At 53.7% G+C, this 68684-nt stretch overlaps 3 protein-coding genes across 3 annotated transcripts; 2 read left to right on the top strand and 1 right to left on the bottom strand.

The window, feature by feature from the left end:
- Positions 1-8688: 8688 nt before the first annotated feature.
- Positions 8689-9951, bottom strand: CEBPB (CCAAT enhancer binding protein beta). The gene has a single exon (XM_021539208.3). It carries the CDS (start codon positions 9676-9678, stop codon positions 8704-8706), a length of 975 nt encoding a protein of 324 aa, XP_021394883.1. The 5' UTR covers positions 9679-9951; the 3' UTR covers positions 8689-8703.
- Positions 9952-16459: 6508 nt separating this feature from the next.
- On the top strand, positions 16460-29763 carry PEDS1 (plasmanylethanolamine desaturase 1). The gene is made up of 6 exons (XM_021539211.2): positions 16460-16586; positions 19523-19642; positions 25504-25595; positions 26685-26829; positions 27507-27719; positions 28636-29763. Exons 1-6 carry the CDS (start codon positions 16460-16462, stop codon positions 28755-28757), a joined length of 819 nt encoding a protein of 272 aa, XP_021394886.2. The 3' UTR covers positions 28758-29763.
- A 2928-nt stretch (positions 29764-32691) lies between these two features.
- On the top strand, positions 32692-46057 carry UBE2V1 (ubiquitin conjugating enzyme E2 V1). Its single transcript, XM_077786972.1, has 4 exons — positions 32692-32784; positions 41299-41447; positions 43832-43957; positions 44262-46057. The coding sequence occupies exons 1-4, from the start codon at positions 32763-32765 to the stop codon at positions 44406-44408; spliced, it is 444 nt and encodes a 147-aa protein (XP_077643098.1). The 5' UTR covers positions 32692-32762; the 3' UTR covers positions 44409-46057.
- The last annotated feature ends 22627 nt before the right edge of the window (positions 46058-68684 follow it).

The raw sequence follows: 68684 nt of genomic DNA, 5'->3' as shown, positions 1-68684 counted from the left end.
TCATTACAGGAATCTGTGGATCAGAAGGTTGGGAAAGCACTGAGAGCACAGCTCCCACCCTGACCAGCAGCTTCAGAGGCTGGTGGAAGCATCTCATTTTGCTCTGCCAAGCAGGTGGCTCTTAGCAGGCAGCTGTAGGAAAGGGTCAGCGCTGTGTTCCTTTGCCCAGCCCTGGTGCCAGCTGGACTGGGGAGTCACTGCAGAGGGCAGGGTGCTGGGGGCACTGCAGCCCCCTGCCCAGCCTGGGGCTGCCTGGCCACAGGGCACTGCTGGAAGGGCCCACGAGCATGCCAGGTTTGCCCTGAGCTGCCCAGAGCTGCAGACCCCTGCCCAGCCCTGCCAGGCACCCACAGAGTCCCTGCTGACCCCTGCTACCCTGCTCCGTGCTGAAGCGAGGCTTTGCCTCTTTAAAAAACAAAAAAAGAGAGAGAGAGAAATATTTTTGCTTTACCTGTCACAGTAAACTGGCTCTCATGCCAGTAAAGCATTCCTAATTGGCAGGATTTAGAGACTGATCATTTCAATTTATGCCCAGAACAGGTAGGGCAGCAATGAAAGCCTCTCCCACCCAACCCCACCCCTCCTCACCGTGTGCCTCAGCCCTGCCCTGGAGGGACCACCTGGAGGGCCGAGCCGGGAGTTCCCTGGGCTGCGCAATGGGAAGGTCCCGTGCATAAATAAAATAAATAGCAGTAAACAGCAGCCTGAGCTCCTGCTCGTTCACAGCCACTGTCCCTGCGCTCACAAAGCTGCTGCAGGGCTGTGCAGGGAGCACCTGCTATGTGACTCCTTGGTCCCTAACCCTGCCTTTAAGGCTTGGCAGGAGAGAGCAGAGGGAAGTTTTCTCTTCACATTACGCTGGCGTTGGTGGGAAGATCATCCCTCAGCTGCTGGAAGTGGTTCCCATCACTGCCCCAGCTTGCAACAGCCTTCCCAGAACCCTGGGCTGCTGGGTATCGCTTCCTTCTTCCCAGGCCCCTCCAGCACGTGCACATTTGCCTCCTTGTCCTTTTTGCCAGTCCCTTTCCACCCTGCCAGCCTTGCTCAAGGACTGTGTCCCCTGCAAGCAGCCACAGGCCTGCGTGACGAGGGGATTGAGAGCCTCATTCCCACTGCTGCCAGTGCCCCATCCCTCACAAGCCAAGCTCCCCTCATCTGGGGGAAGGCACAATCAACACGTATTTGTTACTGACAGAGGAGGAGCTCCCAAGGAGCATTAGATTTCCCCATAAAGTAGGAGCATCTATTCCCCTAAATGAAATGCTTTGCAAAAATAAAAACTAAACCCAAGCACGGTACAAATTGGGAGCCATTAGCAAATCAGGCTTCTGCAATTGCAGAGCTGAAATCCAAATAGCATTTTCCAGTAGCCATCAGTCTCACTCAGATTACCCAATGCAGGCACCACTGCTTTTCTCAGCATCTGCTTTATCAGTTGTCTTCCAGCCCAGGGAAGTCCTTGGCTCTTGGCAGCAGCTCCTGCTGATGTGCAGTGGGTTATTGCTCAAGAGCCCTTTGATCAGCAGCCAGGCTCTCTCACACCGTGCTCCAAGCCCGGGCTGCCAGGCCTGGCCAGCGCCGAGCTGGATGGGCTCCCTGGGTGAGGAGGATTCCTGGGGCCTGCCGAGAGCTCCTCCTCCAGCATCTCCTGGGCAGCGCTGCCCGAGCCCAGCTGCCCCGCAGTGTGACCCGGGGCGGGCAGCTGCGGGCACTGCTGGCAGCGTCTGCACAGCACCGGGCACATGCAGCTCCTGTGCAGCCCTGTCTGCTGGCAGTGTCTGCACAGCACCGGGTACATGCAGCCCTGCAGCTCCTGTGCAGCCCTGTCTGCTGGCAGTGTCTGCACAGCACCGGGCACATGCAGCCCTGCAGCTCCTGTGCAGCCCTGTCTGCTGGCAGCGTCTGCACAGCACTGGGCACATGCAGCCCTGCAGCTCCCGTGCAGCCCTGCTGTGCTGTGCTGGGTACAGCACTCGCTGCAGTGGAGCTGTTAGGACGCAGGCTGTATCCCACTTGTCAGATGTTTGGTGGTTGAGGATTTTTCCCTGGGAAATGCAGAAATGCTGGAGCCACTGTCATCTCCCTTTGCACAGCGAGCTCTCTCAGACTGCAAAACACACCAAGTGAGGTGCTCGGAATTTGCTGGAGCATGTGCTGCAAAACTCAGCAAGGCACAAAGATTTTCCCAGAGACACTGTGATCTCAGATCCATGGATATCCAGATCCATGTAAATGCATCCCATGTAAATACAGATTTGTGCATTTATCATTACTCATGCCAGTAATAATAGTTCCACTGAAATCACTACAGCTACATGTATAAAATGAAGCACATGTGTAAGATCAGGATCTAAATATGGAACAGGCAAATTCACCTGCAGCTATGGCAACTGCACCTGGAACTGCAGATGCACATACCTGCATGAGCCTCTCTTATGTGTAGGGGATGACTGGGAATGTAAAGATATATGAAATACTGGTGGAAAAGGCAAGACCAGAAACTGTCTCTTGTTCCAAAGCTCTGTATTTATCCCTTGCATCTTAATTTCTGTCAGTGTTCTGCACTCATTAACTCTGCAGCTCTGTAATTTGCTTTAAAAGGGGTTGAGGGCACTGCAGTGCACTCATGACATTAAGGCCTTCTGCCATCTCTCCTACTCCTTCAGATCTGGGGACTCGGCCCAGCAATCAGCACTGTTCTTAACTTCAAGCACAGAAATGTTTTGTGCCACCCTGAGTGGCCATCAATAACTCAGCAGCAGGAGAGCAGCCCTGTGCAGAGTTTGGGTTTCTTCACAGGGCTGGCACCGAGGCTGGCTTGTGTGCTTAACTGAAGTGTTCTTGGCTAGGGGCCAGCTTGCATTCCTCTAAGCAACCAAACTCCTTGATAATTACTCCTCTTTTTTTTTTTTTTTTTGTAATTCTCCTCATCTCGTTGTGCCAAGTTATCCCCCAGATATTCTGCTCCTGGTACATCGAAGTGTTAGACATGCTAAAATATTTCAGTAAGTTACGTTCCTGGTTTGTTTTCTGGATTTTGCATTGCAAAAAGCAATAGAGACAGGAGATGTATTTTACAGTTCCAGGACACCTGGGCTCAGAAGCCCTGTCAGAAACGCCCACCCCGAGCTGCGTGTGCATGGCAGAGGCCGGGGGAACGAGCAGGACTCTGCTTCTGCCGGAGCCACCCCCCTTGCGCTTCGCGGAGCGGCTCCGGGCACTTTCTCCGGTCCTTGTGATTCCCTTCCTGCCTCGCTGCAGCCAAGGAATTGTTTCATCACGTTGCTCTGGAATATTTTCCCATCACATGTGTCACCATCGCGTCCAGCTCTCCAACCGAAGCTCCTCCGCTCACGTATAGGAAATCTGTCCCAAAGCACCCGTGCCCTGCGCCCAGGTGGGGAGGAGGGTGCAGGGTGGCTCGGGGGGTTTTGGTTCTTTGGAGCCCTCGGTTCCTACCCCCGCCACCGCTGGGCCCCCGCAGCCCCAGCAGGATCCTGCAACTCGCTGGCACGGGCGCGGTGTTTGCAGCAAACAAACGAGTCTGGGTGCATGCGGGGCTGGGAGCGGAGCCCCGCAGCTCCCGCAGCCTTCCAAAGCCTTCCACAGCCTTCCTCAGCCTTCCACAGCCTTCCAAAGCCTCCCACAGCCTTCCAAAGCCTTCCACAGCCTTCCTCAGCCTTCCACAGCCTTCCAAAGCCTCCCACAGCCTTCCAAAGCCTCCCGCAGCCTTCCAAAGCCTCCCGCAGCCTTCCAAAGCCTTCCACAGCCTTCCAAAGCCTCCCGCAGCCTTCCAAAGCCTCCCGCAGCCTTCCACAACCTTCCACAGCATTCCAAAGCCTTCCACAGCATTCCAAAGCCTTCCACAGCCTTCCACAGCCTTCCACAGCCTTCCAAAGCCTCCCGCAGCCTTCCTCAGCCTTCCACAGCCTTCCACAACCTTCCTCAGCCTTCCACAGCCTTCCAAAGCCTTCCACAGCCTTCCAAAGCCTTCCAAAGCCTCCCGCAGCATTCCAAAGCCTCCCGCAGCCTTCCAAAGCCTCCCGCAGCCTTCCTCAGCCTTCCACAGCCTTCCAAAGCCTTCCACAGCATTCCAAAGCCTTCCAAAGCCTTCCACAACCTTCCTCAGCCTTCCACAGCCTTCCACAGCCTTCCACAGCATTCCAAAGCCTTCCAAAGCCTCCCGCAGCATTCCAAAGCCTCCCGCAGCCTTCCAAAGCCTCCCGCAGCCTTCCAAAGCCTCCCGCAGCATTCCAAAGCCTTCCAAAGCCTTCCACAGCATTCCAAAGCCTTCCAAAGCCTCCCGCAGCCTTCCACAGCCTTCCACAGCCTTCCACAGCCTCCTGCATCTCCCGCATCTCCCGCAGCCTTCCAAAGCCTCCCGCAGCTCCCGCAGCTCCGCAGCCTCCTGAGCCAGCGCTTCTCCGGCCTCGGTTCCCAGAGGATTTATTCTGCCACTGGGGAGCGGGACCTGACCGGAGCTCTGACTGAACCCCCGGAGCCCCGGGAAGGTGCTGGGGCAGCCGGGAAGGAATGGGTGACACGGGAACCCCAACAGCGAGGGCCAGCAGGACAGGGCAGGGTGAAACCCAGGTCCAGATCACAGGCTTTCTTATCTTAAGCTAGCTGGAAATGATTATTGGAAATTGTTATTATTTATTGTTATTATATGAGTAATTTCCATAGTAAATATATTTTGGGGGGAATATTTATAATAAATGGGAATTAAATTCGGCACTACTTTGTGAAATCGTGGCACCCAATTGGGAGGTTTGGAATTAAATATGTCGCTGTTGTAAATGCAAACCAATTCTCTTAAGCAAGTGTTAACCCACTTCTCTTCATTTTGAATTCCAACCCTATAGTTTCCCACATCTATCCACCAGCACATCTAGGAGGGGAGAAAAGCCTTTTACTCAAAATAAAACATTTGAACCATTGAGCAGGTGGGGAAATGATCACAAAAGGCAAGTTGGGTTCCAGTGGAGTTTCCCATTCCAGCAGATCAAATGCAGCAGATTTGGGGAACGAGGGCCCTGCCAGCCCTGGGAGCTGCAGTGCCCGAGCAGCATGGCTTTATTTGGCAGAGGAGCAGGGTGGCTTTATTTGGCAGAGGAGCAGCAATTAGTGCAGGAAGATGCACAAAATTTCCTGCATCTTCTAAGAGTCACCAATGGAAAGCAGTGGGAAAGGTGGGAAAGCAGCATCACAGTGTCAGAACTGCACTGGCTTGCACGTGCTTTGGGCAGGTAACAGAGTGATAACTGAAGAACTGCTTTCAAAACTATAATTGCATTTTTAAATCTATTTTTTAACTGCTACATATGATTCATTTTGCAGAACTAAGCACTGCTGAATTCAAACACATTATAAACCAGTGCTTTGGAAAGTGGATGCTAGTGCCAGGGGTTTACAGGCCGATTTCTACAGACAAAAATCTCAGTTATTTTAGTAGCAATAAGAAAGACCTGGTTAAATTAATCAGTGGTAATACATCATTTGAAAAAAATAAAAATAAAAATAAAAATAAAAATAAAAATAAAAATAAAAATAAAAATAAAAATAAAAATAAAAATAAAAATAAAAATCCCAAATGAAATGCTGCTTCTAAATTTCTATAAAGCTGAGAGCAGTTCTCTGGAGTTCTCTGCATGGTTTGCCTACCACGAGCTGTCCTGAGTGGCTTCAGGAAGAGAAGCTCAGCAAGCCCTGAGGCCAACTGAGACATTCCAAGTCCTGCTCTCAGCCAGCAGAATCTTATTTGTCATGGGAAACTAAATCAATATTTGGAGCTGAGACGCTGTTTGGACAGAGATTTTCCAATCCCTCCACTGCAATTAGAAAAGGTATTTGGAATCTTTTGTCTACTTCAGTGCTTGGAATTTTCTCAGATTCATTTACAAGCTATTTTTTCCAGACTATTATTTTCTAGGAAATGTTTTAATTACCTGGGTTTTCTCATATGCTGTTTTAGAGGGCAGAGTATTTCATGGCCTCCATGCATTTAATGGCACTACAAAGCTCCTACAATGTAAATGATGAGGGTAATACAAGATTAAGAATGAAGGACTGGGGAATTCTCTTTCCAAGTCTCTCACAGATCCCTTCTGAGACTACTGTAAAATTGGTGTGTTTGTGGCCATCATTTTCTTGTCTGTACAAAAAATCATTGCTGGACAAGGTTCCTCCTGAGCTGGAAATCTCTCATCCTAACACGGAGATTCCTTGGAATACAGCTGTAATTTAAAATCCTTCTTTAGGTTGCAGCAGGGCTCTGCTGCACTGGGGCGGGCAGGGTTTAAGGATGGGGATTAGCTCCTTCATGCCTGGTAGAGCTCAGTCTCCAAAACTGGACTAGTATTTAAACAGATATAAATACCTCCAGTACATCTTATCTTTCAATCCACCCTGCCTTCCAGCCCCCACAAACCCAACTCTTGTTGGAAACTTTGTTATTTAGGAAGAAAGAAAGGAAGAAAGAAAGAAAGAAATGTATCTGAGGGCATTCCAGTCCTGCAGCAATTCCACCTTCGGCAGTGCTGGCTCTGCCTGGGAGCGCTGCTGGCGAGTTTGGGTGCCATTGTGTGGCCCCCAGCAGCAGAAGAAAATGGGATCTAACGATGTGGATAAGTTTCGTAATGATACAAATAGTGGAATAAACAGCCACGGGAGGCTGGGGTAATCACCGTCACGAGGGACGGCCAAGACAAGATCCAACGCCTGTCCTGCCTGCAAGAACTTGAGTCACGCTGCTGCAGCAGCGAGCTCACCCAGGAATCTATTTTAGGGGCTCGTAAAAACGGCTGAACTGCACTGGAGAAATGAAAAAGCAAATGGGGAAATCTGTAAAGTGCTACCCCGGCCCTGCTGGGGCTGCACAGCTCCGGGACGAGCAGGGAGCGTCAGGGAGGGCTCCAGCTGATGCACCTGCAGGACGCTCTGATGGTAAGAGTCAAAAAAAGCACAGCAGTTCTTCCAGTAGAAAACATGTTGTGCTTAAAGAGACGCTGGAAATAAGCGACAAATTTCAGATTTGTCCTGCAGCCCCGGGCTGTTTGTGTGGAATTTATAGGAACAAATTTAAGGCCGCTGTCTTTGTACTGAAACCCCCTTTTGTGCTCAGCTGTCAGAGCGCAGGCAGCAAAGCAGTTTCTTTCCCCAGGCACTGGGAATCTGTATGTAAAAACTTCACGCTTAAATTTGGCCGAACAGGAAAATGGAAAATGCTGACTAAGAGCTGATCCTTTGCCCAGCTCCCTCCACGTAGCCAGCCTGGGACTGTTCACTCCTTAGAGCCCCTGGAGCAGGGAATAGCAGGCGGGAGCTCGGCCAGGCGGGCCCGGCCCGGCACAGGCAGAGCCCTGGATCCCCCCAGAACAAAGTCCCGGGCGGCTGCAAACCCCCTGCTCCTCCTCTGCCACCCCACTCGTCCGTCTCCTGCCCCGGCAAACACCTCTCATCAGAGGATCTCCCTGCAGCTTTTAGGAAAGCGTCTCCATAAAAAGGGAAGGGGGAGGTTCAGGAGCCTCTCACCTGGTTGGGTCTCATGGGAGCTTCCTGAGCAATGCCCGAAATTACCGAAATCCAACAGAAATGCTACTTTCTCATGTTTATTCCTGTAAACTACAAACACAAGAAATGCTGAATCGTAAAGAATAGAATCTCTGTAAAGAAAAAAAAAAAAAACCAAACACAAACAAAACCTCATTTCAGGCTTCCTCCCATACTTTTTCTTCCTCCCTCCCACTTCAAACTCGGCGTTATTTGCCAAAGATTGGTCATGGTTTGGATAGCACATCTTGCTCTACACGTTCAAAACAGCATGAAGTGCAGAAAAAACCCAACACAAACACCTCCTCCCCAAACAACACCCAAGCAGCAACTAAAGCAGGTGATTAAAGGAAATAAAATGAGGCAACAAGAACCGGCTAAGGCTTCCAGCTCTGTTCTTTGCTGAGTTTCTCTTGGGGTTTGGGGGTTTGGTTTTGGTTATTGGGTTTTTTGTTGTTTTTTTTTTTTCCCTTTCACTCAGAGAAAGTTAAAGACTTAGAAAAATCCCTGTCCCTGATCACAGCATTGAGCTAGAATCAGCTGGAATTTCAACCCTGTGTTTAATCTAACTTTAAACATGCCTTCAAAATAAAACAAGCTACTTTTTTTTAACCTAGTCATAAAGTTTATTAAAATTGTTCATTAATGCTTCAAATGTAGCAAGAATGCATAGATCCCAAAATATACATATGTATTTTCTTATAGAAATAGATTATTCTTTATAATAAAAAAACTGTAGGAACATCTTTAACAGATTACTCAATCCATGACTGACAGTTACACGAGATTGCATCATGTACACAGCATTCCCAGCCATGCTTAAAGGATTGCATCACTTTGCCCTTGCTCTCCTCTCGCTCTTTTAAATAACCCAGCGCCCAGCAGAGCCCGCCCGGGCCGGGGCCGGGGTCCCCCCGCCCGCCCCGCTGCAGCCCCGGCCCCGCTCAGACCCCGCGCGGCGGCGGAGCCTTCCGCCAACATGTCGATAGAGACAAAAAAAAAAAACAAAAATCCAACAACAACAACAACAACGCAAATGAAAACCAAAGCCGCCCGCCCGCCGCGGGCTCTCGGGCCCTCGCCCCGGCCCCGGAGCGCGGAGCGGGGCCGGGAAGAAGCGGCGGCTCCGCTGCCCCGCCGCCCGGCCGGGGGTCAGCAGCGCGGCGAGGAGGCGAGCAGGGGCTCGGGCAGCTGTTTGAACAAGTTCCTGAGGGTGCTCAGCTCCCGGGAGAGCTGCTCCACCTTCTTCTGCAGCCGCTCGTTCTCGGCCGTCAGTTCCAAGACTTTATGCTGAGTCTCCAGGTTGCGCATTTTGGCTTTGTCGCGGCTCTTGCGCACCGCGATGTTGTTCCTCTCCCGGCGGAGCTTGTACTCGTCGCTGTGCTTGTCCACGCACTTCTTGGGCTTGTTCTTGCCCGCCGGGGCGGCGGAGTAGCCCCCGCCGGCGGCGGCGGACTTGGAGGACTCGGAGGGGTTGGGGGTGCCGGGGGGGCTGGAGGAGGATGAGGTGGACAGGTTCCCGCTGCTGCCGCTCGGCACCGACTGGTAACCCAGGTAGGAGCGCACGGTGCTGCCGTAGGGCGAGGACATGCCCCCCGGTCCCGGCCCCGCGCCCCCTTCTTCCTTCCGGGGCCCTTTGCAAGAGTCCAGGGTCTCGAAGACCGGCTCCACTTTGGTTTCCACGATCTGGGGCGGGAAGCAGCCCTGCAGCCCCCCCGGCTTGTGGCTCTGGCTGGCGCAGGGGTGGCCGTGCCGGGCGAGGCTGATGTAGGTGTAGTCGGGCTTCTTGCCGCCGCCGCTGCCTTTATAGTCCTCGGCGAAGAGATCGGAAAGGAAATCTTGGCCGGCGCCGCTGCTGCACGGAGGCTCAAAGTTGCCCCCTGCTGCTGCCGCGGGAGGCGGCGGCTGCGACGCCAAGGGCTCCAGGTACGGGCTGAAGTCGATGGCTCGCTCGTGGTCCCCGACGGTGAGCTCGGTCATGGAGCGGCCCCCGGCCGCCCGCGGGTGCAGCTTGTTGAGAGCAGCCAGACAGTCCGCCTCGTAATAGAAATTAGCCACTTCCATGGATTTAAAGGCGGGCGGCTGGATGGGGAGGCATGCTGCGTCCCAGGCCACCAGGCGTTGCATGAAAGCAAAGGGGGATGCGGGGAGGAGGAAACGACGCAGGGGACCCCCCCCGGCAGAGGCTCAAGCTGCCGCCGTCAGGGTGGGGGGCTCCAGACCCTGCCGCGGTCTCTGGCCTGGGCACGGCCCCGCGGCGCTGCCCGGCCGGGCTGGATCAGTCCCTGCGGCGCGCCGGGGCTTCACCGCTCCGGCAGCTGCGGCGGGGGCTGGCGCGTCTCCTCCGGACCATCTGGTTCTGGGTCCCGTGTCCTAAAGTCTCTGACTTAGGAAAGTTCCTTTCCCCAGTTATTTATAGGGGCGGTGGATCCCATAGCAACAGGCGCGTCACCGCCTGGCCGCCTGCCACTCCGCACGCTCGGCGCTGCCGGTCCCGGCCCCGGAGGAGGCTCCCGGGGCGGGCGCGCCGGTGCCGAGCGGTGCCCGCCGGGCCGCCCACAGTGCACCGGGCCGGGCCGGAGGGAGGGGCCGGGCTGCGGGCCCGCAGGTGCGGGAGGTCGGGGCTGCCGCGGCCAGGGCCGGCCGGGACGGCAGCGGGCAGCGGGCAGGGCAGCGGGCGGCCCCGGGGACAGCGTGTGCCGGGCGCTGCCGCTGCCCCGTGCCCGCCCGGGCTCTGCCGGGGCCCGCACAGCGAGGGGCTGGCAGTGCCCGGGGCTGGCAGTGCCCGGGGCTGGGCACAGATCGCTCCGCTTCCCTAGGGGAAGTCAAGGCAAGAGAGATTTTTCCAAGTTCTTTTGGCAAAGAAGGGGGAAAGCTGCACACCAAAGCCGGATCCCGTTACTCGGCGTCCCGGGCTCGCTTTGGCGAATCCCACTGGCACAGAAGTGCCACAGGGACGTGCCCAGAGCCGCTGGGCAGCGGCGAGCCCGGGGCCGAGCGATGGGGCTGGAGCAGGGCACTGCCCCGGCCTCCTCCTGGCGGCCGCAGCACCGGAGCCCGGCCAAGCCAGCGCTGCCTCCCGGCGCTTCCAGCACCCATGGGGGCCCTAGCGTTTGTCTTGGCATATTTGCTCTGCACGATGTGGGGCAACTGTCAGGGCACCCACGGGAGCCGGGAGCAGGGAACCGGCTCTGGAGCCAAAGGAGACGGAATGGGGGCCAGAGGAGAGTGAGGTTCGTGCATCAGAGGGTGGAATCCAAAAGTTTTGAGATTTGCGGGGTAAGTTTGGGAAGGAAGACTGAATCCCGATGTCCGTTTTAATTAAAGACACCCACCTTGGGAATCAAACTTATATTTTCACTCTCTTACTCCCACATTTACCTGTCTACAAGCTGATGATTCATGCCCAGAATAAAGGACATTAATTTAAAACAAAACATATAATTAAAGGAAGTAGGAGTGTCCTCCCTCAGTAAAGAAGACCTAGCACTGCAGGGAAAATGACACTGCCTCTTAGAATAATGTGAAGCAATCCTGCGGTGTGGGAAATATTGTAACGTTAAGCCAGAGGAACAGGTATTGCATTATATGATTCAAACAGTCAACTGTTCTTAATGTTCAAACCTCAGAACTCTGAAAAGAGGAAGAATTTAAGAATCAGTCAGTGGATCATCAGACTTTTTCTTTCTCTTTTTTTTTTATTTTTCTTTTCACGTTTTAATAGGATTTATTTGTTTGTTTCCATAACAAAAGCTCCCTAACAGGTTTTCAGGCTTCAAATATTTCTAGTTCCATCTTTATCTACCAAGTTAATCTTTGGTGAATGCACTAGAGATTAAGTTGGAGCTGGGCCTGGCCAGAGAGCTGGGTCTGGAGATTGTAGTTGGAGCCCATACCTTCATAAATACAAACATCTGTATTGGGTGCAAATACTGGCAAGCTGCAGTGAGCCAGGGCTTGTTCTTCTGGCTGTTTACTCCCTCATCCTGTGCCTTTATCCTGCATTCTGATCTGGCAGTTACATCCAGTGGCTGCCCTAACTGGCCCTTCCAACCGAACTCTTAAAAACCAGTCTGGTGTTTCCTACCCCAAACCGTCCCAGGGCCCCAGGGCAGGAGCCCTCCTGGGCACTGACCCGCTGCAGGCACAGCTGGTCTGCCTTGGCATCGCCCCGACGTGTCCACAGCTCGCCGTGGTCCTCAGCTGAAGCCGAATGCTAAAGCTGCTCGGTGAAGTTCTTGAAGAGATTTTCACGACGGTTTTGGGGATCTGCGTTTGCCCTCTTCAGATTTCTGCCCTGCCCTCGGCTGCTGTGCAGCAGAAAGCTGTATTCCTGCCGGGGTTGACCTTCCCTGACAAAAGGCAGTGAAACGTCCGCGCCGCTGCCGCGCGGAGCAGATCCTGCCGGCCCACGCTGAGTAATCCTGCAGTCACCCCACCGCGCCAGCCGGGCGGCAATCCAGGCCGCTGCCCAGCCTGTCCCCTCCTTCCCTCTCCCCCTCACCTCCCTGCTCTGCCTGGATCCCTTTCAACTTCCTCCAGCTCACCTCAAATCCCAGCATCCACTCTCCTGGGGCCAACGTCCGCTCCCAGCTTCTCATGGGAACCTTGTTGGCGGGACTAACCACGGATCCAAAACCCCAGCGTTCGGCAAGCAGGTTTGGGGCTAACTCTGGTCTCTTTTAAATTATTTCTGCACTTGTCACAACAAATGCACGGCCACGAGTGGGGATTTGGAAATGGGAGCAGGTGCAGAACGAGGCTCACACCGCAGGACTGAGCCGAGGTCTGGGCACACAGGGCTCCGTGCCTGTGAGTGCCTGGCTCGGCCTTGCCAGATGTGCAGAGACTGCTAATAATTGTCCTGAAAATTGGCCTGAAAAGCTCCTCAGAGGTGCTTTAGGCAGGGAGATGCAGACATTCCTGGTTAAGGGACCCAGGCACTGGCAGCAGCCCTTCAGCTTGTCTCCCAGCAGAGCAATTTTCATTATAAAAGCAGCACTTCTGTGAAAAGCACCTTCCTTCTAGTGATTTCATAATTTCTTTTTTTTTTCAGAACTATTCAGCTAAGGGAGGAGACAGCAAAAGTCCCAAATTACTTAGTAAGAATATAACATTTTTGAGAAAAAATTCTGATGCAATAGCATCCAGGTTCCTCTACATTCATATGTAAAACAATCCAGACAAAGGGAGGGGAACAGAAGGAGACCAGCATGGTGAAAAGGTGGAGGGAAGAATCTCATCCTCACTGCTCATCTCTGTCATGAATTAAACTCTGCTCTCTCTTTTTGTATTGTGGAAGCCTCAACTTTGCAGCTCAGACCCACAGTAAAGCATCGCAGAGGAATTTTCTTCCTGGAAATTGTCTTCTTTTCCAGGATTTCTTGCAAACTTTCCAGTTCACACACTCCAGGTCTACAGCAGCTGCCTCTGGAACGACACCAGCTTTGGGGAGATGCTGTGAGTTTAGTGGGGATGGCTCAGACACTGGAGTGTTTATCAGAAGGTCTCTGGAAAGAGCCTGGCTGACATTTCTGATGTTTCTTGCTCAGTTTTGCCCCATTTATTATTCCCCTGGCAGTCGCTCTCAGCAGGTCAGTAAGATCAGAGCTGCCTGGTGCTGGAGCTGCTCGTGCAGCAGCAGAGGGGCAGAGCAGGGCAGCGGGCAGGAGGGCGATGCCAGCAGCCGGCAGCCACAGCAGTGCCTGAGGTGCTGCGGGAGGGGTTGGAGGTGAGGAGGGGAACGGGAGGGACCCCAGAGCAGCGTCCCTGCAAACAAGCACGGAAGGTCTCTGGGGGGTAGGAGGGGACCTTGCCTAAAAGAACAGTGTTGCAATAAAGGCTGTAGAATAGAGAAGTAACATTGAAATTTATTTCTGAGCATGTTGAGCCCTTTTTTCCCTTCTGCCTAGCCCCAGGTCTCTCTTTATTCAGCTGCACACCATATGCCAACAGCAACTCAGCAGCTGCACCTGGCAGAGCACAGGTTTGAAACCATTGCTCTTCACTTGCTGTTCTCTGCTGTAAAACAACAGCCCTTGATGAATGCCAGGCAGGGACAATGTCTCAGCTCAAGGGAGAGGCTGGCTCTCCATCTGTCTGCCCAGCTCAGGCCAGGCTCGAGACTTTGCTTCATTTGAACACGAAAAGGGATTGCCACAGCTTTGCCCTGCTGCCCCGTGGCTGGTGCCGCGCTGGCAGTCCCAGGGGCAGGCTGTGTCTGTGGCCTCCTTCTCTTCTTTTGTTACAGACCGGGGTCCTGCCCCCAGCTCCCTCACCCTGTTCCCGTGGGACACGGTGATGGGCTGGGACATGCTTTTTGTTGGTCTTCTGCTGATTTTCTCTCACCTCTGACCCAGCAGGCTTGGCCTTTGCAGCGCTGCGTTGCTCAATCCCCTTTATCTCCACGCTGCTCTTTGCCCCAGCGGGTGAGTGGAGACGACACCTGGAGACTGACTCCAGTGGGACAACATCAGCCAAATGCCCTCCCGACCAGACTGAAAACTTTCCAGAGCAAACCTGAGGTCAGAGCAGCCACCCTGTGGCGCTGAGAAACAAGGAAAGGAGGAAGAGTCAGGACACCAAGGCCCATGGAAGCACAGGCCACAATCTCCATCCTGCATGGCAAAGTCCCTGCAGGAGCTGTCTGTTGGAAGGATGTGGGCTGGCAGTCTGAGCAGAGACAGTGAGAGGTGGCTGTATTTTATGAGTAGCCCGTTTCCTTGTGCTCCATTAAAATGGCAGAGAAGTTGCTGTCCACTAAGTTTCAAAAGTTCTCTGTAATTGCCTGACATTTCCTGGGTAATTGCAGCCTCCTGCTTTGATGAATTTGTTACAGGTCATGCATTTATGACATCTGGAGTATCCAAGCTTTCAAAAGATCCATCAAGAGAGATGAATTCTACCCTTCCAGGGTACCCTACAGAGTGTCAGAAGTTCCTAGTAACAGGACTTGGTAATTCATTTAGGAAATTTCTAAAAGAGAACTCTTCTGCAGTCCTGAGGCTGTGGGACAGACAGCCTGAACTCCATGGGGTGTATGGCAAGGGGCAACATAAAACAAGGGAAGTCTGAGAGGGGGTGACAGGGGAAGTGGCTTAGGGAAAGAAATAGAAGATTTTTTTTCTTTATTAAAAGCATTAGAAGTCCGTGCTCTAGACTGTGCAAATACTTGTTTTCCATCTGCTCTCATCCTGTGTCGAGCAGCACGGGGAAAGCGGGGCTGCCAGGGAATCGGTCCGGGCTTGTTGTTTGTGAGTCCTGGCACTCGGAAGAGCCCCGGGGCTGGTCTGTGCCACCCGGCAGCTGGCAGTGGGGACGGGCTGCCAGGCGGGGGAACCGCGCTGTTCCGTGCTCCGCACGCCGCGCTCCTCGGCCCCTGCCATCTCCCCACCTTTGCATTTTCGGCCTTGGACGCGAGCCGTGGGAGTGGCTGCTCCAGCTCCGCCACCCACTGACACTTTCCCATGCCAGAGAGAGTCCAGCGAGGAACCGCAGCCGGTTCCTGCTCCCCCGTGCCCCGGGGCTCGGGCGGACCGAGCGGCGGGCGGAGCGGGCAGGTGCGGGGCCGCGGGGGCTGCGCTCGGCCGGGGGATGCGGCAGGAGCCGGGACGGGGCCGGGTGGCACCAGCGGCACCGGTGGCGGCTCCCGCCTCCCCGGTGCGGGGAAAGGAAGGAGCTCAGTGTGGATGGCTCCGGGCAAACGAGCTCCGCAGCCGTGGGAGCTTTCCCGGTCCCGTCCGGGTCCGTCCGGTCCCGGCAGGGCTGAGGAGCGAGGACTGGGCGAGGCTGTCCCGGCAAGGAGACCCCCGAGCGCCGCCCTGGGCCACATCCCGATCCCGATCCCGGTCTCGGTCCCGGTCCCGGTCCAGATCGCAGTCCCGATGCCGATCCTCGCCCCTCCCCGATCCTGATCCCGATCCGGGTTCCGATCCCAATCCCGGTCCCGGTCCCGGTCCCGGTCCAGATTCCGATCCCTGTCCTCGCCCCGCGCCCGGCAGCAGGCTTGGAGCGCCACCTAGCGGGCGGGGCCGTGCCGGGCGTTACCGGGACCGGGACCGGGACCGTGCCGGCGTTACCGGGGCCGGGACTGTGCCCGTTCTCCTCTAACTTACACCTTCGCTCGGGCACGGGCGGCCGCCTGCCGCGGACCCGCCGGGGGTGTCCCGGCAGCCCGGTTAACAACGGCTGCGTGAGCACCGAACTGTCACCCGGCACACTCTCCAGGGGCCACCACAGGCACCGACAGCGGCCCCGTTGTCGCCGCTGCGGCGGGTCCCGGGCACGCGCGGGCGCTGCCGCGGGAACAGCGCCCCGCGCCGGCAGAGGGCGCGCGAGGCACCGGGCGGAGGGGGCGGTGCGAACGAGACCACCCGGCCCCGCCCCGGCCCCGCTTCCGCCTCCATCCCGGACCGGACCGGACCGCGCCCGCCGCCCGGTCCCGCCCCGCTTCCGTCCCCATCCCGAACCGGGCGGGACCGGACCGTGCCCGCCGCCCTGCCCGGTCCGTCCCCGCTTCCGTCCCCATCCCGAACCGGACCGCGCCTGCCTCCCCGCCCCGCCCGGTCCCGCCCCGCCCCGCCCGGTCCCGCCCGCCCCGGTCCCGCCCCGCCCGGTCCCGCCCCGCCCGGTCCCGCCCCGCCCCGCCCGGTCCCGCCCCGCCCGGTCCCGCCCCGCCCGGTCCCGTCCCGCCCGGTCCCGCCCGGAGGCCGCCCCCGCCCGCACTGCGCCGCCGGCCGTGCCGCCGCGCCATTGGCTGCCGCGCGGCGGGCGGCGCTGCCCATTGGCCCGGCGGCGCGCGGCGGCGGCGGCGATTGGCGGGAGGCGCGGGGGCGGGCCCGGCGCGCCCGGCCGGCGCAGCGCGGCCCGTTCCGAGCTCGGGCGGGTCCGCGGCCCTTCCCGGCCGGACATGGCCCAGAGCGGCCCCGGGGCGGCCGCGCCGCGGGACGAGGCCGCGGAGGAGCCCGAGGGCGGCGGGCGGCGCTGGGGCGCTCAGCACGCCGGGGCCCGCGAGCTGGCCGAGCTCTACTCGCCAGGTGAGGCGGGCGGGCGGGCGGGGCCCGGGGCCGGCCGCTCCCGCAGCGCCCGTTCCCCTCGAGCGCCGCTCTGCCCGGCCCGGGTCGCCCGTGGCCGCCTCCCCTCGGGCCCGCTTCCCCCCGCAGGAGCGGGAAGGGGCGGCCCGGGGCTGCCGGCCCGCGGCTCCGAGCGGGGCTGCGGCACGGGCCGGGCCCGGGCGGGACGGGACGGGACGGGAAGGGAAGGGAAGGGAAGGGAAGGGAATGATAACACCGGCAGCCTTTAACAGCGGCAGCCTTGCCCTCGGCAATCTGCTCAGCAGCTGCCCTCCAGGCCTGGCACCTCAGAAAGGGGCACAGGGATGCTTCAATTCCTGTTCGCTCTAACTGAAGCTTGGAACTCGTCAAACAAGCTTCAGTTTGTCGTTTGGGTGCTCAGTAAATGACTGTGGACATAATTGCAAATTCTATGTTAAAAAGCCATAATTTGTTTTCAGCTCACAGTGTGAGCAATGCTGGGTATTCCTGCCGTTCCTAGTGAATCTGTTCTCTAGTGAGGAATTAGGCAAGGGAAGATGTGTTTTCCAGCAGGTCAGCTGAGCCCAGCTGGCACATCCAAGGCAATTCCTGCACCAGTAGGGCTTCTTACTCGCACAGAGCCATGTGATGATAAGAATTCCAAGGCCTTTGTTCGTTTGTGTGACTGGGCCAAGTCTGCCCGTTTCAGTTTCTTTTGCTCCCCTTGAGCTTGCCTGGAGCAGGTCTTTTGTGACACCTTTCAGCTGCTCTGTTCCATCTGGGACTGATTCCTGTGCTTTACACAAAAGCACTTCCTGATTTTACCACTGCTCTGGCTCATAAGGAAAGGATTTTCCTCCCCAAAGATCTTGCTGCCCTTCTCACTGCTGTACCACACGTACAGGGATATGTCAGGGAGCTGAGGGTGTATTAGATATGCAGGTTTCTTCTGGAATTACATAAATAATTTGCATAAGCAATGCCAGAATATGTATTATGGTGGAAGCGTATCATGTTCAAATTCTGAATCCATAAGAATGGGGATTGCATTGAATTGTGCAGAGTGAACATGACTGGAATATGTCCCTGATTTCTTTAAGGACACGCTTTGTGGCTTTGGCAATTCATTCCTTCCCAGACGTTGGGATTTGAGTGCCCTTTAAACTCAAGTTATCAGCGCTGACTCAGTTCCTTGAGTGATTTGCCTTCCCAGTGCAGAGCTGAGGCTGTGTTTTTGAACCTGGATATCTCGACAGCCTCGCTGGATCCCTGTGTTCAGATTCCAGAGGTGTTTGCACACGCTGAGCTCAGGGGACTTGCCAGCCTCCTTTGCAGCACTCAGCTGTTCATGAGGATCTACCCACTTGGCTCCTCTAATCAGTGTGGTTTTCTTATGCAGGAAGTGTGTGTTAATTAACTCTTACTTTCATTACTCCAGGGATCTGTTTATAGATTCACCCACATTGTGACCTGATAGTGCTGTCAAATATGGCTGTTCTTGTGTCTTAATTTAATTTTACTATTCTCTCCTTGCTGCTGCAAAGTGTTAATTTATATACCCACGGGCCTTCTAGAATGTCTAAAACTGACCTGTCCAAGTCTTTGTTCACACTTTCAAATATTGCCTTGTAGGCACATGGGAGATAAGACTGAACCTCTGTTTATGTTCCTACCTTCCCTGCTCGTTGTGTGGTACAGTGAGAAGGAGGACTTGATTTAGCATTTAGGAGGAGAAATTTGATCAGGCATTAGGTCAGCAGAGAGGAGGAGTAGGACAGAGGCTGGGCACCTGCCAGGCCTGAGTGTGCCTCTGCTCCTGGGAGCACGTGCACCTCTCTGGAGCCTGCCTGAGCCTTCCTTGTGCTCTGCTTTGCCAGAGGGGTGGGCAAGGGCTGTGGGGTGGCTGCTCCAGGGAGCCCTGGGCAGGAGGAGGCTGTGCCCACTGACCCCTACAACAGACAGGGACTGGCCTGGCAGCTCCTGGGGGCATTAAGAGCTGCCTGCAGCCTGGCCCTTCTGGTGACAGCTCAGATCTTCTTGGCCTTGGGTATTAAAGGTCTGTGTCTGTGCCCTGATCCTGCAGATCTCACCCTGAGTGTTCCCTGCGCTCTGCCTCGTGGGGATCCAGCAGTGAAGGGCAGGGAGCAGCTTTCTCTGCTAAGCTGATACTCCCAGTGGTACCATACTCTGATGTGCCTGCTCCCTTTTTATAGACAGTAAATGATTTTTTATAGAGGTACAAAGTGGTACAACAAGGTGCAGGAGAAAGTTTGTGCCAGTTCTCTCTTTTCTGGGTCTGTCCCTTGTCATCTCAGAGTGGCTGGGAGTTGCCAGCCTTTGCCTGGAGCAGGAAGGCCCAGACAAGACAGCAGTTCAGGGAGAAGCTTCAGGGGAATACTTGTGACGTTAGACGAGCTATTCCAGGGCCACCGAAATGCAGAATGGTGAGAATGGTGCTCTTCCCTATTAGTACAGCAGCTTTTAGGATCTCAGAGCTTGTAAATATTACAGATCACAAGGTGATTTAAATATGTTTGAGGTCAGAAATTTGTTCCCAGATTCAGCCCTTCCAGCAACACTGAATATTGGATGAATTGCAAATTGAGAAAAGATGTGACGTGGAGGAAATTTATGCCAGCAGTCTCAGGGAGAGGGAAACTAGGACAGTGTGAAATGAGTGAAATCATGTCTGATTTGGCCCTGTTAATTGGACAAGGGCAGAGGGAAGAGGTTAGTAGTGGCTTGGGGAAGAGGGTGTCATTTAAGAAAATGTTTGCACCTCCCATGGTGCACAGAAATAAATTTCTGTTTCAGTTCCCTGTCAGACAAACGGAGCAAGTCATCCAGGCAGTAGAATGGCCTGTCTTTGTTACTTCAGGCTTCAAAATGTCCTCTCAGATAAAAGTAAAACATGCTTTTTTCCTTGTTCTTTCCAACAGGAAAGAGACTGCAAGAATGGATCTCTGTCATCTTATGCTTCTCTCTGATCTGCTTCAATTTTTACAATCTCCTCTTGTACTTGCGGCTGGAGCACACGCCCTCGGTTCTCATTGGGATTTGTAAGTAGGAGCTGTCTGCTGCCTGCCCAAGGCAAGGCTCGTGTGATGTGGGATCCTTTAGGCTTGGCTTGCTGCTGGGAAGGGACAGGGACATCTGCGTGTGAGCCTCTGCAACTGAGGCCATCTGCAAAACGTGTCACTGCTTTGTCTTTACGTTTCAGTGGCTTCTCAGGCTCTCAGAGGGGAAGTTTTGATGTAGCTGAGTAAGTTTGGTGTTCTTGTATAGTCACTGCAAGTGTAAGGACCATTGAGAAGGAAAAGAGCTGTCAAAATGATCAGAGTTGGAAACAAAATACCTTGCTCGACAAAAATATTCACAAGAACTTTCCAGAAAGCAAAAGCTCAAAGATGAGCTTGCTGGACAGGAATAAAAGGTGCTTCAGGCACCAAACTGGCTTCATTTCTGGGGACTGCAGACTGAACACAAGAATTTTGAAGACTTGTGCTTTCACGTCAGGATGTGATGTTTGGCCTTTATTATCCTGAATGATGACTTTTTCCATAAGTATAAGAAAAGCTGATTCCACCTCTTCTGTGGAGGAGAGGAAGAACCAGTGAAGCATTCTGATAGGATGTTCAGTTCCTGTGCTTTAGAAAAAAATAGCTTTGCTATAACCTGTGTGGGGTGTGTGTTTTGGAAGAGAATGGTACTTGTTCATCATCAGTGCTGTGCATTGCTAATGAGTTCAAACAAAAGAAACAAAACCCACCCAAAACACTGCACTGGGTTCTTGCGTGCTCTCAGCTGATGAGGTGCAGGTGTTGGGAGGAATGGAGAGAGCATGGCATGGGAGCTGCTCCTTAGGGATGGGGGCAGATCAGCCAAGGGAATCAGCATGATGGTTAACCTGTGGTGCAATCTGTTTGCAGCTGGCTTTCATCTCAAAGTTAATATTGATAAAAGCTGGAGCTCTCTGATATCCTGGTTACCAGTTTAACTGATAAAGCAGCCAATTCACTGATAGTATTATTTAAGTAGTTGTGAATGATTAAAGTAGCAGAATCTGGATTCTGTATAAATAAAGTGGTGTGGAAATAATGGATAGTGTGTACAAAAACAAGTGCCATAAAATTGTAATGCTTCAGGCTATCTTGTTTTGCTGACTTCAATACATTGTTTTTCCAGGTAAAGTGTGAATGATGTTTGTAATTCACAGTGATTATTAGATTTTATTGCATATTGTGCAAGTCATATCCATAAAAGTCCTGGTTCCTAAATACGTGAGCAGCTCCATGGGCACAGTTGGGAATCCTGAGTCACCCACAGGGTGAGGTGTGTTCCACTGACAGCTTCCCTCAGGCTCGGTTTGGAATGTTGACCTTGATCGGAAGTCATAAAATAAACATTCTGCTAATAAAGACGGAGCTGGAGATCCAGCTCCTGCCAGGTCTTTGGGAATCTGTTCCAGTGGGCTGGATCTGTTCTGCTGCACAGACCTGTTCCCTGCACGGGGACCCTCTGTGTGCTCTTATGTAAATACACATTTTCCTGTAGGAAATGAAGGACTTGAACATTCTGCATGGTTCCACTGAGCCCAAACGCTGTGTCTGTAATTAACGGGTGTCACAGCTCCTTTCTCTGTGCCTGCAGAGGCACACAGCACTGTAACACGAGCACTACTGCACATGCCTTAACCCGGAGATTCTGGGCCAGGAGATCTGCCCTGCCGTGCTGGCAGTGGGCAGCACTCCCTCCCTGAGTGTCCCTGCCCGAGTGCTGGGCAGCGTGGCACCGGTGCCCTGGCCCTGCTGGCTCACTCGGGGCCTGCAGGGCAGTGCAGCACTGAGGGACACCGTGGTGGCCTTGCCTCGAGCAGCTCAGGCTGTGTCATGTCCTGCTGACTAAGGATGAGCTTGGTGGACAGGAAGAGCCACGGGACCCTCTTGTCTCCCAGGTGGTTTAGCAGAGATGAGACAATTTCCTTCCCCTCCTCACCGTAAAACAAAAAAGAGGAAAAAAAAGGAGTAGGCAGAGGATGGATTTCTGCCGTGGCTCGTGCTAACTCGAGTCATGCTCTGTTCCAGCCATGGAGCTGTTCCTCTTTCTGCAAGCTGAGAGTTGTGCAGATCTGAGTTTGGTGTTTTATTTGCATGCACACAAGCACCCAGTAAACTCAGGCTGCCCTGGCTGCAGTGGGGCTGTGAGGGAGCTTGAACACCCCCGTGTTCCCCACTGCAGCAGGACAGCATCCCTGCAGTGCCACAGAACCAGAGCAGCCTCTGCCACTGTAATTGAAGGTTGGTAGTGCCAGGGACAAGGTGGTAGAGGGATTATTGTGTGGTAAGCAGAAAAGCCTCACCAAGACATGTAATATCAGGCTTGAAAGCCCTCATACCTTCAGGTGATCTTGTGGTGTCCAGCACATTCAATATACATGAGCTGAATATATAGTCCATATATTAATAACATCTAGATAAAAAGTTTGGCAAGTTACAGCATGAATCTTGGTTTTCATTTTCCTCTCCTTCCTCCTATTTTTTTACAGGGTTTTAAACCCCTTTTTTCCAAGTTGGTTGACTTGATTCATGCATGTCACTGTTATCTGCAGTCACATTTGTTCATGACAGGGACTGTTCATTGCAGTCTTAAAAAAAAAGAAGAGTTAACTTTGTGTTGTAACCTGTTTATATTCCTAGGAACTGCCCCACATAGGGCAGATATCTTTTGGAACATCTTGTGACATGATACAAGTTACAATTAATTACTGCTCTCTTGAAAGATGGACAACTGATTTGTTTTTTTAACCCATTTGAGGTACATGTTTCAGCATTGCAGAGGTTGTGGGTTAGCCAGAGAGAGCACACAGGAATAAATCACTTAGTGCAGTTTCAAACCAGAAACTGGATCTCATCAAGGCCCAGAACCTCTTCGTTTCAAGCCCCAGCAGCTCTACAGGGCTGCCCTTGGTCAGCTGCATTGCAGAGCCAGACATGAGTGTGTAACACACGAAAGGTGTGGCAGATGTTGGAGAAAAAACACTCCAGAGACACCAGTGTTGGCTGAAGTGAGTGCTGGGCACATGGCTCAGGTCTCCACATCCTGCTGCCTCACAGCTCCAAGGATGGCACTTCATCTTGGATTTATTAGGTGCATTAAACTGAGTTTCCACCTGAAATTTTGTTTTAAAAGGCTCTTGAAATTACACCAGAAATCTCAGCTAGCAAACGAAAACAATAGTTCAGTGCTGGAGGCAGGGCACTGGTCCCAAGGCATTCCCAGAGCAGGGAGTAGCCCCAAGGAGAGGTGCCTGCTCTGTGAGCGACGTGCCAGGCTTGCCAGGGCAGCTGCTGTGACGGAGCCCAGGCTGTTCGTGTCCCTGGAGTGTGGGTTTGCAGACAGGACTTGTTGGCAGCCCTGGTCACAGTGTGATAAAACTGCTGTAGTGATGCATTTGCTGTCCCAGCCCTGCTTGGGGGCACTCTCAGGTCCGGTTCTGACTGAAAGTTCCTCAGCTTTATTAGCAAAATTTATGAACACTTCTTTTTTCCCTTTCAAGCTGCTGCAGGTTATACTTGTTGAAACGTCCAGGGATTATAATCTTAGCCTTGTAACTTGCCATAATACCAAACCCCTGCCTTCTCTGTACTGAAAGTCACTAAATGGGGACTCCAGGTGTCTAAGGCATTTTATTTTCATAAGCATGTAAGTGACAAACAACTGGTTCTTTGGCATATTGATTTTTAAACAAGAAGATATTTTTGTGTGTGAAGTTAGCTGCGCCAACCCTTTAATGCTGTCCAACCAGTTCATGCAGTGACTGATTAAACATGATTGTACTTCTCAGGGATGTTACACGATAGCATCAAGTTATTTAATGACATTGTATCCTGGTTTCTTCCTCTCCAGAGACTCTAACTGAATTTTTGCAGTAACTATGAAACTTTGTATGCTTTGTAAGACTTCAAGGTTACAATTTGATCATTCTACCTACCCCAAACCAAGCTTATGCTCAGCTCCTGAAACTTGGGTGCAGTACAACTTTTAATGTTAAATGTGCACAGCAGTTTTGTCTCTCAAAGCTCCTGTGGGGCCTCCTCCTTCTGCAGGCCCTGGGAGCAGCCTGGCCACGGGAAGTGGTTTGAGAGTCACCCACAAGAGCAGAGGTTGCAGTTGTCTCAGTTTGACTGAAGCAGTGAAGAGGTGGAGAGGGGCCTTTCCTGGGTCACAAACCCTACACATTCCCTGGTTTCTGAGCCAGACAGAGGTGCCCTGTGTCCCTGGTGTGTTTGGGGCAGTTGCTTGTCCAGCCACAGGTTCTGCTGTGGGGAGAGGCACCTGGTGTTGTGCCTGGGAGAATGACAAGCTTGGGGAAACGGGACAGAGCAGCATTTCCAGCAAATGTATGTGGCAGTCCAGTGTTTGCTTGGATACTGGTTGGAGTTTGGGCTCCCTGTGTGCTGGGCTGCCTTCCTTCCTCTTAATTCTGCAGTCTACTTGCAAACCAAAAGATCCCAGTGTTGTGAGCAAGTCCTGCAGCTCGTGTCCTCCTGCCCTCCTTCTGTGTGCTCCGAGCATCGCCTCCTCCTCGGGGATGACCCCTGGATGGGCCGATGCTCACCGCTGTCTCAGTGAGCTGGAGGAAAGCTAATGTGTGTGGATCAGGACTTCCCTAAATCTGCACTGAGCTGGCTTCTGGTTTATCTTGCTTTTTCTGACTGTGGTTAACATTTCACCCATGCTCAGGGCTGTCAGTCTCCTCTCGCCCTCCCAGCCTCTATGCAGAGCATCGAGATCTGCCGCCACCTCTGAGCAGCAGCTGAACTCCTGTGCCTTGGTCTTGCCACGTTCAGTGAAGCCAGTGCTGGGTGTGGGAGGGTGCTGAGCCCAGTTCATCAGTGGGATGTGCCCTCTGAGCCCGAGGACAGGAGACACACCAAGTGTCACCATGCTGCTTGTGTGGAACCTCAGCACAGCTCTCGCTCTTTTACTGCGCCTCACCCTCCACAAGTGCCGAGGAGAGAGCACACTCTGCTACAGTACAGCTGGAACAAGATTGCTGGTAGTTAGGTTTCCTCCCAATTGCTTTAGTATAATGCACTGCTCCAGGCACCCTCCATTCTTGCCTTTACCAGCTGACATCAGAGCAACACAAGGAACATCTACTGAAGTGTCAGTATTTTGCCTCAATTTGTGTCGCTGTTCCTGCAGTTATCTCACTGGGATGATGCAGCAGCTGGAGGCAAGGCAGGCTAATGGGGGCATTACCTCAGCGAGAATGGCATTTGAGTCCTTGCAAAGAGAAGTGTTGTTTGGATGTCTTCCCCTGAAGCCAGGCTGCTTGCCCTTTCAGCTGCTAGCAGCAGATCCAAACGCTATTGTGTCCCACCCGCTCTTGCTGTAGCCTGCATGTGTGGTCTGAAACAAGAACAAATGCACAGAATTTACTGCTTGGAAAATAAACTGTCTTCAGTGTAATAAGGGGGAGATAAAGAATGAAGTGTCTCCTGCTGCATTTAAGAGTTTGGGCCAACTGGATAATGGATTCAACAGCAGGGGCTGATTTATAATAGAAGAGCTTTTTTATTTCTTCTCCTTTCTGAAAATGAAAGGTGAGAATAAGGACCACAGAGGTGAGGGGTCAGCTAAACAAAAGGCACCCACTAGGGAAGGTATTTCTGTTCTGTAGGAGATGGGCTAAACACATATACAGATTTAATGAAGATTGCTGCTGTCCACATAGTTTCTTGCTAACCTCTTTTTCCTAATTGCCTGACCATATGTTTATTCAGAGTGGGTAGAGCTCATGTGGTTGTAAACACCTAAGTTAGAGGCAGATAAACAAGTAAACTTCTGAAATAAGAAGATGTGGCTGAGTCAGTAAAAATGCTGTGTTTGTCTGACCCTCTCTCTCTCATTCAAGTTGCAGGAGTTATCACGGCCGACTTCCTCTCAGGACTGTTCCACTGGGGAGCAGACACCTGGGGATCTGTGGAGCTCCCCATCGTCGGAAAGGTCTGACGTTGTTCTTCTTTAGCTCAAGAAAGCTCCGAAGTCCCTTCCCAGCTCCCTCTTCTGTGGGCCCCTGTAGTAACACACTATTACTAGAATGGTGGTGACTGAAGATTTAATTTGATATGTATTATACACCTGCAGCTACAAATGCCAGTTGCTTAGTGGAAGGTGCGCTGGCTTCTGTAGTAAGCAACAATCTGTTTTCTTAATTAAATTTCTTAATAGCTACCATTAATTACTCCTCACAGTGCAATATTAGAAGGATCATTATAAAAAAAAATGAAAAAAGGGCTATTCCTTGTTATTATCCAGAGTTACACAAACTACAACAGCAGAATTAAAACTGTCAAGTTTGGCTTTTTTCAACAGACCTTTAGTCTTAAACCCCTGTCTCCCTGGACCACAGTGTAAATAACTTTTAAAAACCCTACTGCTAGAGACTCTGTGCTAAATAACCACGAGCTGAGGCTGCTCAAGACACGTTTGCATAGGCTGAACATGCTGGAAGTGCTAAAGGCAAATCACAGTTGTGCTGTGTCCCACACAGTAAAACAATTGCTCTGTGTGTTCAGATGTGATTTCTGCTCCTAGAGGTGACTTCTGTATGGTCTGTCTTCCACTGCTTTGTCCAGTCACTTAATTTGCATTTAGTCTATTAGTGCTGGCATCTGCAGCCCATAAATATGCTAGGCTGAATCCTATTTTTTAGTGGTTTTTTCCCTTGGATGATTCTGCTTAGCAAGTGAATTTCACAGCTTAATTTGCCTGGGAAATAAGGGTGCTGATGCTTTGTTTTTAAGATTGCATACTAAAGGTCCTAAATGAAAATTTAGAAGAAGAAAACTGAAAAGCAAAGAAAACCTGGATTTGTGTGGGGGAACTGAATTGCTTTGCAAATGTAGATCAGATTTTCTGAAGTGTCATAACAAAAGTTTGAATCCCATTTACATCCTTTGTACTATGAATTCTCTTCAACTCAGTCATCAGATCTGAGTGTATGAGAGGGTTTGTTGGGGTTATTTTTGTAATATTTTTCTTTCCAAGAGCATTATTGAGTGTGCTATTGTGTTTATCCACTTGTTTCCCCAGGCTTTCATCAGACCCTTTAGGGAGCACCATATCGACCCCACAGCAATCACCAGACATGATTTCATAGAGACCAATGGAGACAACTGCTTCATGACACTGGTCCCCCTGGCAAACATGGCCTACAAGTTTGTTTCTTTTTCCCCAGGTAAGCTGTTACTTCTGACTGCTGTGGATTTAGTGTTCTTGTTGCTATTGAATGAACGTGTGAAGTTTGGAGGAATCCACGGATGGGATATGACAAGAAATAGCTGTTGAAAGCATGATGCTCCCAGCAGGAAGGAGGGAAACTTTTCTTTCCTTTGAGGTCTGGTGGCAAAAGGTGGCACAGTGAAGTTCTCTAGCTCAGCAGAGAATCAGGGAGTTGGAAAGGAAAATTAGAAGTTGTGCTAAATACGTTTCTTGTGAGAGGGACCAAGCTGTGAACATCTGGGGAAACTCATTGTTCCAAAGTGTGTAACACAAAACAGTGCATAATCCCTGTGCAAAGCGTAAGTCAAGAACTAAAGGGTTAAATTTAAATAAATTTAATTTTAATTTAATTTTATAGACTCAGTTTGGCTTCCTGTTTATGGTGTGTTGGTCAAAAACTAAAGGGTCAAATTAATTTTATAGACTCAATTTGCCTTCCTGTTTATGGCGTGTTGACAGATTTGGCACTTCCCAGCCTGTCTGGTGATATTTGGGAATTGCTGGCTGTTGTGACACTTGTGCCAGAGCAGCTGTGGTGGCCTTTGCCAGCTGCAGCAGGAGCAGGAGCTCTGCTGTCCTGGCAGCAGCGTGAGTTCCGTGGCCGCTGCCCCAGCTGCCTGTGGTGTTTTGCAGAGGCGCTGTGTGACACCTGTCCCTGGGAGTGTTACGTCTTTGCCCTCATCATCTTCATAACCATGACGAACCAGATCCACAAGTGGTCCCACACGTACTTCGGCCTTCCACGCTGGGTCATATTCCTCCAGGACTGGCACATCATCCTGCCCCGGAAGCACCACAGGATCCACCACGTGTCCCCTCACGAGACCTACTTCTGCATCACCACGGGTACTGTGCCCTGCAGGGCCCTGGGACCACCTGTGAGATAACTGTGTGACACCTGTGAGACACCTGCAGGGCCCTGGGATACCTGTGAGATAACTGTGTGACACCTGTGAGACACCTGCAGGGCCCTGGGACCACCTGTGAGATAACTGTGTGACACCTGTGAGACACCTGCAGGGCCCTGCCAGGACACTGTGTGACACCTGCAGGGCCAGGCAGCTCACTGTGCTCTCGCAGGCTCCTGGCAGAACTGCATAGACAGTGTGGGGGAAGGTTTGTGATCAGCTGCAGGAACTCGGAGCCTCAGGGAGCATTCAGTGGTGCTGGGATCTGATTGCCTGGGCTCTCGAGCTCAGGCCACTAATGGGGTTTGTTCACTAAAGCTGCTCAAAAAGAGCAGAATGTCCACAGCTGCTCTGGAATGCTCATTTCTAAAGGCCAAGCTTCTGGATTTTCAGCATCCACTCATTCTGACTCAGAGGTGGACAGGTCTGCAGAAAGCTTTAGCTTCCTTTTATATCCATACAGGTGGGAATGCTCAGTCACCAGTGTTGCACAATCCTAAATAAGTTATCAAGTTAATCAGACAGCTGGAATTAAACCATCCTGGTTCTTCATTCTCTCATTGGCTTTGACAAACGGTTCATGTGGGTTTTGAAACCTCTGCCAAGAAAAAAATCTAATTCTCATTAGCAGAATGTCATGTAGAAACATGGTACAATTAAGAAGCCTGACTTGACAGATGGTAGCAAAAATCTTGCCACCTAAAGAGCTATTTTTAAGTCCTACTATGTGCTGAGAGTTTAAGCCTGACCATTATTAGCAGTATTGGGCCGGTTGCTTCTTTTTCTCATTAAAAAAACGCTGAACTTTGGACGCTATGACAAACTAATCCTCTTTCTCCTTTGCAATCCATTAGGTTGGCTGAATTATCCGTTAGAGAAGATAAGATTTTGGAGATGTTTGGAGAACATCATCCAAGGACTTACTGGGGAGAAGCCAAGAGCAGATGACATGAAATGGGCTCAGAAAATCAAATAACTTCTGCCAGCCTTCTGCAATCCTTAACTTGTTGCCAATGTTGTTTTTAAAAGAAAAAAAAAAATAATAAAGCCATCAGCCAAATTCAAGACCTGCAAAGAAATAACAGACTCTAAAGCACAAACTAAAAAGTGCTAACACAGACTGCAATGAAAAGAACTAATTCTTAAAACAATACTTGAAATGAAGATGATTACTCTCACTGAGCACCTTTTTGTGTAGCCATGTCTGCTTACACCTTAGAGCTTGCTTCGTCGCTGTATCCGTGAGGTACCGGGCACGCCGGGGGCACGTGGGGCGCAGGAAACGTGTGTTGTATCAACATTCCCAAACTTCCCGGACAGCCTGCGGCCCAGGACCTGCGGGGAGAGCGCTGGCAGGGTCGGCACTCGGTGTTGGAGTGCGGGGCACTGCGTGAGAGCGGGGGGAGCAATGGAAGCCTGGAAATCATGACTGCTCAATGCACGGTGATTGATCCACCTACAGCTCTGTCTGCACGATCATGTTCAGCCTGATTGATGCCATGTGGAACAGACCTCGAGAATCCCGCTCCTCCAGGGGCCACCAATCCTCAAGTGTCTTCAGTTTCCCTTAAAACAAAATCGTTCTACTCTCCTCGTGGAATTGAGTTTCTGCATAAGCCTTCAACTTCAGGGGCCTCTGAGGGGAGGGAGGGCACCCTACAGCACATGTGTCTGTTCGTGTGGAGTGCTCACTGCTGAGTCTTCTATCAAGTGTTTCCTACCCTGACAATAAATGTTTGAAATAGTTCTAGCATTGGGCACACTGCAAATAGCTGTATTCAAGAGCTCAAGGTATCAAACTCGTAATGTTAGAAGGGAAATGTCAATGACCGGTGTTTTGTTCTTTTTATTTTTTTAAGGTGCTTGCTTGTTTCTGTAAATAATATAAAGCCTTAATCTCTTCTGGTGTAATGGAATAATATTTTAATGTGATGTTTGAATGTATATAATATATTTATAACAAAGCAGTTGGATAATACTAATCACGTTCAAGTCTTGTTGCTGTTTTTCATTGCTGCACTGGCAGCACTTAGTGCGAGAGCTGGATCGGTGGTTGCACAACACCTCGTGCAGTCCCACCTGAGACACCTGGCAGCCTGTCACAGCTTGTTTGGGTTGGAGTGATCATGTGCCAGCGTTTTAGGAGCCTGGCATTATGTTATACCAGACTTCTACACCTTTGGAGAAGTGTAAGTAATTCATTCTGCTCTGGATGCAGAGGAGTAACCCCAACTGAGCTGGGGTGAGGAAGTTTCTCTAAAAACATCCAACAAGCACTTTACTAAGTTAATGTGACTTGGATCTTGTTCAGTTCCTGCCTGCCTGAGAGCTTAGTGCTGATCAGATGTAAGGAATGTTCCCTCCTCTAGCTGTAAGTTGTGTTCCATTCAAGCTGCCTCTTCCTGAAGAGCAGGGTAGGATGGTTTGGAGTCATAGGTTTAGACTGAGCTTGATCTGCACTCCTGCAGATATGGCGGATGGATTCTGAATGAGTTGGGACGTGGCAACTCTCCTTCAGTGGGAGTGCTGAATGCAGATGCTTCCGAGCTGGGTTCTGCAGATTAAAATCACTGTTGGTACCTTGCTCACCAAATATTTCATCTAAGTGCTCAGACCCTTGGAGAACTTTATGCCATGACATGAAACTTTCCTGTTCCCATTGCCGCAGTCACTAGCAGGTCTCTGTGCAGCTTTGACATTAAAGAATTCTTCCACTTCAGCAGGAGTCCCAAAATGCCTTCAGCTGATTCTGGAGAGCTCTGGACAGAGCTGGGTGGATGTTCAGGGCTCCTGTGTAAATCAGCCTGAAGCACTGGATCCTCTGAGAGCTCTTTTCACTGCAGCTTTAAATGCCGAGTGAGCAGCAGTGGTGCAGTGGATGAACAAATGGATTTGGGACACAGGAATCACCAGAATTTGGACTTCCAAAGTGTTGTTTAAGGCATTGCTGCTGCCCAAACCTCTCTTGGCCACTGTTGCCTTACTGGAAACAAACCTGAGCTACTCATACTGGTGGCTGCTGGGACGATTTATCTGTTAATCTTGCTTAATTATGAGAAACTGGGACAGAGTTAATCTCCAGATGCATTTTCCACGTGGCTGCTGTGCTGGGCTCCTGGGGCAGCCCTGGCTCTGTGACCCCACACCCGACGTGGCTGCGGCTCCAAGGTCCCTGTTCTACCCCTCCAAAGACCTGGATGCTCCCACAAAATCAGTATGGCAATTCTGGAGCAAAAGGCTGCGTGGATCCTTTTAACAGCTGTAAATCTGGCTTAAGAAAATTTGTCTTAAGTTGATTAGGAACAGATTAGAGCTGAAGCAGAATAAGGCACTCCTGTTAAACTCGTAAGGAATAGATGGCCTGCATTTCAGTCCAATGCTTTTAAATGCTTTTAAAAGCTCTGATTTCAGTCTCACCTCCACGGAGAACTCTGCTCAGGCTCCTGCTCTCTGGACCTTCAGAAGGACTCTCAGGCCTCCAGCTTTTGCCAGGGCTGCAGCTGCCTTCCATGAGTGGATCTTGTGGTCAGAAGGGCCTTGGAGGAGCAGCTGTGACCGCTTACGTGCATCCCAGGAGCAGGAGTGATCCCTGTGTCCATCCCAGGAGTGATCCCTGTGTGTATCCCAGGAGCAGAGGTGACCCCTTACGTGCATCCCAGGAGCAGGGGTGATCCCTGTGTGCATCCCAGGAGTGATCCCTGTTTGCATCCCAGGAGCAGGAGTGATCCCTGCACACATCCCAGGGATGATCCCTGTGTGCATCCCAGGGGCAGGGGTGCTCTGCACTGCAGAACCCCCCACTCAGAGCTGTCTGGGGTCACGGCTGCACAGGGCAGTGTTGCGCTGTAGTCAACTGCAGAAAATTACTGCAGAGTGCCTCAAAATCCCACTTGGAGGTTTTGCTCAGGTGTGGTCGCTGCGATCCTCCCGGGCCAGGAGTTAGCAGGGTACAAGGTGGAGGGGAGGGAAAGGAGTCACCAGCCTGCACCCCAAAGCTGTTGGGGAGCCGTGCTGCTGGGGCAGGTGGGCTCTGCCCGCCGAGCTGGGCTCTCATGCACCTAGCTGCTTCTGCTGCTGCCTTTCTTCTTTCCTTCCTGCTGCCTTTTGCTCTTTCCTTCCTCTTTCCTTCGTGCTGCCTTTCCTCTTTCCTTCCTGCTGCCTTTCCTCTTTCCTCTTTCCTTCGTGCTGCCTTTCCTCTTTCCTTCCTGCTGCCTTTTGCTCTTTCCTTCCTCTTTCCTTCCTCTTTCCTTCCTGCTGCCTTTTGGTCTTTCCTCTTTCCTTCCTGCTGCTTTTCCTCTTTCCTTCCTGCTGCCTTTCCTCTTTCCTCTTTCCTTCGTGCTGCCTTTCCCTGCTGCCTTGTCCTGCCTCTTCCTGTGCCTTTTTCCGTCCTTCCTGCTGCCTCGGGCCGGCCCGTGCTGAGCGCGGCTACAGAGAAATCTGACTGCGTGAATAAAAGGCGGCCAAAATGTGACCGGGTGAATAAATCCCAGCAGTGAGACCAGCAGTGCTGGTTTAAAGCAGCTCCGGGAGCAGCTGAAGCTGCCGTGGGTCTCCGAGACGTTTCGCTTCGTGACAATTGTGGCTGCTTTCGGAGGATGCTTTGGGCTCCGCTTTATGAGCGTGTGTTGCAGAGAGAAGTGAAGCAGAACTCATTTCCTTCCCATTTCTTTAAGCTTATTTCCGTATAATGCAGGAAGGGAGAGGGCTGGAAGAAGCTTGGCCGGAGTGTCAGGGGCGTCCCGTGCCCGCCACGGTGTCCCGGAGTCCCGGGGCCGGTGTCCGGGGCCGCACCGAGCGGCGGCGCCGCCCGCCCGCGCGGCGGAGCCGCGGGAGCGCCGCGCGTGAACCACAGAGCTCCCCGCGCGCGCCCGCCCCGCCCCGCCGCCAGCTCCGCTTAGCGCGCCCGCCCGCCCGCGCCTGTCCGCCGTTCCCGCGTTGCGGTGACGTCAGGCGGGGGCGGGGCCGGCGGCGGCGGCGCAAGATGGCGGCGACCACGGGCGCGGGTGAGCGGGGCCGGGCCGGGCCGGGCGGCGGGGCCGCGCCTCGCCCCGGGGCTCCGCGGGGCCGCGCCTCGCCCCGGGGCTCCGCGGGGCCGCGCCGGGGACGGCGGGGCGGAGGGGCGGCCGCGGCCGGGGGAGGGGCGGCGGCGCGGCCCGAGCGGGGCCCGGCGGGGCGGGGGTGGAGCCGGAGCCGGCCCCGGGTCGGGCCGCGGGTCCGGCGGGCCCGGCCGCGCCGGCCGGGGTGGCGAGGCCCGGCGGGAGCGGGGCCGGGCGGGCCGCCGCCCCCGGCGGTGGTTCCGGAGGGGACCGGGCGCTGTAAAAGCCGTTCTGGCCCGTGGCCTCTCTCTGTGTGCTCCGAGAAGGCAGTGCGTTTTTTATTCCTTTCAAACCTGCTCCACTCCGCACACCAGCTCTAAGGACTTGCACACGCTCTCCGTCCCGATCATTACATATGAAACAAAAGTACTGCAGCTCGATTTGGACTGAGGTTTTTTTCCTGTTGGCATCCTCTAATGAACTTCAACAGATCGAGTAAATCAGAGTCACTTCTGTTGAGGCAGTTTTATTTTCCTGTTTTCCCAGCCCACAGAGGGTTTCACATGTGCCCCTGTAGTGCTTGTTTCCACATTGCACTCTCCAAAGTTTGACTGTGCTCACCAGACGTATTTTGGAGTTCTTTTTGTACAGATAGTTCTCTGTCAGTCACCACTCAGATTTTAAGGATTACCGTCATACCACAATGCACATAATTCACAATAATCAAGTTAATAAAAGATTGGTTAAGTGCAGTGGTTGCTGTTATGAGAATTGTGCTACAGGTCTGTGTTTGAAGGTGTTGAGTCGAGACCCAGAAGCTGTAGCTGGGAGGAAGGGACCCTCCTTCCCCTGTTAGGTCACGTTCTCCTGCCTGCTCTGCCTTCTCAGTGATCCTTTCAGGCTGCTGACTTTGCACTTTGTGTCTGGCTGGCAGAACAAGGCCAATACTTTCCTTTTCAAGGCAGCGCAGCCCTGAGAGAGAATTGTTGGGTGTTCATGGGCGGGCAGGTGTGGGAAGGGGCTGGGCTGCAGTGCCAGGGACAGGCTGTGGTTACCTGGCAGCCGCTGGCCACGCTGTGTCTGCTGCATTGTCCCCTTGTCCCCTGGGTGTGTGGCACTGTCACGGCTCCCTGTGAGCAGGGCCAGTGAGCAGTGTGGGCACACAGCTGCGCCAGGCTGCCGGACAGACCTGCAGTGCTGCAGGAGCACTGCATGGCTGCACCAAGGCCAGGGCTCGGTCTGGGCAGCTCCGGGGCTGGGAGCTGGAGCTGTGGCTCCTGGGCTGCCCTCGGAGCACTCTGCAGTGCTGGGAAGGGCAGAGCTCCTCTGAGCTGCTGGCAAGGGCAGCGGTGCCCGGGGCTGGCAGTGGCACTGCACCGCAGGCCTGCGGGTCCCTGCTGCCCTGCAGGGGAGGCATGGGCTGGAGGTGGCACCTCGCTGTCCCCTGCTGTCCCCTCTCCGGGCTCTTTGGAACGTGCCTCACTGCTGCCTTCACTCACCTGGGAAGCACAGCTTGCTAAAGCTTCTTTCATGGAGCCTTAATGTGTACGTATTTGTCTGTAAAGCACTGGAATATATGTGATATCTTGAGTTCATGGTGGTTTAAGCAATGGAGCCTAAACACATATTGAAGATGCTCATCTGTCTTCAAAAGCAGCTATTGACCCAGAGGAAGAAGTGGTAACGAATGTCCCTGGGACCTAAAAAAGCCATAGGGCTGGACCTGGCAATTAGACAGGTGGATCGATTAGCAGGTAGAAATTATTAACAAGGAAAAAAACCCAACCCTCGGCCTGGAAGGAATGTTAGGATGTGGGGTCCATCTGTGCTACTGAGGGAGGGGAATCCTGTGTTGGTGGTGATGTGGGTTTCCCACCCACCCCATTACTATTTGAATAAAAAGAAAGGGCTGACTTTAATGATTTTAATAAGGCTGTTCATAGGAGACTCCACTGTGTGTGTGTCCATCCTACAGACCGAGGTGTCCTGCAGGAATGCTCAGCTGTCAGAGGTGATCTAGCAGGAATTCAGGGGTTCCTCAGAGGCTCCTGCACTGGCTGGGCTGCAGTTACACGACAGACCTTGCACCACAGTGCTGGCCTGCAGATTTGGGTTTTATAATGAGTGAAACCCAACCATGCTGGCCTGGGGGATTGTGTTTCTCTCACTTTCACCCTGGGAAAGGTTTAACGACCTCACTTAACCCACTTTGCTCTCACAGTTCAGTTTAGTGGCTCTGTTGCAGGGCTGTGAGGCACTGTGTTTGCCAGCAGCCAGGGAGGGCTGAGTGGTAAAAGGGTTTGTCCAGATCTAATTTTTTCCAAGTCTGAGACAGCGTGTGTGGCTGTGACAGTGCTGGTGCTCATGGCTCAATGCTCCTGCCAGAGGAGAGCACGCTTGGGGTTAGTGCAGTGCATTCAAAGGGCCTGTTTCTAACCCTGTAACATCCCTGTAAACTCCACGGGATGCTTGTGAAAAGCACAGGACAGGGCAGTGGGAGAATTGCACAATACAGGTGCACCTGCCTTTTGCAGCCCCAGGCTGGCTCCTTGGAGGGACAGCATCATCCTCATCTCAAAGGAAACGCTGCCAGCACCCAGGGCTCTCTGGGACTGGAAGGGAAAGACTCAAGGGTAGGGGGAGAGTAACTGAAGAGAAAATGCAAGATAAATTCTGGGTTCTTAAATAAGATGGGCTGTAAGAGCATGTGAAATAGGGCCAGAGGAGGTGATTGCAGGGCTTTGTGTACAGTAACAGGATGCAGTAGATTGAATAGAAAGGTAACTAGTTCAACACTCCTATGAGATGATATTGAATTCAGTATTTTCATCTTCAATTATATAAATTACATAATAAGATTGAAAAGCAGCATTCTGACTGTGAACAGGACTAATTAGTATAGTAAATATGTAGACAGGTAAGGATCCTGGCAGGTGTAACACTGACAGATTTGGTGAGGGTGTGAAAGTTGGGATTTTCAGGCTGTGAGGGTGCTGTTCAACTCCTGCAAGTGCAGCTACAGTTACTGATGGTTTGTGCCCCATTCCCCTGGTATGAGCTGGGCTCATGCCTGTACCTGGGGCTCTGTGACTCTGCCTGTGACTGTACCTGGGGTCTCAGACTGATGTTTCAGTGACCTCTTTTCAAAGAACTTGCCTAAATGATTGAAAGGCAGAACCAATCCTGAAACTTGCACAGAACAGAAAACACTTCAAATTGTTGAAGTGCACAGGAAGTTATTTTGTGTCTGCAAATTATCTCAGCACCTGTCTGTATCGTCAGAGTGGAAATTGTGACTGTAAGGACAATGCAAGAAATCCAAAGTTCCTGTCTCCTGAAAGCTTTTGTGACAATTGGTGAAAGCCTTTTATTTTTTAAAGTAATTTTTATTTTTGAAGTAAGTATCCCATCACTTCAGAAACTTTATATACATTGTGACAAGGAGTGGCTTTTGTATTTTTTACATTCCCAGTGCTGCAAGGATAAGCTGTCCAATTCATTATCTGCAGTCAATGCAAAGACATGAAACACAGACTGGAAAGGATGTAATTAAGGCTGAATATTGAATACACAGAAACAAGCAACAGAAAGCACTTTATTGTATTGGGCAACAGAGGTGTTTAAAGCTGTTGGATTTCAGCTGACTTGAGTTACAGCAAATCAGGAGCTAGTATAGAAAGCAGAGTTTAAATTGTCCAGAAAGGCCAGTTTGATGAGTTACTTGTTAGAGTGAAGAAGTGGAAAAGCCTTCAGTAAAAGTCAGTTCCTCTCCTTGGAGCCCCATTTTCGGGGTGCTTTGCTTAGGTGTGCTGTGCCCTGTGCCTGTGCTTTAGTCCTGAAGAGAAATGCTTGTAATTCCATCTCACTTTAGAAAGGAGAGAGAAACGGGTTGTTGAAGCTTTTGAGAGGTGTATTTTTTGTTCTCCTGCCAGAGATCAGAAGGATTGGAGGAGAGGATCTCCCCCAAAGGCACAGGGCCTGCCTGGTTTCACAGTGTTGCTCTCAGCTTCACAAGGTGCCTGGATGTGAGATTGTTTGGCTGTGGAACTGAGGAAAATGGAGATGGAGAAGTGTAGTCTGTGAGTAAGGTGAGAAAAATCTCAGCCTGATAAGATCACTCTTAAAGCTGTTGCAAGACACATTCAGTTGTGTGTCAGCATCTTTAGTAGTGCTGCATTAAAAGGTAAATCTGAGGGTGCTTTAAGATCTTTAAAAAAAAGTCCAAGCTGGCATTTACCTGTCTTTCAGGATAATTCTGTTCTTCCTTTAGTGAGATTCTGACCAGGTCAGACTCCTTTTGTCCCCATGTCAGTGTGCTGGCTCTGCCTTGCAACTCAGTGGTTTACAAACAGCTGGGTTGTGAGGTGCCAGGGAAATTTCTGCCAGGAAAACAGAAGGTCCTGATTTGGTTGAAGGCTGAAGAGGATGTCATGAGGTCACACAGCTTCTTAACTGCAACTCAGCTCCGTGAAGCTGTCCGTGGTTCAGTTCTCCTCTCTGGTTGCCATAAAATGATTTCATTAACATTTTGTAGCTGGTGAACTCGTGGGTGGGGTTGAGGCTTCTCAAGTACACATTGCTGAAAGGGTCTTTGAGAAGGACTGTTCAGATTTAGCACTGGAGAGCTTTAACTTTCACTGGTTTGCTGTTGTGATTAATAGTGAATATCTCCTTTTGCTCTGAAATAGATTTTCATTTCCATTTCTGCGAGTATTTCTGTGAGGTTAGACAAGCTACAAGTGAAGCAGTTACTGAGATATTACTATATTTATGTTTCAAATGAAGCTGCTATTTGAGAGTCATCTTGAACTATAGTGAAGATTAAATTAAAATGCATTACTGAAAGTACTTTAGACAAGCTGATTACTTTTTAATTGCCTCTTTATTTAGGCTTTTTTGTGTTAAATGAAGGGCTCTTAGAAGAACAGGTTGGTTTGGTTACTGCCAGGGAAGTCTCCATTGCTACACAGTGAGGGTTGTGCAAAGTATTTCCTGGGGGTGGGAGAAGGAAACCCCAGGGACCCCTGGTGCTGTCGGGGACACAGGACATCTCCTGACTCTCCAGCTGCCACGCCTCAGCATGGACATTATTTGTGCCTAGGACAGATCTGGCCACTTTCTGGCAATCTTGGTGGACATCAAACACGATGGTGATGTGTTTGTGTATGATCACAAGTGATAACATTCCTGTGAGGTTTGGGTCCCAGCAGGATGTGGTAGCGGACCATGAGTGCTCCAGGGCTCTGCAAATGAGGAGGAGATGGGGTTGCTTTAATGGCAACCACAGTGACCAGAAGGATGAGTCTGGTCTTTATTCTCTGCCTTGCTTAAGGGAAGTTTATTTATATAAAGAATTTATGGTCATATGGGCATAATATTTTATAATATGTGTGATTCTCTTTCTATTGAATTTATTTCCTGAGAATGTGTCAGGGAGGGAACTGAATTGGCACCTTCTGTGATAGATGAAGTCATGATCCTTCATGTTACACCCTGAGTTTTAGATTAGGGGTAAAACATGTTTAGAAAGCAGCAATGCTGTTGGACAGGGCCATCTCTTGTAAAATTACCAGTTATCTGCCATGATCATTTTATTTTCTGTGAAGTGCATAAAACTCAGAGCTGTGTCCTTCCCTTTGGGCACCCCCTTGCCATGATGCCAGAGTTCCCAGGGAGCAGTTCCTGTGGAATGAGCACTCATTCCTGCTAACAATTTCCCTGTGGCTGGAGTCAGTGCACAGCGTGACTCGCCGGCTCTCTGGAGACCTCACACTTGCCAAAGAGCTCTGAAATCCTGTGTGACTCTTTTATGGCTCTGATTCATGCTGGATTCATGCTGAATCAGAGCAGCTGTAGCTGGGGAGAGCTCAGCAATTAAGTTGCCTTCTCTTCCCGTAAGGTTGTAAAGCCAAGCCCAGCTCTGGGTAGCAAATGTCAGAACTAAGGCTGCCTTTCAGTCTTGCCTGTGGCCTGCTCAAATATGTACGTGGTGATGTCATTTTTAATTACACGCTCACTTAAAGATCCCTGCTTGGCTCAGTGAACGGGCGTGATGCTCAGAGGGATCACTCAGAGCTGATGCTCAGAGGGAGGGTGGACAGGCAGTACTTCTGGTTTTCTTCTTTGCTGTGTGGCCTGTGTCTGCCCTAAAGTGATTCCTCCTGGGTTGTTTATCTTGCTCTCAGTAAATACCAGTAAATTGTCTTTGCACCACTGATAACTATGAAGTGGTGTTACTAAGGAGCGAGGCACAGACCAAGATGATGCTTGTTAATTATTGTGATGTTGTGGCGTGGAGGTGAGAGGATTTTTTGGCATTCATGGGACTCGTTCCAGGCGGGTTTCCCCCTGGCTCCAGCTGAGGGCTGCTCTGGCTGGGGCTCTGATAACAGCCACAGGGTTTCCTCTGTGGCACCCCCTGCCCTGGGGAAGAGCTGCTGGGCCCCCTCCAGAAAGATTTTCTGTTTGCTCTTCTCCCCTGGCCCTGGCAGGGCTGGAGCCCTGACAGCAGTTCAGCTGTGAGTCATTCCCCACCAGCAGCTCTCCCATGCATCCACTGCAGCAAAACCAGGGAAATAGGTGGGATGCGTGCGAGCAAAGGCTGCACCTTGTCCTTCAACTCGTGCTCTGTGCCTCGTGTGCCCCAGCTCTCTTATCCCAGGGGCTGGAGCTGGGCTGCTCTGCCTCCCCAAACTACAGCATGGAGCAGTTGGGAATAGAATTACAAACGGCTGGCTCGTCTGTCATGGCCCAGGTGTGGCTCAGGTGTGACAGGAGTCCTCGTGAGTCTGGGGCACACAGGATACACACTTCACAGCTTAAAGATTCTGTGGGAGAGTAAACGCTGGAGTTTGTCGTGCAGGGGACGTGACAGTGGTGCCCGGAGCTCCTGTTGCCACCCGGGCTCTGGGGCTGGGGCAGTCTCCTGGCAATGGCTTCAGCAGCCCCAGCTGACTCATTTCCTTTCACAGCCCAGGAGCTGCGTTGCTCAGCAGCCATGGAAACAGCAGGGTCTGCCTGGGAGGGGATTTGGCAGGGAGCTGTGCTCAGCAGCCCCGGGTGGGAGGTCTGGTTCTGCCAGTGCAGGTCTGGTGTCTGCTGGCACCGCTCTGCTGGACGAGTTCCTGTGCTGCTGCTGCAGCTGTGACTGAGCCCCGCTGCCAGGATGTGCTTGGGTATGATCATGTTAGGTGTCTATCCACTGTCTTTAGTCAGTGCTGGTTTGGTTTCTTTGATGTGTGCTTTGTAGTCAATGAAATTTGGACACCTCTGATTATGCAGCAAAATCATCTCTGCCATTAGATTCCCTTAGATCATCAATATATTCCAAGGAGAGTTTAAAACTACCAGATCCTCTGTATTTTGCCCATGGCCAAGGAGGATCCATGGGCTGCAGGTGGATCTCTGCTTCCCCAGGGCCCTCCATGGGCTCAGGGGCATCTCTGCCCGTGCTTCAGTGACCTTGGTGCCTGCACAGCTGTTCCTCTGGCATATTCTCACTCCTGTCTCCAGCTGCTCCTGTGTGGTGACTTTGCCCCTTCCCAAACACCTTCTCCCAGCAGTGCTGATGTCCTGGGCCTTGGCCAGCAGTGGATCCATCCTGGAGCTGCCCAGGATTGGCTCCAACACACAAGGGGGGAGCTGCCAGCAGCTTCTGACAGGAGCCAGCCCTGGAGCCCCCCAGCACCAAACCTGGCCCCAGCCCCAGGCCAAGGAGCAGCAGGGGCTGGAGTGCAGTTCTGCTCTGGGGTGCCTGGGGTGCAGACACCTCAGGGAGCAGTGAACCCTCTGTGGCCCGAGTTCAGGGTCCTCCCTCACCACAGGCTTGGTGTGTGACCTTGGCTGTGTCACCGAAGCTCTCTGTGCCCTTGTTTTCCATTAATGCAGTGCAGAGGAGGAAATCTCCCTGTTTTCTTGTCTGTTTTGTGGAGAAATGTGCCAGCAATTACAAAGTGCTGAAATTCCTTGCTGGTGGAGGTCACGAGTACAAAGGATGCTATTGCTGCTGACAAAGCCCACTTCAATTAACTTCAGATTAACCTACTAATGTTATGAAAGAGTTTTATTTGCTTTGAAAGGTATTTTTAAAGCTCTGACTGAGTCAACTGCTGTCAAGCCTCTCATGGTGTCATTTTGTAGAAACTCCTAAATTTTTATACTATAAATCATATAGACAGGTGCTAATTAGAGCTCTCTAATACTGGGTGTATCCTTGAGGGAGCAGAGACTGCCTCCCCTAACGTGTGGCCTGTCAGCCTTCTAGAATGTTTCTTTGGGGATACCTTGATTTTGTTTGTAAAATCCAAGCTAAATATGGGAATAGCTTTTTTTGTAACACTGAAATACTGTCATTCAAAAAGTGGCATTTTCATGGTTTTGCCAAAAATGTGATTGTAAAATGACCGAAAGTATCAGAGAAATTAATCTAGCTTTTTTCTTTACAAGATTCCTCAACTGAAAATATTTTTCTGATTGTTTCAGGAGTAAAAGTTCCTCGTAATTTTCGTCTTTTGGAAGAACTTGAAGAAGGTCAGAAGGGAGTAGGGGATGGAACAGTTAGCTGGGGCCTTGAAGATGATGAAGATATGACACTTACGAGATGGACAGGAATGATTATTGGGCCTCCAAGAGTAAGTATCCACTTAAATACTAAAATAGTACTGTTACATTTTTTCCCCTTCTCCTAGCCTCACCACTGAAGTAGAAAATAAACAAAAGGCAAATGAGTGGAAAAAACAATTTAGGAAGTGATTTATGTTGAAGTTCTTTGTATTAATGGGTTTCATGTGTCTATATGTCTTTCTGCTTATAATTTGAAACATTTTGGTGCCTTTCTCTGGTTACTTCTGTTACTTGTCTGCTTTATATTTGCAGATTCAGTGAGACATAACTTTGGAGATCCCAGAATTCTAATGTTGTGTACCCTTGCATCCAGCAAGGTTCAAATCCCTCAGCTAGTGAGGTTACAAATGGAGCTGCTGCAGGTGCCAGGGGATGCTCTGTGCTGGCTTTTCTGCTGTTCCTGTTCCGTTTGTGGGGTGCTGTTTATTGCAGGAATACTGACAAGCTCTTGCAGAATTTCAGCTGACTGAGGAAACTCAGATTTTAGTAATTTCAGTCTCTTCTCTGAATGTCCTCTCCCAAAGCAGCATCTTATAATGCAGCTGGTCTTTGTGGGAGTATTGTAGCCTCTTTTCCCCCCAGCCCTACTAAACTGTGGGTTTACACTCTATTAGTGAACTTGAGGACTTAACTGTGTGTTGAATGTTGCATGTGTGCTAAAACCAGAACTTGTCTGTTGTCTTCAGGTTCACTGTTCTGTTTCCCTAATATCCTTTGCTGGAGTGCAAGTAGCCAGTACTCCTTCCTGCAATAGCAGATCTGCATCTGGCCTCAGTATCATTTCTCAGTAATTCCAGAGGTCATTACATGAAAATCTTTACAGACCTTTAATCATGTTCTGCTCTCTGTTCCCATTCTGTCAGTTGCCTTTTTTGACATACACTGAGGCTGTACAAGAACGTGTATTATGAAGGCATTATACATGCAGTGTTTTCTGTCTCACCCAGAAGTGTTGTTTACTTGTTGTCTGCCTTTGCTAATCTCTCCCCAGTCACGAGCATTTCATTTGTTTATGATGTACCCAAATTGTTTTCTAGAACAGCATTTGATTTTAGAACATTAGGAGAGTGCTAATGAGCCTGCATTAAGGCTGTGAAGAAAGCTCACTGTGTGCATAGGCTTTATGGAAAATTTAAACAACCTTGAAATCTAATTTAGAAAATTAAATAGGAATAGAAATGTGCAAACAGAAGAACGCAGCCTTGCCAGCAGTGATGGAAGTTTGCAGTTCTTTTGTGCTGCAAACCAAGGTTAAAGGACCATCAGTGCCAAGGAGTCAGCTCTGCCTCTCCTGTTTTTCTGACACACTTAGGAATATAGATCTTCTTGCCAGATATGTTGTGACTTCTTTTGAGCTTCTTGCTGGAAGGCAACAGACTGTATTGAGAGAGATCCTGGGGACTTGCAGCCATTCTTGTTTGCTGTCCTGCTTTTAACACTGCTCAGATTCAGTTCTTACCATTTTGGTTCTTAGTAGGAAGTGCAAACACTGACTGGGGACAAAAGCTAAGTCCTGTGTCCCTCTGGGTGGAAGGCAGTCACACTTGCAGCAGGTGGGAGGATGTTATGCTGCATTCCAGTGGGACAGATGAGCAGCTGTGCAGAGCTGGAGGTCTGTGTGCTGCTGCCCAGGGTTGTCCTGCAGGGGTGTGGCATTCCCAGGCTGTGTGATGTCCCTCAGCCAGCAGTCACCTTGGTGGCACAGGCTGTTCAGAGCCAGTGGCACTGTCAGAGCTTCTCAGAGCTTCACCCGGCTGTGCACGTGCTGTGGAGTGGCTGTGCACAGCCAGGGCCCCCAGTGCCAGCTCCCAGCTGGGTGGGTGTCCCACAGACCCCAGAGCTCCCAGCTGGGTGGGTGTCCCACAGACCCCAGAGCTCCCAGCTGGGTGGGTGTCCCACAGACCCCAGAGCTCCCAGCTGGGTGTCCCACAGACCCCAGAGCTCCCAGCTGGGTGGGTGTCCCACAGACCCCAGAGCTCCCAGCTGGGTGGGTGTCCCACAGACCCCAGAGCTCCCAGCTGGGTGTCCCACAGACCCCAGAGCTCCCAGCTGGGTGGGTGTCCCACAGACCCCAGAGCTCCCAGCTGGGTGGGTGTCCCACAGACCCCAGAGCTCCCAGCTGGGTGGGTGTCCCACAGACCCCAAAGCCCTGCTCAGAGCTCAGGGCTGTTCCCTGCTGCACGCACAAAGAGCAGCAGAATCATTACCCTGGAGGAACGTTTGATACTCTGAATATTCTAAAGTGAACTCAAAACAGAGAGCCAGCATAGTGGCTGCATGGCTGCCCTCACTTTTGGTTGTTCCATGTTCTAAAGTAGCCACTGCCTTAACCAAATGCTCATTGAACTGCCTGGTTGTTTTGTAATTGTTTCCCCCTTTCTTTTCCCCTCAGACAATTTATGAAAACAGAATATACAGCCTTAAAATAGAATGTGGGCCTAAGTATCCAGAAGCACCTCCATTTGTAAGATTTGTAACAAAAATTAATATGAATGGAGTAAATAGTTCTAATGGAGTGGTAAGTTTTTTGCTTTTATTCATTTTAATGGTTTTTTTGTTTTTTTTTTTGTGCAGCTCCAATGCTTTGTTCATACTTGTGGCTTGCTTAGCTCCTCATTGCTTGTGGTGCTCTTTGTTGGAGCAAGGAAATGGGGGTGGAAGGGAAGTGGACAAGTGGAGATTTAAATGTATGCTTTTAGGAAAACATTGCTTTTGATTTCTCCCTCCCAGATTTCTTGTGGGATCTTTAGCTGGGGATGGGGGGGAGTTAAGTGTAACCAGTGCACCAATTCTGACAGGAATGCTCTTTTTGTCTGTTTTAGGTGGACCCCAGAGCCATATCAGTCCTAGCAAAATGGCAGAACTCTTATAGTATCAAAGTTGTTCTGCAAGAGCTTCGGCGTCTAATGATGTCTAAAGAAAATATGAAACTTCCTCAGCCACCTGAAGGACAATGTTACAGCAATTAATTAAAAAAAAAAAAAACAACATGTCCCCCTTATTCAATTTAAGCTGTCTTCATTTTCCACAGTAGTAAATTTTCTAGATGCATCTTGTAGACCTCAAAATACTGGAAAGGAAGTTCCCATTCAAAGGAAGTTTTTCTTGAGATACTGTAAATGATACTAATTTTTTTTTCATTTGAAATATAAGTTGTGCTATAACAAATAATCCTGTCGTGTAACCACTGTCCACATAGCTGAACTTCTGGTATCAGGAAAAGTCTATTTAAATTTATTACTGTCAAGACCAGTGTGGCACATCCAACTTAACTGTGAAAGGATCCATCCCACAATCACCTTGCTGTGTGTCTGGCCTGGGTTGTTTTTTTCTTTCTCTGTCTTTTGCAATAGAGTCGAAGCTCAGGGCTATTTATTAGAGTAGACACAAAGGTTTTTGCTTCCAGTACTACACTGGGCTGTATGGACTACTACTGGGGATGTGTGCTAACCTCAGTCATCCCTCCCTTTGTGCTCGCTCTAGTAAAGGCTGAATGTGACTGTGGTCATTTTTGGGTTTTTATTATTTTTTTAAATGCCCTGATAATCTGGGGCAAGCTTTCCTTCTTTCCTTTGGCCAAGGCATAGATTGTATTTCTCTTCCTGGTTCCCCTCACCGGTGACGTGAGCTTTGGGTGAGGGATTCAGGGTTCTTTTTATCTCTTCCCTCTTCCCCTCTTTTTAGTGGGGGTGCTGCTTTCTTTTTGCCCCTCTTGGTGACTCTTCTCACCCCTGGCCCAGGGGTGAGTGTCGGGGCAATAACTTGACCTGTTCCCTCCTGCTTATCATTTTGGTTTTGCAACAAATTTAGTCTTCACCAGCCTGGGAAACAAGAGTATCTGTTCTGCTGGCAAACGTGGGTTTTCCCTTCCCTCCAGCACTGCTGCCACACCGCCCAGCTGGCCACGGCCGTGCTCTTAGATAGGCTTTGACGTGGGGAAAAGAGCAGTCATTTACCAGGATGGCCCAACCTTCTGCTGCCAAACCTCCGTGGGGAAGACTCTGCAAGCAGAGATTCTGAACACGCTCCAGGTACCCTCAAATCACTGTCTGGTGCTTTGGATTGACCCAAGAATGTTCATTAACAAAATGTTGCACTTGCCCCTTCTAAAGATGTAATAACCACAGACAAATCAAATCCGGCTGGCAGATTTTATGAGGGTTCTGTAAGTCTTAGAAATCTCTTCAGTGAAGATTCTGGGGAAGCGGTGGCACAGCAGATGAAGGACCTTGATTGGTTTTGCATCCTGGCAAATCACTGCCTTTTCTGGTTTACTGTTCCGGACCACTAACTGCTGCAATGTGGATGCAAGCTTACAGGAAACCAACCTAGTGTGTCCTAAGTTTTATGAAAAATTCAGTGTTTGTGTAAAAAAAAAAAAAAAAAGAAAAAATAAGGAAAAAAATAAAATAGTAAAAATAAACACATTTTAAAGCAGCAGCTGTCAAGTCAATGAAAATTGATGTTTCCATTAACTTCTGAGGAAAATATTAGTTGTAAGGATTTAACATCCTCTGTACTGAAAGTTTAACATAACAGTATTCCATAAGCAGCCTTTTTATTGTACCAGACCATTGCCTGATTTTAATATAATAAAAAGTGTGCATTAATATTAGAAGGCTTTAATTGTATTTATGTTTAGAATTTTGATCCCTTGCGGAATTCTTGATTTGTTGGAAGTACCTTCCTACAGATCACATTTGGCTGACAGAATGTGAACTGGTGGTGAAAGGCAATTGTCTCTGTCCAGCTGCTGCTGCTGTGCCCGGGGGCATCTGTAGTTCTGGTCTGGGCCCCAGGCTGCCCCAGGCTTGGCTGTTGGAGCACCAGGGAGGCCCAGGAGCTGCCGGGGGTCCCGGGAGTCCCGAGGAGATGGAATCCCTCTACAGCTGCACATTCCACTGGCTTCAAGGTCAAGGACTGTTTCACAAGCTGAACTTTCAGTGTTTTCCTCAGATAGTGAAGAGTAGCTGCCTGCAAGAGCCCTGCAACAAGCTGAGCTTTTCTCCCAGTCCAGGTAAAAACAAGGCTGTGACATGTTGGCCTTTTCCCAGTGTGGAGTGTCTCGAGGTTGCTGCAAGGTCCTGCTGCATTTGGGCTGAAACAAGGTCATTTCTGGGCTGGAAGGAAATGGGATGGCCTTGTGATGCTTTGTGAAACTCCTGGTTTCTGGGCTGGATGGATGCTGCTGGCTCCTGGGGCAGGCCCGAGGGTGTCTGTGAAGACAATGGGACTAACCTGTGTGTATTTAAATAGCTTAGTGCCAGAGGTGGCACATGGGCATTGGAACAACTGATATCACAGTGGGCTGCGTGGTTGTCTCTTTTTCAGAGTGCCCATGCCCTCCTTGGGAGGTTGTGGTTGGTGCATGTTTGGCACCTCCCTGAACCTTCTTACTTCAAGTAATGATTTTTAACCCCTGAAATCATCAGCTTTGCTTTGCCAGTTGTAGAGGTGAGAGCGTCCTGCCCTGGCTGGGAGCTGTGCTGGCAGGAGCTGCCTGGTCACAGCAGCAGGCAAAGCTGGATGCTGCTGTGCAAAAAAGGGTTTACTGCCTGTCCTCCCCCAGGAGCTGCACTCTGGGCTCCTCAGAGCCCCGCTGCTCTTCCCACAACCGAGTCAGAGCAGTGGGGAATAATAACTTAAAATAAATCCTTGGGTCAGCTGCCGTTGGAGCTGCATGGTGGCTCTGTCACCTGTGAGGGGAAGGGACCACTCACCCCCAGGCTGGTGCTTGTTGGTGCTTCAGAAACGAGGTGTGGGAACAAAGCCGTGTCACACCCGTGCTTATCCCGACTCTGGCAGCGCTCGGGGCATCCCTGCTAGCTGCAGTCTGCGTCCCGAGTCTCTGTCACATCTGAGAGGGCTGGGAAGGGTTAATAAATAAATTAAATAGGGGATTGGCCATGAAACAAATGTGCTTGGGGCAGCTGCTGCTGGAGGTGGCTGAACAGCGCTCAAAGGGGGCTGCTCTGAGCCAGACCCACCTGCCCTGTGCCCACAGAGGCTCCCTGAGCTGTCCTGTGCCCCCAGAGGGTCCCTGATCCAGCTGTGCCCGCAGAGGGTCGCTGATCCAGCTGTGCCCCCAGAGGGTCCCTGATCCAGCTGTGCCCGCAGAGGGTCCCTGATCCAGCTGTGCCCCCAGAGGGTCCCTGATCCAGCTGTGCCCGCAGAGGGTCTCTGATCCAGCTGTGCCCGCAGAGGGTCGCTGATCCAGCTGTGCCCGCCGTGCCGGGCAGTGCCAGCAGAGCCGCCCGCAGTCCTGCCCGGGCCGGGAGGGGAGCGGGGACGGCAGAGGGAGCCCGAAGGCTTCCCAAGGCTCGGGGTACCGGGACATCCTGGTCCGGGAGCCGCCCCTCGTGTTTGGCCGGGGTCGCTTTCAATCCACGCCTGTGTGGCTGTCCCAGGAACAGGCATTCACTCATTCACCTGCTGGGGAGCAGCGGCACGCAGCGAGACCTGAGCTGGCCATAAAAACTGCTGGTTGTGCTCCTGGCTGTGCTGGAATTGAGCTCTCTGTGCGTACGGAGTATGTGCTGAAATGTGCCCTTTCTGCTCTCTTGCAGCCCCGTGCAGAGCTTTGTATTTGAAATTTCAGCTTCTCCCATTGTCATCACAGTAACAGTTCTGAAGCCAGGCTGTGCCTTGAGCCGCTCTGGGAGACACCGGTGGTGCTGTGGTTCATCCCAGCGTGGGACAGGACAGGAACAGGGGGGACAGGACAGGAGCAGGAGGAACAGGACAGGAGCAGGGGGGACAGGAGAGGAGCAGGGGGACAGGACAGGAGCAGGAGGGACAAGGACACAGAACAGGGGGGACAGGACAGGAGCAGGAGAAACCAGGACAGGAGCAGGGGGGACAGGAGAGGAGCAGGAGGAACCAGGACAGGAGCAGGAGGGACAGGACAGGAGCAGGAGAAACCAGGACAGGAGCAGGAGGGACAGGACAGGAGCAGGAGGGACAGGACAGGAGCAGGAGAAACCAGGACAGGAGCAGGAGGGACAGGACAGGAGCAGGAGGGACAGGACAGGAGCAGGAGGGACAGGACAGGAGCAGGAGGGACAGGACAGGAGCAGGAGAAACCAGGACAGGAGCAGGGGGACAGGACAGGAGCAGGAGGAACCAGGACAGGAGCAGGAGGGACAGGACAGGAGCAGGAGGGACAGGACAGGAGCAGGAGGAACCAGGACAGGAGCAGGAGGGACAGGACAGGAGCAGGAGGGACAGGACAGGAGCAGGAGGAGCAGCCGTGCCCCTCGGCCCTGGCAGCCCCTGGCCAAGGGCAGCCCCGGGGGTTTCCTCGCAGAGCCCTGAGCCCCAGGGGCTGCGAGCAGGGGAAAAGCCCCGAGCTGTGGCACCAAACCCCGCAGGGCCGTGCCCCTGCTGCTCTGCCAGTGCTCTGCAGGGCACTGCCAAGGCTGTGGGAGCTGCTGGTGGCTCACCCTGGTGTTTGTGGGAAGTGCCATTCAGCCTCTGGCTCGGTGCTTCTCCTCCAGGACGGGGTTTGCCACCCCAAGAACAGCACGGTGGGTTCAGATGTTTGCTCAAGCTGGCACCGACATGCCCTGCAACGTCTGCATCAGGCTCTGCCTACCTTGAGCTGAGAGAAGCTGAAGAGAAGTTGATACTGATCATCTTAATACCTAAATTTTTTACTTATTATTTTATGTTTAGGAAGGATTTGCTGATGGCTAGGGCTGTTCCTGTCAGTGGAATTGCCATGTTGCATTAATCTTGGCTAATGTGCTCTCCCAGTGCTCGCTAACCTGGCTGCTGTCTGAGACTCGGGTCCCTTGAAAGCTCCTCCTTTTCCCTGGTCGTGCTGTAGCCGATTGCTGGAGAATGTGCTGAAGCCTTCGAAGAGCCCCAGTAAAGGCAAATTTAATTTAGGCACATGCTTAAGTGCTTTGTTGGACCAGAGCCAGCGTGCTCAGCCTCTGCTAGGAAAGAGGCTTTTTTAGCCCTTGTTGAGCATCTTCTTCCTTGTCCCCTCTTCTTGGTGCTACATCCCTGGTGCTTGTGCCTTTACATTTTCCCTGATGTCTCCCACATTTGTTGTCACAAAAAAATAAAGAGGAGAAGAAGATGTTGAGGATAGGGAGATAAGCTGAGTGCTCATCATTTTATATCTGCCAAGCATCTTGTCACCTTTTTTCATCCTTATCTCCTTTTGAATAAAGCCAACAAAGGGTTTTCAGAAATGTGGGTCCTGGCCTATTTTCCTGCCTCTTGAGCCAGGCTGTTGGTGGCTTTGCCCTGACATGTCTGGAAAGCCCTGCAGAACCTGGATGGGTGATTGGAGGAGAGAGTAAATGTCAAATGGTGGAAATGTCTCTTCCCCCTCTATTGCTCAGCACCTATTCTTTTATGTTGTCTTACTTTTTCTTTCCGCTTGCCAAAGGATGTTTCAGGATAGCCAAAGCTGAAGATTCTTTGGGAGGGAAAAGCCAGACAAGCAGGAGCTTTGAGAAGAAAAATGATGCAAACCTTTGAGCCATCTTCATCAGAAACAATGGGGCCACGGGTTCCTAATTGCCTCGATCATGGTCTGCAGATCTGTAGAGAAAAGGAGTTTGTCTGCCTGGTGCTGGAGACTCTCTGGGACTGCTTTGCTCTCAGTGAGGCAGAGGGGAGAAGCCGAGGGGAGGCTGAGGCTGCCCCAGTCCTGTGCGGGGCTGGGCCAGAGGGGAGGGGATGCCTGCTTTGCTTTGGTGAGCCGCAGCGAGCTGCGGGGTGTCCCCTCGAGGCGGGGACACGGTCCCACCTCAGGAGTGCCCTGGCCATGCTGGAGGTGCCCAGCTCTGTGCAGTCACTGTGGGCTCTGCGCTGGCAGCCCGGAGCAGGGAGCAGGAGCGAGCACCAGCCACAGCAGGACAGCGACCTCAGCGAGGATCTGCCAAACTTCTGTCCCTCCGAAGAGACCTCTTAAATCCCTGGGCTACCAGATTAGATGCTGTCCAAGGTTAGCAGCCAGATGTTCCTCAGCTGTTTGGACTGGTTTCCAGCTGAGACCAAATGAGTGGCTATCCAACATGTACGTATTAATATAAACATTTTGGAGGCCTCGCCTTGAGCGAGCCATGAAAAACTTCCCACGATCCGTGAGCGACGCTGCCTCCTCGGAGAGCCCCAGAGCCCTGAACCTCGCACTCAGCTCGGCTGCCACCTGCTCCTCCTCCCCCTGCGTGAGCGGCGCCAGAGCAGTGTGGTCCCTGGAATTTGATTATTTGTGTTAGCAGATAATTTAGGCCAGAAGGCTGAGAGTGTTCCCTTCCTTCCCTGGATGTCGTCATGCTTCCCAGCAAAACAGTCCCGGCTCCTGTGTCCCTTCCCCACCCCTTGCCCCAAAAGTACAACAAAAACCCTTTCAATGTCTCTTCTTGTGCGTGGTCACTGTCCTCTCCTTTTAGCCTGGTTTTCGTCTGTGCAGGCCTACAGAAGGAGAAGATTTCATTAACTCCACCGTGCGGACTCACGTTTCAAATTATTACATGCATTAAATAAAATAGTTGTTTTTTGATGTGTGGTTCTTCTAAAACATTGCTAATGCCACCCATGAGCTTTGGTGTTCAAACAAGAGTGACAAGAAATGACCCCGTGGTTTCCCACAAAACAAGACCCTTCTGACACTTTCCATCACTCCCATCAGATTTTGGTGCCTCGGTTCCCCCAGCCCTGGCTGTGGAGCTGCCCGGGCTGTGGAGTGGGAAATCTCCAGAGATGTTTTTAATGAGATTCCGGGCTCAGCTGGGCCAGCAGCCGTGCTGACCCGAGCCGTGGCTCAGCAGGGCCTGGCTGGCACTGGGCTGGAGCCCTGCCATGGCAGAGCCGGGGCTCTGGCTCCAGGGAACAACCGGAATTCCACCAGGGCAGCTCTTAGTGCTGTGTGCAATAAACTCTGCTCTGGATGTGTGCAGGATTCACCTGCTCTGACTGCTTTGCAGCCACTTCTAGGGATGTCAGGTAGCTGAGGTGCTCTGAAGGGAGTGGAGGGATGGAGTGGCTTTTCCAGCCCAGATTTCCCAAATTGTCTTTTCCCAGCCTGGCTTTTCCAGCCTGGCTTTTCCCAGCCTGGCTTTTCCCAGTGAGTTTGTGCCAGCACGGGTCCCAGGCAGGGTCCAGGAGCCATCAAAGCCTGCGCTGGGTGCTGGATCTTGGCATCCCCCGCTGAGAAAGGGACGCAGTTTTCTGAAAAGAAAAATGAGAAGTTATTTTCCCCTCTCACTAGCACAGAGGCATTCCTGTCAGTGGGAATTGTCAGCCTTGGACGATGAGATGAGTGTTTTCAATCATTCCATTTCCTTGTATTTCTTGCTCATTTTTTACCCATTTTGATTTATTTTTAATGGCCCTGACACCCTTGTTTATAATAATAAACAGCAAACGTGTGGACACAATGAGTCTGTTTCAGGTTCAAGTGTTTTTAATAACCTTGCAGCGAGAAATAGACCGAGCCCAGATCAGGAGAAACCCGAGGAAGACTCTCTGCTGCTGCAGTGAAATCTGATTTCGGAGCGGCTGCTGTGCAAACACCGGGCAGGCTCCCAGACAGCACTGCCCTTTGTGCCCCCAAACCCCGACTCCCGGGCTCTGCTTTTGTCTTCCAGGCGTGACCTGATTGAAGCAAAGGCAAGGCAAGGGGGCAGGTGTGGGTATTTTTTATTGTTCTTATTTACTGGTGCCTCTGCAGCCCCCTGGGCACACGGTGATTCCCACCTGGGATGTGCAGCAGCACAAGGCAAGGGGAAAAGTGACAATCAGCACTGGGAGGCCTCACGCTGCTTAATTAAGTAAAACCTTATCAGCTATTTTCAGTAACAACTGTGAGGGAGCTGTTGTTTGCCAAGAAAAATACCCGGGTGGGACCTGGCGGCCGAGCGGGCTCGTGTGCCCCCGGTGCCCACAGAAAGCCGGGCATGGCTGCTGGGAGGTGGGGCCAGGCTTTTGGGAAAACACGGCTTTGATCCTGGAGGGCACAGAGGTAACTCTGCCCCGAGGAGCCAGCGGGGCTCGGGGGCAGCGCGGGGTCCGGGTTTGAGGGTCCCTGGGGAGCTGGGCAGGCCCAGCCCCGGCAGCTCGTGCCCTCTGCCATGCCCACGGGGCAGCTGAGCTTCCCTGCCCGGGCAGGGGCAGCCAGGGCTCTCCTGCCCGCCTGGGGCTGCCCATTTCCCTGGCAAAGAGCTGCCAGGCACCAGAGAGCTGCCAGGGAGGGACGCGTGGGCATCTGTGGCTCCCTCCGCCTGTGCCTGCTGTGCCATGGGGTGGGAAGGGAAGGGGTGCCCATGGAGCCGGGGCCCTGCTGTGCTGGGCATTGCCTGTAAATGATCCCAGGCCCTTGGCAGAGTTTTCCAGGTGCCCCTGTGCTGGAGCAGGTCCTGCCCGAGCAGCACCAGGCTGGGAGCAGCCCAGGAGCAGCACCGAGCTGTGCCCATCCTCACCCGGAGCTGGGAAATGCTCTCCCTGCCCCTCTGCAGCCCCGTCCCAGCCAGCCCCGCTCAGCCCTTTGTCTTTCCAGGGTCTTCTGCCCTATTTATCTTCCCCAAATGTCATCTCCCCTCCCCACCCCACGCAACACCCCCCAAAAAATAATAAACGGCGGCAGGCTCTGTAAACAGAGCCTATCTGCAGAGCTGTTTGAAATGTAGACAGGCTCAAGTGAATTAGTTCAGCGAGGACTTAATTGCTGTCCTGTCTGTCAGCGTGGTCTGAGGGTTCGCAGGGAGGCTGCTGAGGCTGCCGGGGAGATGGATGGGGTCCTGCCGGGGTGGCAGCCGGGGTCACCGCCCCGGGAGCCACGTCCCGGCGTGACCCCGCGCAGATAAGTGAGATCTGCACCATCCCCACCCTGCATCCTCCGCTCTGCCCCTGCCCTGGCCTGCCCCAAACCCAGCCTGCAACAAAACAGCGCCAGAAGGGCCTGGGCTGGCAAAAATCCCTTCTTGTCCGGGCCTTGTGCCAGCCCTTTTGGGGCTCGGGGCGCTGGTCTCCTCACATGGTGAGGCCTGGCTGCTGGTGGCAGCGTCGTGTGTCCCCAGAGGGGACATCTCAGCAGGGACATCTGCATCCCGGGCAGGACAATTCCTTCATCCCCATGGCAGCAGCGGGTTCGGGGCAGGAGGTGCCCGGGGCAGGAGGTGCCCGCGGCTGGGGGGTCCCGCGGGGTGGGCGCAGCACCCTGGGGTGCCGGGCGGGCAGGCTGGGTGCGGGCTGGGGCGGGGGCAGCCACCAGAGCCGCGTCTGGCCGGGCTCTTCCCCACCTCCCCGGTAATTACACGGCAGCCTCTGGTGCATGTGGAAAAGGAAGGAGAGAAAGAAAAAAGGATCAGCAAACCCAAGCCCTTAGATTACTGTTTACCCCCTCGAGGAGCACAGAAGTATATTGTCCATTTAATAGAAGCCTATAAATCACTGAAAAACATTTATAAAATAATTGAAGGTAATGGGAACCATTTGTTTAAATAACATCACGTTCATGCCCCAGAGGTGCAATAAAAGTTAGATTAATTGATAGGATTTTATATCTCACTGTGAAAAACCGAGTCACATTCTAGACACCGACAGTTTGGGAAAGTTGCAAATTCATCAGGCACCCAGCTACTATCAAAATAGTCTCTTCCATGTGAAGAGGCACATTTATATGACCCTGAAGGGTTTTGGGATGAGAACTATTTACTTAAACTGTGAAGTGAACTAGCCAGTGTGAGATCCTGACCCAGATTGGGGTTTTTTCCTTCCTCTTCTATCTGCTGTTGCATTTTTTTCCCATTATGATAAAAAGCAAATAAATATCTCTAAACCAGAGGCTCATTCCTGATCCAGGGCTGTAGAGTCCCGCATCCATCTGTGCCCACAGGAATGGCACCTCAGAGGCCCCACGGGAGGAGGCTGGAGCAGGGATGCAGGGCTGGGGCTGCCCCCATCCCGGGCAGCTCCCCCAGAGCTTGCCCGGTGCCTGCCAGCCCCAGCCCAGGGCAGGGCTCGCTCTCCTGGGGCTCCTCTGCCTCCAGCCCGGGCCAGCAGCAGGCTGTTCTCAGGCTGTGAGCCACCGACCCTCCCCTTTTCCCTGTTGCTGTGCTTTGTGGTTTATCTGGTGCGAGGGCAGAAAAGTGGAACAGAGCAGGAGTCCCAGCAGAAGGGCCCTTGCTGGGCTGCTGGGAGCTGCGGGCAGGGACTCCCCAGCTCTGCCACTGCTCTCCCTTCCCAGGGCTCCCTCACTGCCCACACTCTGCTCTGGTTTTGCCTGGCTTTCCCCGGGCTCTATTTTCACTTCTTTTCTCTCCTTCCATCCACTCTGGTTCACCTGAGAGCGAGTCCAAAGCGAGCCTGGTTCTGCCAGGAGGGGCAGTGGCACTGTCACCCCCAGGCCACCCCACGGCCCTGTAGCCCCAGGGCTCTGGTGCCAGCGGCAGGGACGTGGCGCTGCTGGAAACTCCCTGGGCTGCTCTGTTCGGCGGCTCAGTCACTGGGGTGGAGGTGCACCCGCAGCACGGGTGCCCCAAACGCAGCCCTGGGCGGGTGGCACGTGGGGACCCAGCAAACGCCATCCCTGGGAAGGAGCAGCTCCCAGCCACCCTCGGCAGCGCCGCCGAGCCCGGCCTTCGCATCGGCTTTTGATAAAGGCTCCCTGTCAAACAAGGGCTGAATAAATCATGATGTGTTACCAAGACGCATTACAGCTTTTAAAACAACCACCATGGCATTCTACCCCACGGACTGATGAGTCTGGGGATGCCAGATCCCTGGCGCTCCGCAGCCTTGCTGGAGCCAGCTCACATCTGGAGCGCAGTAAACGTACCCAGAAGCAAGAAAGCAGCTCTGTAAGGGTCAGGAGTACAGAGAGCGGCTGCTGACTCCAGGCGCCACCCCAAAACCCACATGCATTTCCTTGTGTAAACACATGTGGCCAAAAGGCAGCCATGGTCACCTTTCTCCAACGTGAGCCCTATAAAACCGCCAGCAAAGTGAGGAACAATGTCACTATTATTGTTTTAGAGGAATTCCTCCGAAGCAGAAAAGCGTAGCCGCGCTGCCGACAAGGGTGTCTTTAAAAGCGGGGCTGACAATTGACTCCAGAGCCGAGGGGAGGAAAAAATTCCCCCGGGGTTGATCATTTGCAGTTGTCGGGGGCTTCCCGATAACCTGCTGGGTCCTGCTGCCAGAGGCACAGCTGGGCACAGCTGGGCACGCAGAGCCCTGACACTCATCGCCCCGTGGGGCTGGTGCCAAGGCTGCCCTCCCCAGGGATGGGTGCCCTGGGGCCAGCCCGGGGAAACGTGGGGTGTTGGATGTGGAGGCTGCTGGAAGCATCCCTGGAGCCCCTTTATCTCAGCCGTGTGCAGGAATGGACTCGCTGAGGGCCCGGCAGCTGCTCCCAGAGCTGTGCTGGCTTTATTGCCCCAGAGGAGGATTTCTCCCCCACCCAGTATCAGCTGCATGTGCAGCCCTGCTGATGCAATCAGAAGAGCAAGCTTTGGCCTGAGAGTTCGCTGTACCTAGAAAAAACCCACGGGTGCTTTCATGAGGGGGCTGACCAGGGCAAACATTTGGGGTCTGGGCCTGCGTTCTCTTGGGGGGTCCCTGGATGGAGACCTTGTGGCTGCTTCTCCCTGGGATTTATTGCCTGTCTGTAAAACCAGACATGGGCTGCCAGAAGCAGCAGGAGCGATAACCTGGAGCCAGACCCTGCTGGCAATGGGGAGCCTCGGCCGGGAGCTGCCCCAGCTGCAGCTCGTGGGCGCTGGGCACAGCCCCAGCACTGCCCAGCAGGGCTGGCACCTGGCAGCAGGCACAGGGCTCCTGCCAGCAGGATGCCACCCTCTGTCCAGAGCCCCGGGGCTCCAGCACCAGGGGGTCCCTGAGTCCCTGTGGGAGCCCGGGGCAAGAGGGTTTGGGGGACAGGACAGAGAAGGGGCTGTGAATATGTAGGGAGGTGCAGATAGGATGACTCTCCAGGCTTAACACCTGATTGAGATGACCTTGCTCCTGGATCAGGGCTGTCCTCTAGTGACCATAGATGAACATTTGAATTTCACTGATAAGCCCATCAAATAGTTGAGTGTGTTAGAGGCTGTATGAATGCACTGCAGAAAGTTTCTCCAGTGAGTCAGGGTCCCAAAATCTTTCTTTGGGAAGTTTATCTTATCAGGCAGGGATGCCTCGCTCCCCAGGAAATGGGGCCAGCTCAGCCTGAGTAATGAGGTTCTGAGCAAGAGCATTGCAAAACTAGAGGTGCTTTTTAAAAAGTCTGACATGGCAGAGAGAAGGGTGAGCAGAGAGGAAGAGGAGGCTTAGTCACGTTGGCCATAACCCAACAGCCTGGTGCTCCTCCAGGGCAACGTCTTTAATGTCCTTCCTAGGACAAAGCTGCACATCTGCCTTCCCCCTTTCCCTGTGAGAGAACCTGGGGGCTGTTCCCAGCCAAATCCGCTCCTTAATTCCCTCCATCAGGGGCTGGGGCCAGCGAGAGGGATTCTGCCGGCAGCATCCCGAGCAGCCGCGCTCCCCCGCGGGCCGCGGGGCGAGGCCGGGCCGGTGCCCCGGGCTCCCGGGGGCACCCTGTGCCCTCCCGGGGGGAGGAGGGCAGGATGAGCTGTCGGGAGCCACCGCGACGAGCAGCGAGTCCCATCCCGAGCGAAAACAAAGCATCTGGCCGGCGAGGGAGCTCCTCTCCCCCTCTCTCCCTCTCCCCCTCTCTCCCTCTCCCCTCTCTCCCTCTCTCCCTCTCTCCCTCTCTCCCTCTCTCCCTCTCTCCCTCTCCTCTCTCTCCCTCTCTCCCTCTCTCCCTCTCTCCCTTTCCTCTCTCTCCCTCTCTCCCTCCCGCCGGAGCTGAGCCCAGCCCGAGCCCAGCCTGAAAAGCCCCTGCGGTCCTTCGGGTCCCCTCAGCGGCGGGAGCCAAAAGCTGCTGTAAATAACGTGCAAACACTGGCTGGAGTTTGAAAGCAGCAGCATTCCTGGGAAAGAGCAGGATCAGCGTCTGGGGAGTCGACATCCAGAACCGTCCCCAAAAGGAGGAGTGTTAGTGCACCAGGATGCTGCCTCCCCTGCTCCTCCTTCCTCCCTGCCTGAGGAGATCAGGAATTTCCACCTACTTGGGAAATTCTTCCCAGGGTAAGCGCCAGCATTAAATGAAAACCTCCTTGGAGCCCTGCCCTAAAAGCCAGCAAGTGCGGGCGGTGCGGAGGCCCCTGGGACGGCCGCTGTGTCCCTTTCAGCCCATGCTGGGCACCGTTCCTGGGGCTGGCCGCCCGGGGAGCCTCCGAACTGCGGGAGCTGCGGCTGCTGCCCGCTGTGCGCGCAGATCCCCGCACACCCACGCACGGGAACGGAGCAGGAGCGAGGCACCGGCTCCGCAGCTGCCGAGCAGCCCCAGCACGCTCCGCTCTCGGCGTGGGTGACCAGGACAGACCAACAGTGACACGGCCTTGGCACTGGGCAGCTGCTGTGGGGACCTCGGTGCTCCCCCCGGCTGTGCCCTCCCTGGGTGGGGGCTAAGGCACCTCCAGAGGCTTTGCAGCACAGGACGTGGGTGCTTATTGCCATTACCTCCGTTTTCTGTGTTTCAGAAAAGTAGTTACCCTCAGGATGGGGATCTAGGGGTGGCTCTCGAGGAGCTGGTAGTGTTTGCTGCTGGTCTCTGTGACGGTGGAAGAAAAGGAACTTTTTCCTGTTTCGTAGTTGATAAAAAATAAGAAGATGGGTCTCTTTTGCCATGACAGAAGGAAGTGTCACTAGTGATTAATGGCATTGTGAGCTCCTTGTTGAAACAGGGTCAAAGCCATTGTGTAGGAGACATTTAGGGCCAGTTCTGCCACCTGTGCAGTGTTTGCTGGGGACTGGCTTTGGCACGGGGCTGCTGGGGGTCACAGCCTCATCTCCAGGTGTTCTCCAGGACTCCTCCTGCTTCCGTCAGCTGAGCAGGGGAAGTTTGGCAGCTCCAGCAGTGTCCTGCAGCCCGAGCCAGCTGTGTGCTCCAGGGCTGCATCCCAGCTGCTGCCACAGAGCGCCCAGCGCTCAGACCCAGCTCGTGCTCTGCCCTGCAGGGACGCGATTTTGGGAAGGGCTCAAGAGCAGGACACAGGGAGCCTTGGGGAGGGCTCTGCCTTGTGCACCAGCCTGTCTGTTCTTCAGCATCCTGGGCAGCCCCAGACTCCCAGCACGGTGGAAGGCAAGTGCAGAGGACCTGAGGAGCAGCTGCGGGGCACAGACACCCTCCAGTGCTGTGGGCCTTGTCCCCAGGACTGGCCTGGGACACAGCCCCGTCCTGTCCCCGCTCTGCACACCACCGGGATCCCAGCACGCCTCTCTTTGTAGTGCTATTTTTAAAACACCAAAGGAGAACTCCCACCTCTGTCTGCTGGAAACGTGGTGTGTCCCCCGCAGCCAAGAGCTCTGCTCATTTTCAAACCTGCCGGAGTTCGCCTTAGATATAAAACCAAACAAGCAAACTGAAAGGGGCTTGTTGTGCAAAAACGTTCCTCCGAATTAGCTCTATCTGGCTCGTGATCCCTTTTTGATTGAATGCTTAATAGCAGCCAGGTGCAGGCAGCGCGGGCGCTCTGGAAGCAGCCTGGGAACGCGGGGCTGCCCACGGGTGGCTCGGTGTGTGGGCTGCTCCTGCCCTTCCTCTGCCTCCCCGCCTGTCCGCAGGGATCCGGCCTTTGTTTCCTCCCCTCGGCGCTCAACCGGCTCAGGAGATGCACACACACACACACACACACGTGTGTGTGTGTGTGTGTGTGTGCATACAGCTCTGGCTGTCGGCTGTGCAGCAGCCTGGGCATGGACACGGGCATGGACATGGACACAGACACGGACACGGACATGGACACGGGCACAGGCATGGGCACAGACATGGACACAGACATGGACAGGGACAGGGGCACGGACATGGACATGAACACGGGCACAGGCATGGGCACAGACATGGACACAGACATGGACACAGACATGGGCATGGCTGGCCCAGCTCTGGGCAGGTTCCCTGAGCGCAGCACACAGGAGCAGTGCACATACGAACATGTTCTGGGGGCAGCTGGCACCTCTGTGCCATCCCAGCACGGCCCCGGGCCAGGAGCCCTCCCTGCTGCCGGCATTCCTGCAGCAGGACCCTCGCCTGGCACCCGAGACATTTTTCCACCCTGGCACTTCCCAACACGTCTGGTGTTTGAGCTCCATCCCCCACTGTGAGTGCAGGTTTAGTGCATTAATTTTTGAAACAAACTGCCTGTGCAGATGAGAATAAAATGTGGATGCCAGGGCGAGAGACTGTCCAGAAACTGCCAAGTTAAAGACATTGCTCTTCTGGAGCCTGGCACGTCCCTGGGAGCACAGGGCCCAGGAGGCTGTGCTCCTGAAGGCAGGAGTATTAACCTGGCCAGCTCTGCTCAGGGCACAGCAATGTCGTGCTGCTCGCTGGCCCTTGGTGCCTGTCCCCATGCCAGGCTGTGGGAGCAGCACTGCCAGGCAGCTGAAGGTGCCTGAGCTGCTCCTGGCTTCCTGTGGCCTTGGGGTCCTTTTCTATCCAACGGCCCTATTGCCAATACAGTATTTTCTTCCTTCCCTATCCCCTCCATTTCTTTTTCCCAAGCGATGCAATTGCCAGCAAACACCGTCCTAGAGAAAGATCTGCAGCACGTCTCTTCCAGCTGGAACTCCTGTAGTGCTGCCTGTATCCTCTCTGCTTACTGAACATCCAAATCCTCCTAAGAAATCCAATGACTTTATACAAACAATTTCCTTGTGCCTGAAAACACAAGATTTGCCAGAGCTCTTTCTGGGTGTCAGCATCCAGGGGGATGTGAACAGGAGAAGGAATTGTTGGGTCACACCCGCTGTGCCCTGCAGAGGTGCAGCCCAAAGTGAGCTGGAGCCCCTGGGCTGAGGGGCTCTGTGGGGTTTGGGGGGGTTTGCCACCATCTGCAGGCAGTGGAGGCCAGGCAAGAGCTGGGCTGGCACCAGTGGCTGAGGTATCCACTGTCAAAAAAACATCTGGACAAAATTAACCTGTCAAAACATTCTGAGTGCACAACCCTCTCTGTGTGATCGTGCCCAACGCCCTGGCACTGGATCTGCCCTTGGCATCGTGCAGTGGCAGTGCTCAGACCAGGCTTCCTCCATCACTGAAACACAGCTCCAGTTTCCCACCTGCAAATGGGGCTGGGAACACCTTCAAGCTATGAAAGAAATGCAAGATCCAAAGGGAAAAATGCCGTGCTGGAGCCACTTCATTCATTGCTATCCCAAGGGTTCAGGTGTGTGCAAATGGCTGCAGAGAAAATCAGCCGAAGGTCTGTTCCTTCTCCTGGAGGGGAACTGTTTGTAGGATTAGGGCATATTTAGACACGGCAGAAATGGGATTCCTAAACAAAGGGCTGGGGGAGGTGAGTCCCTGCGCTGCTGCCACTGCTCCCACCACGGAGGGTTTCCAGATTCACTGCCTACCTGCCTGCGGGAGTAAAACTGTCCAGACCCACTGCCCAGAGCTCCAAACTTCCATTTTAGGAGCTGGTGGAAACAGGGTGAGGCCTTTCTAATCCCCTGTCTCTTAGCAGAGCGGGGAGGTGGGCTGGGACCCGGCAGCTGCCTGCTGAGGGCAGGAGTGCCCCGGTGCCCTGGGCACACGCCCGGTGCTGCAGGAACCACCCCACTGCTGGTCCTGCAGCAGGAGCCTCCCCTCGAGCACCACGGCCCCGCTGCCAAACCTCAGCAGTGCCCGGCGCTGCCTGGCTGCGTTTCAGCCAGAGCCCTTCGCCTGCCAGTGCCTGGTGTGGGCATGGCATGGAGCCTCTTCTCCATGAATAGCCACGGAACAAATGAAATGCTGAACTGCAGCACAGCAGGCCTTTGACACAGATTTGCTTTGGGACTGTGCAGTTAGCACAGGGGGACGTGCAATCCTTGGAGTTGGTGTGCAGGAGCGAATTCCTTCCTATGGAAGGAATCAGGGCAGGCTGAGGGGAGGTGTCAGAGCCAGCTGTCACACAGTGGCAGGGCTGGGCCGGTTAAGGTTTGGCCTGAGTTTAGGAAAGAAAGATGCGTGATGCCAGCTGGGTGCTGCGGAGTGAGGGAGGGATGCTGCTGGGGTTTTGGATGCTGGAGGTGGAGGCAGAGCTGCACCACAGGCACAGAGGGGATGGTGGGCTGTGTCCCCGTGGCTGTGTGAAACCTCCCTCTGAGCAGAGCCCTTGGATATGTTCCTCCTCCTCCTCCCCCAGTCCTGAGAGCGCTCAGCTCGGCCCCGTGCACATGCAGGGCTGCGGTGCGTGTGTGGGGCGAGGCACAGATGCAGGGAGGCTCCTGTGCTGGGCTTGCCTTGCAGGGCTGCAGATGCAACTCTTTTATTTACGCCCACAATCAGTTTACAAGCTCTGGCCAAAGCTCCTTCCCCTGTATGGGAAGGTTTGGCCTGCAGAGAGACATCAGCACGAGGGCGAGTGGGAAATATGAAAGAGTTCTCTATGTGAGAGCAGCTCTGCTCGCTGCCAGTGCACAGCCGTGGTTTTCCATCCTTTGGGCTCAGAGAGGTCTCCGTGCCACGAGCTCTGCTCTGAGTGCTGCCTGTGCCCAGTGAGCCACTGCTGCTCCCATTGCTGCCATCCGGGTGATGGAGAGGGAGGGACAGGGCCCTTTGAGCCCATTTGTTCCTGTGCAAGGTCAAAGCTGGGCTCTGTGCTGTTTGGCTTTTCAGCCCTGGGGCTCTGAGCATCCATTCGGAAGCGCTGCCACATCCCTCAGCTGCTCTGAGTGCTCCTGGTGGATTGGCACTCCTGGGAAAGCACCGGGTCCAGCAGCCTCAGATGGACCCTGGGCACCCGCTGAGCACCTGGGGATGCAGGGCTCCTTCTTGACCCTGGAAATGAGGGCTGCGGGCAGCATGCTGCCACGATGCCCATTTGGCTCTACATTTCCTTGGGAGTTTGTAGAAAAGATTTTAAAATCATCTTTCTGTAAAACTCAGGGTGAAAATGGAGTGGGGAATGAAAGAGCCGCTGGTGTGCAAGGGATCTGCTGAGCCAGGCAGGCCTGGGGAGGATGGAGGAGCACCCTGGGCTGCAGAAGTGCCCGGGAGCCCGGCGGGTCAGCGCCGCGGCGAGGGGGATCGGCCCTGCCCTGCCTCGGCAGCCCAGGCAGAGCGGCTCCCACACGCGCAGCGAAGGCGCGGGGCCTCAGCCCGCAGCCCGGCTCCGCTGCTGCCCCTGCCCCTGCAGAACTTAATTGTTTTCTGCAAAGAAGAAAATCATTTGGGGAATAGATGGAAAAGGGAGATAGCGTCAGGCAGCCATGGCCTGTTCTCCACCTGTTGTTATTTTGGTCTGGCCCAATCAACCTGCTAGCCAGGCTGGAGCCAGAGACCATCTGGAAAAACTGCCGTGTTTATAAAACTGACATGGAGCAGCACCCCAGGGCCCTGACCTCCCACACAAATCTGGAAATGATTAAAATGGCCCCGGCTGCCTCGGCGGCGCGGAGCTGCCTGCGGAGCAGCCCGCCGCCTGCGTTTGGAGTTCTCATCAGCGGGCCGGGAGCCCGGAGCCCGCGCCTCGGGGTGCTCGGGACGTGCCAGTGCAGCCCATCCCTGCGCCCTCCCTGCGCCCGTGGCCCCTCGGCTGCTCCCAGCCACGACTGCAGCGGGACGGGCCGGGGCCAAAGGCTGCGAGCCCCAGAGCTGCCTGCGAGCTCCACGGGCTCCTTCTGCGGGCACCGAGCCGCCGCTGCAGGGCTGTGCCACGTCCAGCCCTTCCTCGGGAGCAGAGGGGCTCTGGCAGGACCTTGAGCTGGGCTCCAGCTTTGGAGGAACGCTCCCAAAAGGCTGCTGCCCTTCCCTCTGCGCTGCTCTCAGACCTCCCAGCTCAGGGGTCCCGCTTACCAAGCAGCCCTGTGTCCCCTGTGCAGCAAATTCAAACCACGTTGGACCTTGCCGACCTGGCCTGGCCTGGGGACATGTGGCTGCTCTCGGCCCTGCCTGGCCTGCTGGCCAGCAGCTTAATTAGAGAGGTGTGAATAATGAATTATCCGTGACTCCGAGCCCTCCATGGAAAATTCTAATCAACCTGCTTTGCGGTTACAAGGCGGCAGCAAAGTGTCTGCCAAGAGAGACGAGGGGAGAGCAGAGAGCCAGCCCCTTTCTTGGTGGGACGAGGGCCGGGTGGAGGCGATGGGCTGTGCAGGAAGGGGATGCTCGGCCCCTCGGAGTGTCAGCCAGGGCTGGAGCTGTGTGACGGATGCTCCCCACTCCCACCTCACTCCCCACCAGCGGGCAAGGGGCTGGGTGGGCACGGTGGTGACTGCAGCCATGGCCAGCAGCTGGGGTGGTGGGCAATCCTCCTTCATGGGCAGCCACCCCTGGGCCCCCTCCAGCTCCCAGCAGAGCTGCTGAAGGTCTGTCCTGGCACAGGAGTGGAGCCAGGTCCTGCAGGGCTGGGGGACAGCTGGTACAGACCAGGAGCAAGGCAGGGAGAGCCCCAGCCCCACAGCACACGTGGGGTGCCACGGCCCCTCTTGCACTCAGGGCTGCTGGCACTCACAGCCAGGTTTGGGAGACACGTGCTGCACCCCAGCACAGGGCACCCAGTCCCTGGAGGGGCCTTGGCCTGGAGCAGCCCTTTGGGCTGTGTTTGTCGCTGTCCCTCCCTGGTTTATCTGTCCTGGCCTGGCTTCTGCCACCACTGTTGTTCCCTGTGTTACCAGGGGAGGATGATGGGGATGGGACAGGAGCAGGAGGGGCTGCTCAGGCTGCACGGTGTGGCTGGGGACAGCCAGGAGCTTGAACTCGGCACAGCCGCTGCCAGGCACAGCCGGGCAGGATGCTCTGGGCAGAGCTTGTCCTCCCCTCCAGGCACAGCCCTGGCCTGGCTCTGAGGGGGACAGCTCCTGCCCACGGAGCTGCTCCTGCTCGTGTGCTCGGGCAGGGGTGCTGGGAGAGACCTCAGCACCTCCTCCCAAAGCAGGCAGGCGTTTGATGGGAAAATGTGCAAAAATGTTCAGCCTGAATTGCAGGAGCTTTAATTGGCTGCTGATAACGAGGGGCAGCCTCATGCTGCTGCTGGGAGGAAGGCTTTGAAGCAGGCAGAAGAGAGACCTGTCACGTCTCTGTCCAGGGCCAGCTCTGCCCGTTGATCCCTCTATCAGATGAGTAAACCCGTATATATTAACCCGGAGCCAAAGTAAACACGTTCTGAGTGCTGAAGAAGCTCAGGTAAGTCCATTTCTCCCCCCAGGAAGATGGAGCTGAAGCCCTGGCTGGGGACAGCCGTGCGATCCCAGAGCAGCCCCTGGCACGGGCTCTCGTGGGGCGTGTGGCTGTGTGTGCCTCAGTTTCCCTGCCTGGGGAGGGGATGGGAGCCTCCACAGTGGGTCCGTCCTGGGCCCACCCCAGACCCTCTGGCTGCCACTGCTCACCTGCTCCAGGGGACGTGGGCACACGCCAGTCCTCCTGCCGCAGCCCCCTGTGCTTGCAGAGATTGTTAAATCCCGTTTGCAGAGGGTCGAGCTGATTGCCTGGGAGAAAGGAGGTGATAACAGAGGAGATAAACCCTCCTGCCAGCCCCTCACACACCCGCCTGCAGGGACCACGAGGGACTATCAGCCCCTACTTTACTGTTCTCTGTTACAATTACAATTAAAAGCTAGGACAGAAATGGATTTTGAGTAAATTGCCCTCCAGGGAAGTTCAATACTTGAAAACACACTAAAAACCTGTGGCTGATTCAATCACTGGCCAGGGGTGATAAGTGGGTCTGACCTGAGCTTTGAGGGGAAGTTCTGGGGTGCTGACACCCACCTGCTGGGCAGTCAGAAGTGAAACACTTCACCAGGACATGAGCACTTCGGTGCTTTTTCCCTGGGGGAGGGCTGAAATGACTCATGCCAATGGTGGTTTTGGCACTATGAGGTCTGTGCCTGATTTTTTTTTAATAAGCTTCAAAGTTTCATTTCCACATGATTGTTTTGGTTTATTTTGCTTCAATGCTTATACTAAGAACTGTGCTAGATACTTCTGCTTCACATGTTCCCTTAAATGATGTGCTCAATACATTTTGAATGCAATACATTACACTAATGTGGCCATTTGGATGGCACAAAGTTCAATTTGTACAGATGGCAGTCTGGGAGTGAGAAGGAGAGAGCATCCCTGTGGTGCCACCAGGAGCCCTCATCCCGTCCATCATTGCCACCACTCGCCAGCCTGGCCCCGCTGCCCCCACTGTGGGAGCTGAGAAGGAAAAGGGTGCTTGAGGAGCTTTGCTGGGGATGGGGGAGCAAAGGGAAGTGACTCGTGTCTGTCACTGTGTCTGTCACCGCAGGCTGTGTGTCACCAGGGCCAGTGGCACCGGGGAGGCCACCCGCGTCCGGCCAGCGGCCAGCGCCGTCACCCTGCCTGGCTGTGCCTGCCCAGCACCCAGCCAGCCACGGGAGAAGGAGCCACACACGGGAGAAGGAGCCACACACGGGAGAAAGAGCCACACACGGGAGAAAGAGCCACACACGGGAGAAGGAGCCACACACGGGAGAAGGAGCCAGCCATGGCTGCTGGCCCAGCCGGGACACTCTCAATGAGCAGAAAGAACCAGCCGTGGCTGCTGGCCCTGATGGGACACTCTCAATGAGCAGAAAGAACCAGCCGTGGCTGCTGGCCCGGCCGGGACGCTCCCGGTGAGCAGAAAGAACCAGCCGTGGCTGCTGGCCCGGCCGGGACGCTCTCAATGAGCAGAAAGAACCAGCCGTGGCTGCTGGCCCAGCCGGGACACTCTCAATGAGCAGAAAGAACCAGCCACGGCTGCTGGCCCGGCCGGGACGCTCCCGGTGAGCAGAAAGAACCAGCCGTGGCTGCTGGCCCGGCCGGGACGCTCCCGGTGAGCAGGATGCCGCCGGTGCCGGTGCCGGGCGCACCTTGCAGAGGCTGGGCAGCAGCCAGAGGAAGCCGCCGCAGCTGACAGCCCTGCTGGGAGCCCAGCGGAAACCAGGACAGCCCCAGCCACGACCTTTCCTCCCTCGGGGAATGTGCTGCCTCAGCAGGAAACGCCTGGGGCTCTCCAGCCTCTCCTGGGGGCTGCTGCTCCCCAGGACCGCTGCCAGCTGCTGGGAAGGGCTCGGAGGAGCCCTGACCTCCAGCATCCTCGGCAGGGCTCTGGAGAACGGGGCTGGCTGTGCGGCACACCCGCGGCAGCCACGCACCGGATTGCTCACGGGGTGAGGGAAAAGGGACCTGCGGTGAGCCTGGGCGCAGGACTGCCCACTCAGGCTGCTCCCACAGCACACGTGGGCATTTCTGCCCTCAGAGTCTCATTTGGTCTTTTTCAGGTGGTAAATAAATTGCCTGGGAAGTTAGGGCAAGGATGGGAACAGCTGACATTGAATCCTGATTTCTGTTCTCCATCCACACAGATGTGATCCTGGGAAAAAGCACATCCCGCTGAGGGTGTGGAGCTGCCGGCCCTGCTGCAAGTGCCTCAGCATCCCCCAGCCCCATGTGCTCCCGAGGGAGCTGTGGGCACAGATTACAGGGGGCCAGAAGGACCGAGCCTGGCTGCACTGGCAGGGCCCAGCTTGGCAGTGGCAGGTCCTGGTGTGAATGCTGAGGAGCAAAGCTCAGCCAGAGCCGTGGGGATCCACTCTGTAAAACCTCTGTGCTCCCCTCCAGCTGAAAATCAAAGTGTTTGCCTGAGGAACAGCCTATCTCACTCAAAACTCAGCCCAGGCCAGTCCCCGTGCAGGTTTCCGCTGGACGTGGCTGGAGCTGCCAGGATGTCAGGCCAGGCCAGGGCTCAGGTTTGCCATTGAGCCCTTCGGGTCTGGGGGTGCTCACAGCAGCCGGGCACAGGGATGCCAGCACAGGCGCCACCTTCGCTTTCCTCAGCTGAGGATAAACTTGGAAAGGGCCCTGGCTGGCACAGCCCTGGTGCCAGAGGGGCTCCACGGCAGCAGGGTCAGCCCCCGTAGGTGAAACTCCCGAGGAGCAGCGGCATAGGAAACAGGGGCCCGTTCCGGTAAGGAAATGGTGCGAATGCTATTTATTTGCAGAGTTTTGTTTTCATTAACTCCAGCGTGAGTCAAGCCCTTCCTGCCAGCATTCCGCCCGGCACGGTGCCTGTGGCTGGCACGGCGCCCGCGGCTGGCACGGCCGCGCAGGCTCGAAGCTGCGATGGCGTGGGCGCAGGAAGGTGACAGCCCGGGAGAGTCCCGTGTGGCCCGGGACAGGTGCCGGTGCGGCCCGGGACAGGTGACGGTGTGGCCCGGGATAGGGGCCGGCCGGGAAAAGGGGGGACAGGGGCTGGGGACGGCTGCAGAGCCCCCCGGAGGGAGCCGGGGCTGTGCTGGAAGCGCTGCCCGCGGGATGGCTCTGCTCATTTTGGGGGTGGGACAGGGCGGACACCCCGGGGCTGCCGCGGACGGAGCCATAGCCCGTATCCTGTCTCGGGAGGGAGGCGAGGGCCGAGGTAAGAATAGCACGGCCGCGCTTCCCGGCCGGGGATTTCCCGAGCAGGGCGGTGCCCGCGGCTGCCGGCCCCGGGCACCGGCGGCTCCGGGCACCGGCGGCCCCGGGCACCGGCGGCTCCGGGCACCGGCGGCTCCGCGCCGGGGAATCGCATCTCCTCTGCCCGTGCTAAGCGAGGGCTGCCGGGGAGCAGCTGCAGGTGCCGGGGCCGGCCATCTCCGCGGTAGCCAGGGCACAGAAAGGGGTGGGAACGGGATCCGGACTGGGGACCCTTGCGACTGTTCCTGGTCTGAGCCACTTCAGCTCGGAGAAAGGTCCCTTCAAGACGAAGAAACAGAGGCATTCCAAACCAGTGACAGCCGTTAGAAACACCCTGCCAGGAACACACGATGGTTTCCCAGTCTGCTCGCTTTTCCCCAGAGATGCTCCAGAGCGGGTGAAAACAAACCAAAGACAAGTCTGGGGCTCTCACTTGTGCAGCTGAGATGCAGCACCCCCTGCCCTCGCCCTGCCCTTCCCCTGCAGAGATGCCATCCTGTCCTGCTCCGGAGAGGAGCGGCCACTCAGCCCGCACAGCCCTGCCGAGCAAAGGTCTTTGTGTGAGAAGGAGCCGGTTCCCCACCGCTTCCTCTGCCCCACTGCCTGTGACCCAGCGCGTCCTCCGGGCCCAGAGCTGGCCCAGGCAGGAAACAGGTGGGATAAATATTTGTGCAAACCAGAGTGAAATTTCCCTTGAAGGCCGTGCAATGTGTTTCCCTCGCCGCGGTTGTTAGTGGGAAGGTAACGGCCAGCACAGCAGCAGGTGCTGCCA

The sequence above is a fragment of the Lonchura striata genome, chromosome 17 (genome assembly GCF_046129695.1).
Source record: "Lonchura striata isolate bLonStr1 chromosome 17, bLonStr1.mat, whole genome shotgun sequence".
In the NCBI taxonomy this organism is placed as follows: domain Eukaryota; kingdom Metazoa; phylum Chordata; class Aves; order Passeriformes; family Estrildidae; genus Lonchura; species Lonchura striata.
The sequence above is the reverse complement of the archived record's forward strand: the minus strand, read 5'-3'. Positions and strand labels throughout refer to the sequence as shown.

What these genes read in the sequence shown, in the direction of transcription:
- PEDS1 (XM_021539211.2), top strand. Translation starts at nt 16,460, where the DNA reads ATGGCCCAGAGCGGCCCCGGGGCGGCCGCGCCGCGGGACGAGGCCGCG. An exon ending in GGCCGAGCTCTACTCGCCAG is followed by an intron (nt 16,587 to 19,522) that starts GTGAGGCGGGCG and finishes TCTTTCCAACAG; the next exon opens with GAAAGAGACTGCAAGAATGG. An exon ending in GTTTGTTTCTTTTTCCCCAG is followed by an intron (nt 26,830 to 27,506) that starts GTAAGCTGTTAC and finishes GGTGTTTTGCAG; the next exon opens with AGGCGCTGTGTGACACCTGT.
- CEBPB (XM_021539208.3), bottom strand. Translation starts at nt 9,678, where the DNA reads ATGCAACGCCTGGTGGCCTGGGACGCAGCATGCCTCCCCATCCAGCCG.
- UBE2V1 (XM_077786972.1), top strand. Translation starts at nt 32,763, where the DNA reads ATGGCGGCGACCACGGGCGCGG. An exon ending in GGCGGCGACCACGGGCGCGG is followed by an intron (nt 32,785 to 41,298) that starts GTGAGCGGGGCC and finishes TGATTGTTTCAG; the next exon opens with GAGTAAAAGTTCCTCGTAAT. An exon ending in TAAATAGTTCTAATGGAGTG is followed by an intron (nt 43,958 to 44,261) that starts GTAAGTTTTTTG and finishes TGTCTGTTTTAG; the next exon opens with GTGGACCCCAGAGCCATATC.